This window comes from Gossypium raimondii, chromosome 10 (assembly GCF_025698545.1).
Source record: "Gossypium raimondii isolate GPD5lz chromosome 10, ASM2569854v1, whole genome shotgun sequence".
Lineage (NCBI taxonomy): Eukaryota > Viridiplantae > Streptophyta > Magnoliopsida > Malvales > Malvaceae > Gossypium > Gossypium raimondii.
Genome location: NC_068574.1, coordinates 11,575,224 through 11,647,312, shown reverse-complemented (window position 1 = coordinate 11,647,312; position 72,089 = coordinate 11,575,224). Strand labels below are relative to the sequence as shown.

Genomic DNA, 72,089 nt, shown 5'->3' with positions numbered 1-72,089 from the left:
TGTACCTAGAGTGTCTAAATATTAGTTATTTTGTGGTTTGATTGTAAATGAAATTATAAGATCTATTTTGGAGAGTTTATAATTTGGATTAAAATGATGCTTTGATGACTTGTTTTGATGATATAAAATGTTTGAGATTTCTGTCTATTTGATCTGTAATCTCCGTTAATGCTCCGTAACCTGGTTCCGGCAAGGGATATGGGTTGGGGGTGTTACACCTTTCACATTGGAGCCCAAACTGTCCATTAAGGGGGAAAGAAACCCAAATTCGACAATGACTTGGTAGAGCAGCCCAACCAACTTTGGAACAATTAATTAAGGGCCTATGTGGAAAAAGATCACAAATCAACCCCAGTCAAATCTCATAGTTGTCGTCCAACCCATGCCTTAAATCAAGCAGAAATCAAGCTAGAATCATGAAATAATCAACCCCTCTTTCCATGAAATATGATCGGCCATGCATGAGAGATTTCAAAGGGATGTTCATGTTATTTTTAGCAAACTCTCAAGTCTTCCCTCATGTATAAATACCAACATCATTCACCTCTCAACTCATCAATCATTTCATTCAACACATTCACTTCATTCTCCTTTCTCTCCCACGCCTAGCCTTCCATTTCCCTTCATTCTTCCCATCCTCTCTTTGAGAGTTCCCCTAGTAAGTAGTTCTTGAGAGAAAAGCTCTCTTGGTCGGCCACCTTGAGGAGTATTTTACATTGGAGCAACGATAAAAATTGGAGGAAGCCACTACGATAGTTCTCGAGAAATCACCGAATTCATCTTAGAGTTTTTTCTTCCTTTTTCTTTAAATTGTTCTTAGTTTATAAACATATTTTCCATTTATTTGATTGCTTTTTCAGTAATGATAATGACATAAATTGTTTCAGCTAGGATGATTCCAATTTCATGATTCAATTTGTTTAAATCATGTTTATGATATTCTTTGCCTCAATTATTTATGCTGCCAAATAAAAATCATTTATGTTGTTCATGCATTAAAATTTGTTTGACTACAATAGAATTAATTGCTTAATCTGAATCGGATGGTGATTAATGGACACAACATTTGGAAGATGCATGCTTAATTTATATCCGAACAAGAATAATTTAAAGGTTCGTAATAATTCTAAAAGAACACTATTATCTTGCATAACTTTAGATTTATGTGATTAAATTGTTTTAAACAAACCCGTCCCTAGTACTTTACATAAAAAGGAATCCTTAGTTAAATTATGGCATATAAATATGCAATTTTTTCTAAGTGATAAACATAAGACTTCAAAAGAAGATTATGAATTTCAGATTCTAAGTTAATAGATAATCGAGTTGCCATGGAATTTATCCGGAACATTTGCTAAACATGTAAGTGAATGAATAGAATCAAGAGTTGCAATCACTACACCAAAACAGGCTTTTAGCGGCATCTTTTGTGGTGTTTGGATGACAAACGCAGCTAAAAATCGAGCATTAACGGCGACAAGAATAAAACGCCGCTAAAGATCTAACATTAGCGGCGATCCTTGCAAAACGCCGCAAAAAGTCAGACATACAGTGGCGTTTTCTGAATAAACGCCGTAAAAGAATATCATTAGCGGCGTTTACCATCAAGCGCTGCAAAATCTCTTAACCAAAATGCAGCGTTTTGGTCTTTATGTATACTAGAATTAGTGGCGATTATGGGAAAACGCCGCTAAAGCAAGTATTAGCGATGCTTCGTGAAAAGCGCCGCAAAATTTTTTAAGGAAAACGCATCGTTTTAGTCTTGATGTATATTAGAATTAGTGGCGCATACGAAAAAATGCCGCTAAAGCAAGTATTAGCTGTGCTTTGTAAAAAGCGCCGCAAAATATATTAACCAAAACGCAGAGTTTGGTATTGAGGTATATTAGAATTAGTGGCGCTTATGGGAAAACGCCGCTAACGCATAGTATTAGCGGCGCTTTGTGAATAGCGTCGCAAAATCTCTTAACCAAAACGCAGCGTTTTGGTCTTGATGTATACTAGAATTAGTGGCGCTTACGGGAAAACGCCGCTAAAGCAAAGTGCTGCAAAATATCTTAACCAAAACGCAGAGTTTGGTCTTGAGGTATATTAGAATTAGTGGCACTTATGAGAAAATGCCGCTAAGGCACAAAGCGCCGCAAAATATCTTAACCAAAACGCAGAGTTTGGTCTTGAGGTATATTAGAATTAGTGGCGCTTATGAGAAAACGCTGCTAATGCATAGTATTAGCGGCACTTTGTGAGAAGCGCCACAAAATATCTTAACCAAAACGCTGCGTTTTGGTCTTAATGTATACTAGAATTTGTGGCACTTACTAGAAAATACCGCTAAAGCATAGTATTAGCGGCGCTTGAGAAGCGTTGCAAAATATCTTAACCAAAACGCATCGTTTTGGTCTTAACCATGCATTATATAATGTAGGTTATTATATATTTAGTTTATCATATTTGGTTTAGGTTTAGGGTATTAGGGTTCATTATATAATGTTTATTATTTTTGGATTACAGTTTAGGGTTTAAGGTTTACTATATAGGTTTAGTGTTTTTAGTTTAGGGTTTGAGAGTTTGGGGATTAAGGTTCAGTGATTATTATAAGTTTAAAAGTTTATCGTATATAGTTTAGGGTTTTAGGGCTAATCATTATATAATGTTTATTATTTTGTGAATATTAGAGTTTTGAGTTTAGGGTTTATGATGTAGGTTTTGGTGTTTTGGATTTAGGGTTTAAGAGTTTGAGGTTTAAGGTTTAGGGTTTGGGGTTTAGGCTGCTTTAGTCATGTTAAGAGGTTAATTAGTGTTTTAGGGCTTGATGCTTGTGGTTAATGATTTGCAGTTTATAATTTAAGGTTTACAATGCATGGTTTTGGGGTTTGGGCGATTTAGGGTTTAATGACTTTTTTGGTACCAAGTTCAAAAAATGACAAATACGTATTGTTTTTTAATTATTATTATGATACTAGGGTTCTAAGTGACACAAATGATTAGTTTACTAGTTAATGACGAATGGCATATTTATATGTTATATATGATGAAACAAATTATTTAATTGTGTTATTTACATATATATATTAATCATTTATATATTCACTTAAAAATAGAGCATATATAATTTTAAAATTATAATACACTATTTGAATACTATAAATAATTAACAATTTTAAATATTGATCATATTTAAATTATACACTCTCTAAGATTTATAAAATTTATAAAATTTTAACAATTGAAAATAATAAATCAGTATAAAATTTTTAAATAATATTATTAATAAAATTAATAATGTCATAATTTTAATGAATCAATTAAAAATAATGTCTAGAACAATGTATAAAATATATTAAAAAACCTAAATATTAGCGGCGTTTGTTCAGAAAACGCCGCAAAAAATATATAAAAATGAAGCAATACGGCACCGTTTCGTTGACGAGTTGAAGGTTAGTGGCGTTTTTTGTCAAAACGCCGCAGAAGTTGTGAAAGTAGTGGTGTTTTCGCGTAAGCGCCACAAATATTATAATATAAAACGAGGCCGTTTTAATAGTAATAAAAATTTGATAGTGGCGTTTTTAGGGGAAACGCCGCAATGATTGATTAACTTTTCCGAATGAGGCGCCGTTTCAGTGTTGGAAAAAATTTTATAGTGGCGTTTTTAAGGAAAACGCCGCAATGATTAATTAAATTTCCCTATGCGGCGCCGTTTTTGTACTGGAAAATAATTTAATGGTGGTGTTTTTTTTAAGAAAACGCCGCAATTATTTATATATAAACTTCCCCAATGCAGCGCCGTTTGTGAGCTTCATAAAATCTAATAGTGGCGTTTATTATAAAAACACCGAAAAACTCAATTAAAGTTTCGCAAAACGTCGCCGTTTCGCAAAACGTCACCGTTTCGCTTAATGAAAACAATTTTGGGGTATACCCCCGAAGCAATCTTCCCCCCAGCCCCAAATTCATCGGCCCCAAATCCCTAATTCGCCTTCTTTTTGTGAATTTCTTGCATCCAATTTCTTGAAGAATTTCTCATACATCTTCTTCCAGAATTTCTGGAAATCCCAAATCCCTAATTCGCCTCCTTTCTCCTTCCAGAGAAGACGAACGTCGCACAATAGGCCTCGAAAATCTTCAAAGTTCCAAAGGTTCGATTTTGTTCCGATTCTGCGTAAGTAATCTTTGGGTTTTCTTGTCTTTCTTAATTTTATTTTGTTTGTTATTCGTTGATGTTCCTTACTTTAAAAATTTTCTCTTCTCTCTGTATAGAGTTTTCGTTCGTTTCAGTTCATCGTCCTACAGGTACTGTAATTGTTTGTTTTTACTTTTATTTGGGAATGGTTTCATTATTGGGTATGCAACTGATGTTATGTTGTTTTAGTATAGGGTTTAGGGCTTATTTCATTTCGCCGTTGAAAGTGGTTTTCTTCATCGTCCTGCAGGTACACTGGTTTTCTTCATTGTTGAAATTGTTTTTCTCGAAATGGTTTCAGTGGGTGTCTTAATTTCATTTCATTTAACTGATTTTAGGCAATGTTTCACAGACAATTGTTTTAGTGGATATGTTTGTGCATTTTATTGGTTACTGCTCTGTTACTGTTTTTTCCTCCATGTGTAAACTCTAGAAATCTTAAAGTTTTGAAGTATGAAGTATCTAGCAATAGAGCCTCGATTTAATCTATTTTATTTTTATTAAATTATTACATGTACTTAGGTTAAATAATATTTTTAGTATAATGTGTGATCAGTTACAGAAATTGAAGCTAAAATTGGTAATTTAGAATTGCCGAAATGAACAGATCATGAAATTGAGTATGTCACAAGATTTGAATCGCTTGAAAATGGTGTCATGTTAAGATTTGTTTGAGTATTTACACATGCTAAATGTTGTGAATGGATTACTATGAAATGAGCCTATGTATTGAATGGTAATGATGTATGGTATTTGTACAATTATGAATAAAGTAGTATTGCTTACAATTGAATTTGTTAAGAACATATTTGGCCAGAAATGTGGTATAAAAATGTGAATGGGCTGATTATGTATTTGTAGGTTGGTATCGAATTAGGCATTTTAGAATGAAAGAGTTACGTTGCGATGTCAACTCGAGAATTTAAAATCACATCGATTTAGTCTTAATCTGATAACGAATGTAACATGCTGTAGGTCAAATCTTATGACATACATCAGATATAAAATGTTTCATTTTTATAAAATTCCTTGTTTTCTGGATATAAAATGTTCGAATTAGTCTTAATTTGGGTAACTTAACGTATTGATATCTATAATTTAACGTATTAATATATTAAAATTTAATTTAACGTAGTAATAGATATATTTTAATATATATTTTTAATATATAAGCTATTTAATATATTAGTCTTAATTTCGGTAGTTACTTAACGTATAAATATATATAATTTAACGTATTAATATATTAAAATTTAATTTAACGTATTAATATATATATTTTGGGGATATAATTTTAATATATAAGCTATTTAATCTATATTATTTTTCCAAAAAGACGATTTTAATAAATGATCGGTTTTAATAAATGATCAATTATTCTATATTACTTTTCCAAACATCCCTAGTATAATTTCATAATGTTTTCATTCTTCTTTATATTTCATAACTTAAATAACTTACATAATACATAAATTTCATAACTTACATTATACACAATGACATAACTTACATACATAACTTAAATTAAATTTATATACAAACTTACACAATGATAACTTACATACATAACTTAAATTAAATTTATATACAAACTTACACAACAGTTAACTTACATAATAACTTACATAACTTATATATAACTTTCATAACTTACTTATAATAACTTACATAATACATAGCCTACATGACTTACATAATACATAACTTATATATTAACTGTTTTGGTGTAGTGCAAAGTCTTTTGATAATTTTAACTTATTTTGATCTTTGAATTAATAAAAGCTAAAAATATATCATATCAAAACTTCTATTTTATTTTAATATATAACTTATATAACTTATATAACTTACATAATACATAATTTACATAATACATAACTTATATAATACATAACTTACATAGCTTATGTAACTTACATAATACATAACCTACATAACTTATATAACTTACATAATACATAACTTACATATCTTTTATAATATATACATAACTTACATAATTTACTTAATACATAACTGAAACAAAATGTTATGGCCAAAATTAAGTAAAAATTGAAAACTGCATTGAATATGCTACAAAGTCAGAGGGGCCAATTGCGCAAATGACCCCATAACCAAAAACACGCGGATCCTTCCCTCAGGGTTGGGTCACTACGCGGGTCAGGGCCGAAACGACGCCGTTTTGGCTCTTGACCCCTCTTGCAAAAACGACGCCGTTTTAATTACCTTTATAAATCAAAAGAAAATTTTTAAACTTCATTTTCAGCCCTTTCTCTTAAAAAAAACTGATTTTCCTCTCAAAATCTCCTCCCCTCTCCAAAAATCTTGCCAAGGGTCCGATGAGGCTCCGCCGTCGACGTCGTCGCTCCGGCCCCCGCATGCGGTGGCCGGAGAATTCAAAAAGGTAAAAATTCACTTTTTTTGTATTTTCCGTAAACAATAAACTATTATATATATATATATATGTATATATATGATTGAGAAAAAAAAAGAAAGAAAAAGAAACGAACCCGAAAACAGGAATAAAAAGAAGAACACCTTTTTTTTATTTTTTTGCGATTCTTGTATTGATTTCTCAATATATTTTTTTTTACATCCGTTCTCCCCCCTTTTCATTACAAAAAATGGCTTTTTATATAGCCTTTTTCATATTTCATTTCTACCTTTTTGCTCTATTCTTGCTGCTTGCGTGTGGTTCTTTGTTTTGCAGGTGGAGCAGGTGGTGGCAGGCGTGCGACGCGGTGGCAGGGAGTTGGTGGCTGAAAACCCTAGGTGCGGCACACCTAGGGTTGCTGCTACTTGCTCTTTTTTCTTTTCTGAACATGGGCTAGGGTTAGGTAGATTGGGTTTGGGCTTGTTGGGCTATTTTGATTTGGGTTAAACTGTTAATTGATTTGGGTTATGGTGTTTGGGTTTGTTTTGGGCTGTTTGGGTTTAATTTGTTTTAGGTTTGGGCCCGGGCAAAATTTGGGTCTTACATTCATACTTGCAAATCAGCCCTTGAGCTTCCCCTAAATGATATTCAAACCCCTCCATTTTTTGTGCCTTTCACTTTTTGCCTCAAGCTAAATATAACAAAGTTTGAAACATTCAAACTTGCTCAATGCATGGCCGGCCAAGGGAACTTGAATGATTGAAATTTATTTTCTATTTTTAGCAATCATTCTCACCTATAAATACCCCTCTTCCCTTCCCCATTTCACACACCATTTATTCCCACACATCTCTCTTTCATTCACTTTCTCTCTTCCTTCCCCTTCTTTGTTTTCCCCTTTTTCTTGTTTCATTCCCTAGCCGATTTCCCTCTTGAAAAAGAGCTTTTGTCCACCTTGGAGTAGTAGCATTTAAGTGTTCGCGAAGGCCTTGGATCAACAGAACATGCAGAGAATGAGAGGAGTGCACTAGTCTAGCTTTGGAGAATTACTGGATTTGCTTCCTAGTTCCCTTCTCTTTAATTTTCTTATTTATGTTGTGATCATGAACATGGATATTTGTTATGTTGTTGTTCTTGATTTAATTAAAATGACTTAAATTTAATTCATATTAGATTGATTGCATTCTGTCCACTTAAATTATTATAATTGTGTCCGTGTTGTTATTAGGCCTTGGTAATTTGTTCCATTAAATCAAATCATGCCTATGTTATACTTGCATTATAATTGTAAGGTAACAAATGAATTAATTATTAATCGTATTGAAATTGTAATTAATTGTCATAGTATTTAATTGGTTCATGTTTAATCTTCTAAGGTAGTTGAATGTTAAATTAACGATGATATTAAACAAGACATTAGCTTTGCATAACTTGCAAGATTATTGTGATTAAATTGTTTCAACATAGGACTATGTTGTTACTTCACTTAATCTTATACTTCATTATGTAATTGATTAATTGTTTAAATTGACATAGTAATATGTTCAATAGATTAATTGGTTTAGTAAGTTTGTATATGCATTAGTTAGCAAAATACCAAGTTGCCGTGAAATTATTCGTAATAACATGAACATGAGTTTAGTAATTTTAAGTTAAAGAATGTAAATGATCTAACACAATTATGTCATATTGATTAAAACCCATCTTTTAGAAATCGTGCATTGGATTATTTTACTTTTCATTTACTTAGTTAAATTAGTTTTAGTTTTTAGATCACTTCTTCAAACCAACTATTGTTTTCAAAACAAATTTGTTTAATTCTACATTTCATAATATTTTTCTTTCACAGGGTACGATAACACGACATTTACTTGTCACTTTATTACTTGTTGCGATTGTGTACACTTGCACATTTTTTTCGTTCCAAAAACAAAACAGACAGTACAATGTATATTAAATAATAAAATATACATTGTCATTACCATTACACACTTTCGAAAAAAGAACAGAACATTCGATACTTATAACCAATTTAGTACAATGTACACAAGGTATTACAATGGAAAACGAAATAGACAGTACACAATAGGATGACAACAATGATCGTCATTTGAACTGAAACATAAAAAGCAAAAAAAAAAATCTCATTGCTTCAAAAAACCTATTTTTTTTATCAAAGGCAGAGCTTTAAAAAAAAATAGAGAGTTGAAAGAAAAAAAGTTCAAAAATGGTGGTGTTACCTTTGGGTTGCCAGTCAAGAAGCAAAGTGGTGATTGGTGAAAGATGATGGACCGGTGGGTGTGTGGTGGACCGGTGGTGACTAGAGTGGTTAACGATGATGGTGGTGGTAGGTGGGTATTGGAATGGATAAGGGATTTAGAGGTGTTAATGTTAGGGACCTATTAAGCACATTTTGAAAATGAGTTTCATTTTTTATCCAAGCTTATTTTTCAGGCCTGTATTTTTATCCAAACCCTCCTATGTTTCAAATGAGCCTTTGGGCCTAACCAGGTGGCTCGACTTATTGACAAAAAAAAAAAGAGAAAAAATTGTTTAGCAATACGAGAGAGAAAAAAGTTGGTTTAGAAAAAAGGGGGAAAAAAGAACTCATAAAAATCAAAATTGAATATAAGCATATTTTCTTTTCATTTTACTCTTCAAAAATTAAGTTTGAGTTTATAAAGTTAGTTTGTAATTATTTTTATTATTTTATATGATAATTAGTAATATGAGATACAAGCTATACTATTTAATAAAAAATTGTTTTGAAATGGTATGAATTGTTTTAATATGAACTAATATTTTTTATTTTTAATTTACTTTACTGAGTTTAGTATCAAGATGAATAACCAATTCTTTTTATATGTTCATTTCAATTAGGGGTAATTTTACAAATAACAGTTGGTCGTCTATTCAAATCATGCTATCAAATAAGAATAAAATTTAATAAGAATGTAAAAGTTGATGAAATGAAACAAAAGATTAGTGCGAAAATTGCTCAACGTTATGGGAGGAGGATGCTCATACTATTTTACAAATTTCCAGTTTTGTCAAATCCGTGCAAATATAAGGATATGGAATTTGTAGAGGATGATGACGTGGAGACCATGATCAAATTGTATTGCTTGTTTAAGAATGTTGAACTAATTGAGTTGTTTGATGAGTTAGCTAATGTTGACCCCTTCAAAATATCACTCCATTAAATCAACAATATGGAGTTTGGGACCCATATACGGAGGTTTCGAGAGTGTTTGTCGATAGGCGATCGTTTGTACACAAGTTTGACTTTGATCTGAATGTTGGGTGAGTAGAACCATGTGATAATAGAGCAACATTGATATGGGTCGAGAATCCACACAATGCTCTGGCTATGTATAATAACCCTAATCTGGGTCCCTGTTTACAGATGCATTGGTTGGTGATTGTTATTGATGCAGATGGTGAAGGACCTGACAATGATGATAGTTTTTGTCACTAGGGTGAAGATTTTAATGACCTCGATCTCAATGAGGTCTCGAATGATATCAACGACGAAGGAGCAAGCGATAATGATAATGTATACACCCCTTCGCTCGGGAACCCGACTCATGACATTGTCATATGCAATGACCTTGCCGCCAATGTGACCAATCGGTCACGAGCTCCCCCTCCCCCACAGAAACAACTTTGTTTTCCTGATAGGCCATTTAAAACAAATTTAAAGTGGTGCCACTTGAGTCCTGACACGTTGATGACACCAATAAAAAATATCTTTTCGTATTTTTCTCTCTCCGTGTATACCTATGAAAATACAAGTATTTTTAGAAATACACAGGCGGCACCATTTTTTTTAAACATCATGGTTGCATCATGATTAGGAAAAAAGTTGGGTGGTGCCACCAATGTGTCAGGCAGCACCGAGAAATGTTGTAGCAAATGCCTCATTTTTGTAATTAAGCTTTTCCCCAACCCATTCCTGTATTTAATTAATTTTTTAGTATTATTTTTATAAAAAAGTCCAAAATTTGTGGGCCTATTATTTATAATTATTAAAGTAAACAAATATTATGATAAAATATATAATATTTGTCTAGTTAATTTACTTATTTGATTAAAATTTTAATTTTGTAAAAAAAAAGAATTGTAAGTATAAATTAATAAAAATATTAATATTTTTATTTAAAATGAAACATTATAATGTTAAAATATTTTATAAAATATTTTTATTGTTGTGTCTTGTTGCACTCGTATTCTAATTTTTTAAAAATTGCCACGTAGTTGTGTCCATATTGTGTCATACTTGTATTACGTGTTTGTGTTCGTGCTTCATAGGTAATGGGTTTAATAAAAATGTATAAAATATTATTTTTACCTTGATCAATTATTTTCTCCTCATTTACACACAAAAAAAAATATAAAATTTTTAATAAACACTTAATGGTAAAATGGACGAAACTTTTAACAAAAGGACCATTTTGCTCCAATTTGAAATATACAGGACTAGTCTGTTCATTTTATTAGCAGGGTACCAAAATACAATCCGGAGTATAGTACAAAGAAAAAACTTTTAACAAAATGGACGAAACTTTTGACTCTCTTTTTTTGGAACCAAGGTAACTTTCATATTTGTTTACAATCTAAAATAATAATAATCCTTTCAATATTGGTAGTTACCCCTCTCAACAATATAATCATATCATGTTTAGATTTATCAATGCAATCCTAATAGATTGAGATAAAAGCATAATTGGATATTGATTCGATCACTTGTTCGATTTTGATCACATTTGGATGCTAATTGTTTTTACTTGAATTACAAATCTATGTTGCTATGTAACAACTAATGTGAGAAGTTGCAATTAATGTCTTATGATTTAGTCTATATTTTGTATTTCATAAGTTAATGTCCTTGTATATAATTGCCTATATGGATCTTAATCTTCATTGTTCAAGCCCTTTAATCTTCATTGTTTTTAAGTAATAATGTCTCAAATATTTTTAGTTATGAGTATAATGATATGAATCGTCAAGCACCCAAAATATATGAAAAATAAAAAAAATCATGCTCATATTCAACCCTCATATTACGTAAAGATCACCTACCTGTTATTAAAAATACATTTCAATATCAAATGATTCTCATAAGATAGTATGAGAAATGATAGAGAAAAAAATAAAATCATTTTCAATGATTTTTTTATGATAACAATGCGGGAAAGGCACATGTTTAGGAAAATGCTCTTGGCACATTTTAGCGGGACTGTTGAGCATTGAAGATTTTTCTTGTTGATTTTTGCAATTTATTTATCTTTCGATTCTTCCTCTTTCTAAATCTTTGTTGATTGTTGTTCAATTGTTTGTTGATAAAGGAAGTTTTAATGGATTGAAGGAAGTTATTTGAAGCTAGCACAAACCAAGCCTTATATTTTTTCCCTACCTAAATTTGAAATCACTGTTAAGTCACCAAGCGAGATTTTTGAGGAAGGTATTAGGATTGGGCAACATTCTCAATAGCTCGAGTCCGGGTACCGGACCGGATGAGGGGTGTTATAGCACCAATTTCTTTGATTAATATTCTTATTGAAAACAAACTGAATGAAAGCAATTATAAGAAGTGGAAACGAAACCTCCACATTTTCATCAATATCTCATTCCTCTTAATTCTTAAATATTGTTATGTTAGTTAACCTTAAATTCTTGGCTGAGTGATAACAAATTGCTATAAAAGTACCTTGGATGCCACAAATGCTTTGGATGTTGTTTGTTTGGAAAATGAAATAAAAATTGCCCAAATATGGTTGTTTCACCTATTAAGGTTTAGAAAATAAAAATGAGATTGTTAAAAAAGAAGTTCCTAAAGGTACTACTGAAGATCCTTTTTGTAAATGATGCAGAGACCTGAAGAGAAAGGGTGTTATATAAGAAATAAAGAATGGTGATTCTTCCATGAAAGAAATTTTTACCTTAAGGAAAGGAAAATGTAACATAATTGGTTCTAGTAATATATTTACCTTGTTAAATGCAACTTGTGAATGGATGATTCTTCAGTTAATGGATCTGATGCAGCTCTTAAGCATGAAGTAGAGGTGGCATCTTGAAAATCACCAAGGAAGCCTAGAGCAACTTTAATAGGATCGTTAAATTTGATATAATAAATTAAGACTAAAAAGAAGAGACACAGAGAAAAAGCTAAAAGGAAAAATATGGTGGTTTTACCTACCAGTGAAGGTATGCTCGATAATCCTTCTTTATGCTGGTTTCATTTTAGGATATAAAAGGATTTAACATTCCTCTAAAGCATAAATTATAACTCATAGAATTAGGCATTTGCATATTGATATGTCTTGTCTAATTGAAATTGGAGTTAAGCAGGATTAAGCTCAAGCTATTCTTGGTAGATTTTCAGAACTAGAGGTGTTTATCTAGTTATAATGATGTTGATAATGGGAGGATTTTGGTGCTTTAGGAGGAGGGATTTGATATTGATTTTATTGTTTTATCTTATCGATGTATTACTTTTTGTACCAAATATCATACCAAAGAAATTTATATGATAGTTGTTTATAGAAGCAATAGTGGAGTGGACAAGAAAAGGCCTTGGCTTAATTTAGCAAATATTAAACATATTGTTGGACCAAATTCATAGTTGTTGGCTAGTAATTAAGATATCATTGTATCTCCTTAGGGAAGTTTTTATTAAAGTGCAATTTATCCAGTTACTAATGATATGATAGAATTTCAAGATTGTCTTACTACACTAGGGGTGGTTGATTATACATATAATAGACCTATCTTGGCAAAACCACCAATAAGAAAGGTATCTTGCAAGGACGTTAGATAGGATTTTGGTGACTCCTAAATGAATAAATGCATTGCCTCACACTTGGGTTGAATTCTCAATACCTGGAGTTTGAAATCATTCCACTACAATTCTATGGCTAGTCATACCTATTTCTCACCCTAAACAATTCAAGTTCTTCAATTTCTAGTCCAAACATTAGGAGTATTTAAGAATTTTTGAGAAATCTTGACAAGATGTGGCATTTGGAAACCTTGTGGAAAAGTTGTTTCAAAAGCTTTAAAGGCTTAAAAAGGAGAAATGTAACATCCCGATTTTGGGACTAGTCGGAACAGTGGTTTCGGGACCACAAATTTGATGAGAAAAAAATTATTTTTACTATATTTTTATGGTCTACAGTTTCACGGAATGATTTCGTGAAAATTTCTTTTAAAAATTTCAACGTTTGAGCACTCAATTTAGTCAAAAGGACTAAATTGTAAAAAGTGCAAAAGTTGAGTTCTACATGTTAGAGGTGTCCAATTGTTATGAAACTTTAAATTGGAGGTCCTTATATGGTAATTAGACCATTGGTTAAGTTGGTAGACAAAAATGGACATGAGATAAGTGAAATAGGAAATTTTTAAGTTAGGGGCAATTTGATAATTTAGTAATAAAAAGAATTAAAAGGGAAAAAGATGGCAAAATGTTCTCATCTTCTCCATGGTGAACGAAAATAGCAAGGGGGAAGTCATAGTTAGGGTTTTCCAGCTTCCAAGCTCCATAATCAAGAAGAACAGAATCCGAGGTTAGACAAAGGAAAGAATAAGGTTGAAGACTAAGTGAGTGGATTTGGCTATATTTTGTACCGAGGTAAGTTTACGGTAAATAAATGCAATATTTCAATAATTATTATTAATGTTTCTATTTTTCAGCAATTATGTATTTATTTAATGAAATTATTTAATATTGACTCAAGTATGAGATGACAGAGAATCAGTGCTAAAAAGTCCCGTTGAAACTTTTGGAATGTATCGGATACAAATGTCATGACATTTGGGTAAAGAGATCCCATGTAAGACCATGTCGGGGACATGGCATTGGCATCATTAAGGTTATGAGAGGTCCCATGTAAGACCATGTCTGAGACATGGTGTTGGCACCGAGATGAGAGGTCCCATGTAAGACCATGTCTGGGACATGGCGTTGGCACCGAGATGAGAGGTCCCCCGTAAGACCATGTCTGGGACATGGCATGGGCACCGATATGAGAACTCTCATGTAAGACCATATCTGGGATATGGCATTGGCAGTAAAGGAAACATCCCATGTAAGACTATGTCTGGGACATAGCTTGCGCATGTTATTATCAGACAGGAGACCCAAGTATCCTTAGTATTCCAAGTGGTTCAACGGGCTAGTAAATAGACTATGTTACATGAAAGTTCAGGTAAAAGCATAATAGACAAGTTAAGGTGAGTTATAAAGATTAAGAGTATCTCAGTTATCAGTTGAGAAAATAAATTTCAACGAGGAAGAAGTAAGTTATAATCATGAGTTGTTTAAGCAAGAAAGTAAGCAAGTAAGGGAGTAAGTAAAGAAGAAAGTAAAGATCATGAGACTTGATGATAATTTATGAATACAATTATTTGTGACAAATGTTGTTATTTATTTACTTGTAAACTTACTAAGCTTTATGCTTACTTCCTTTATTTTCCTTCTTTCTTTTATAGTATCGCCAAGTCAGTTCGGGGATCACAAGGACGTCGGAGTTCGTCTCACGCTATCTACAGATATCTTGGTATTATGTGATTTTGAAACGTGTAAAGTTATGGCATGTATAGGGACTTAGTCATTTTGAGTGTGTTCATATGATATGGCTAATGTTTAGCTATTAAAATGGATAAGTAAGAATATGTTTGGTATTATGTATACCTAGGTGATAGTTTATACCTAGAAATTGTGAAAAAGTAAAAATTTGCAATGAAACAGATTTCAGATAGCAGCAGTGACGTAAAAATTTGCAATGAAACAGATTTCAGACAGCAGCAGTCACTTGACTTTGAAAAATCACCAAGGATAGTATAAAATGAATTATAGGGTGAATGATATATAGAATTAAATCTTATTGAGTCTATTTTCATAAAAAAAAATAACGGTGTAGAAAAATGAATTTTATATTCTGATATATGTGGATTTTAATTAGATATGGTCAAAACTGTTTTTGGAGTCCCCTGTTCTGACTTTAGAAAATCATTAAAAATTGTACAAAAATATATGAGTTTTAATTTATATTTCTAGATTCCTTAATGAGTCTATTTTCTATAGAAACAAGTTATAACACCATATTAAAATCATACAATGAGAAAATTTAATTTTAGCGACGAGAGGTCAGGACAGTCAAATAGTGAAACAGGGAAGATTTTAACTAATAAACTGTACTAATTGGTTGAACCAAAAATTCTAAAAAATTTATGGTAAGAAGATATATGATTCTAGTTTCAGGGAAAATTTACGGATCTAAATTTCGAGTTTCGTAGCTCGAGTTATAATTAATTTAGTAACTGCTACGCGATTGGACAGCTTTGTTGTAAATAGTAAAATTAATTTTAAAAGCAAATTTTTATGCCTCAAACTAGTAAGTTAAGTCAAGTAACGTCTCGTGCTCGATTCCGCAACGGTCTCGGGTAAGGGGTGTTACAGTTGTAGTCTTTGAATTTTAATTAATTTGAAATTTTTCTATAAAAATTCAAGCGAAAAGAAAAGGAGTTGGAGGAGGTCCAATTAGCTACTCATTCTTCCAATTTTGATCTTGACAAGAAAAAAAGAGAATAAGTTAAAGACTAAGATGTTTTAGCTATTGACTATTGAAGAAATTTTTTTATAGATAGAAGACAAAATCTAGCTAGATTTGTGAAGGGGGTCAAAATACCAATTTTTTTACAATATGATTTCTGTCAAATGGAGCTAGTAGACTATCAAGACTTTGACTGATTGAGAGGGAAGCAAGCTAGAAACTTTTGAGAAAAATCTCAAGTAAGATTATAAGTTTCAATAAAGGTTGATTGGTATAGCTGATGAAAATGTTACCAAATGCTCAGTATAGCTTTTTAAAGAGTTTTTACAGTCTTCATTATCTGATGTTGCTCAAGAGAAATTAGTTAGAGAGAAGGGAAGACATAGAGGCATGCATGTTTGAGAAAAATAATGAGAAGGCTCCGAGGCCTAATTGATACACTTCTCATTTTTTTTTCAAAATTGTTTGGACCACTATAGGGCAATATCTAACTAATGGAAGTTGTATTTTTATGAGACCTCTAAGTTACTTCCTACTTTTAACTCTACATAGGTGGTGTTAGCTCCAAGGTGCCAAAATCCCATTCATTTTAAGAATTTTAGGTCAATTTCCTATTGACCGATGGTTTGCAAATGCATAACTAGGATTTTAGTGAAAAGAATTGCAAGGTTGCTTCCTAGTTTTCTTCTTGTTATCTGCCTTTATTCAAGGCAGGAATATCACTAACAACACAATGTTAGCTCATGAGATTGTTAGAGGCCACAACAACGTATCTCCAATATGTGCGTTAACAATTAACCTTCAAGAAACTTTTAATCAATGTAGCTGGGATTTTGTCTTTTTTGTCCTTGAGGTAACAAGTTTTCCTACACATATAGTGGGTTGGATTAGTTATTGTGTCACAGCCTTAAGGTTCTCTATTTCTGTTAATGGAGGCTTAGTGAGGGTTTTTAGAGGAGCTAGAGGAATAAGAATGGGAGACCCACTGTCTCCATACATCTTTTTCATATCAATGAATGTTTTATCTCGACTATTAGATGTTTCTATGGGGCATGAATATTTTTAAAGTTTTATCCAAAATGCTATAGTAGAGTTAACCCATTTAACTTCTTTTAAAGATAATTTATTAATCTTCACTAGGGTCATTGTGGATCCAACTATAGGGGATATGGAACACTTTAACTTCTTTTTACCAAATCTCAAGGCTTCAATTAAGTTCTTCTAAGAGTGAAGTTTCTATGGACATGGACGATATGCATATGATTATTGGTTTAAGAATAGTGAGCTCTTTGTGAGATATTTGAAAGTGCCTCACAATAAGACTATTAATGAGATTTTGTACTCCCTACTGGAGAGGATTTGCAAAAATAAAAATAAAAATAAAAAATATTAGTTGGTTAACAAAACAATTACGGTATGTGGGGAGAATGCAACTCATACTGGTTGTGCTTTTTAATACTCAAAATTATTAGTGTTGTCAATTCAATCCACTGAAAGGTTGTTTTTAAAAAGAATGAATCAATTTTTTGCCAATTGAGAAGGAAAGATATTATAGTCGAGGGCACTAGGGTCAATTGGAGTTAGATCTACTCACCCAAATCAAAAGGTGGGTTGGGCATGAAAACTTTGGTAGAGTGGAGAAAAACTAAGAATTGCTTAATTAACTGCTAAAGAGGGCTCATTATGAATTGCTTAACTACAAGCGTATGTTTTGAGGGGTATTTTATTTTGGCATACGTTAGCTAGTGGAGGTAAAAGCTAAAATTGGAGGAAATTATTGCAGCTAAGGGAGGATTCTACTACTGCTATGAGCCTATTAACTGATGGTAGCAGCAAATTACCTATTACAAAAATTCGAGAAGCAAAGGTACTTGGCATGAGCTAACATGGTTTTTCTATATTGATAGGTATAGAATCCATCAAAAATAATATTCTTACGCCTAAATAGTATATAAATAATAGTATAGGGAGTAATGTCCATCCCACAGTGACTAGGATATCTAAAATTGTCCATCGATTTAACCAAGTTGCACAATCAGGCACCTGTTGTGCCCAGAAGGTGTGACGATCTGTGCAAAAAACAAAAAGGGAAAATTAAAGCTGATTAAAGTGAAAATATTAAAATCAAAATAACAATAAAAATAAATATAATCAAAATTAAGTTGAATAAATTGATGTGATGATATTCTAGTTTCATGCTCAATTTTAGCTTCGGTTTCAAATCAATCCTTGATTACAAGTCTTTTCCTTCAATTGATAGCGGTCGAGAATACCTCAGACCACCAACCTTTCCGTGTGTAAATTAATTGTGAGAACACCCAACAACTAACCCTTACTAAATAAACAACCATGAAACATTGTTCACGATTTAGCTCTTCAGTAGCCTTGCAAACTAGAAGGGCCCAACTTGAACCAACGACCTCAACCGTGTAAGTCATTTAAATTCTATCGCTATTTCATTTAATGGATCCAACCAACCACTTAATTAGATACGCCAATGTGTTCTTCGGTAGACCGAATACAATAGACAATCGCATTGGTTTTCCGACTGTCAATATTAACATTGAATCAATGAGCTCTTTTTAACTTGGTGTCAATACAATTTTATGAGATGATGATGTCTCATTAACAATAGAAATAACAAACACTGAAAAAAAGATTTTTAGGTACGATTTCGAGTCTCACAATTCTAAAAACTAAATAAAAATCGACCTAAAGCTAAACCAAACTATTTCATAAAATTAAAGAACAATAAAAGCAAATATAAAAAAGGAAAAAAATTGTTTAAAAAAGAAAAGGAAAACAAAAATGATTTGGTTTTGCGTAAATGTGCATCCCCTTGGCTTTTTTACCCAACTAACCCAAAACAATAAATATTTACGAAAATGATCTAAGTTAAAAAAAACTATAACCAAAACTACTTGAAATATATAGTGTCAAGCGGTGCCGGCACCCCGATGGCCGGCACCAAAGTCCAACATCGTGTAATCATTACTTTATGTTTGAGTCGGGGATAAAATAATTGTTTTTTTTTTTGTGCTGGCCATGACATAAGTGTTTCTTCGAGTACTTTTTTAAAAATAATGGTATTTCCATGTTCAAAAAAATTTTTAATAGGTTCTAGCATGTAGGTGGCCGACACTAGGGAAAATTTTCAAAAAAAAATTTGTCAGTGTTTTTTGGTGTCGGCAGTTCATATTTAGAAAAAAAAAAGTTTGTCAATGTTGGTGTGGAGTTCTCGTTGCCGGCACCGGTGTGTTTTTTGGAAAAAAGTTTGCCAGCGTGCTTTGGTTGCAGGACCCGTTGACCCTTTTTAAAAAAAAAAAAGCCTAAAACACTTGAGAAAATGAAAAGATTTGGGAAGAAGAGAAAAAAAAAAGGAAGAGAAGAAGAAATAAATTGGGGAAATAAAAAGACTTATGGTAAAGTATGGAAAATTTAGGGGAAATTAAAGAGGTCCTCAATTGTATTAAGGGGAAATTAATGTGTTCTTTTTCATTTCAAATTCCAATCAAAGAAAAGATTGAATATTGACCCCAAATAAAAGAGTTTAAATACACGAAAAAAAAGATGATGATAAATGTGAAATCACATTTTATTTAATGATGATGATAAATATAGAGCTGTGTCCATTTCTCAATTTAAAACAACGTATTAATAAAACTCACCATTTAAAAGAAATCACATTTTACTTTTCATTTTCCCAATTTATTTCTTATTCTTTTCCTCTCTTTTTCCTTAGTCTTTTCATTTTCTCAACTGTCTTTGGCTTTTTAAAAAAATGGTCAACGATTCCAGTAACTGGAACACATTGGTAATTCTTTTTCAAAAATCACATCGGTGCCGACACCAACACTAACAAACTTTTTAAAAAAAATATGAACCGATGCCTGCACCAAAAAGTACCGACAATTTTTTTTTGAAATTCTTTTTCGGTGTCAACCACCTACACGCCGACACCTATTAAAAAAATTTTGAACAGGGAAATACCAGTATTTTTTAAAAAGTACTCGAAAAAAATACATACAGGTGTTGGCCATGGCAGTGTCGGCACCAAAAAAAAATTTTATCCTTGACTCAATTACAAAGTGATGATTACACGATGATGGACTTTGGTGTCGACCATCGGTTGACACCGCCTGACACTATAGTTTTCAAGTCATTTTTGTTATAATTTTTCAACTTGAATCATTTTCGTAAATATTTATTCTTTTTGGGTTAGTTGGGTAAAAAAGCCCATGCCCTCCTAATTCAAATATATATATGAATATAGTATTATAATATTTCGTTTATATTCCATTCATAAATAGTGTTAGTATTGTATTTATTTTGAAAAAAAATCTTTAATATTTTTTTGGTAAAGAAAACTAAATTCAGGAAATTAAATTACACTAACTAAATCAAAACAACCTTTAGACTTATCATTAGCTATGTCCTCGATCAAGTTGGGGGCAACTACCTCTATCACATTAATACCCTCTGAATCTCCATGTACCATCTTGGTAATCTGATCTGCAATTTGATTAGCTTCCCTAGGAACATGTGAGACCACCCAATGCTTGTTATCCTTGAGCAACTGATGAATGCGTCTAACTAGTACTGACATCGAAAGGTCTGAATTCTTTGTCTGCAAACTCTCAGCCACCTCTACACTATCAGTATGAATCAAAAGTCTGTCCAAACCTCTGTCTCGTATCAATGTTAACCCATCCAGAATGCCCTATAGTTTAGCATAACAAATCGAGCAAGTCCCCAATGAGTGATTAAAACCCACGACCCATTCCCCCAAATGGTTCCATACCACACCCCCTACTAAAGCAGAGCCTGTAAACAAATTAATAGTGCCATCAATGTGCAAATGAAGCCAATTACCTGGAAAGTGATTCTTCTGAGTGTTTGTACACCTTCAACTCCCGACTTCCTTTTGTGTAGCCCAAACTTGTTTTGCCCATGACATAGAAACCTTCACAACCTCCTCAGCTTTCCACGAAATTCATTGGAAGACATAAAGGTTCCTATTCTTCCAAATATGCCACCCAATAAGACCAAACAAGCTAGCCCAACGAACTTCAGTCGAAACCATAAACTTGTGAGACTGTAAATTCGAAACTAGCCAATCAAAAAGGTTAGAATTGAAAAAACCAGTAGCCGGGCTCCTTGGCACCACTTGCTCCCACACCTCATTCACCGCTAGGCAATCTCGTAAAACATGAAGGGTGTCCTCAACTACATGACCACATACCGGGCATGACGCATCTTGTCCAATGCCTCTCCTTACACGTTCCAAGTTGTGCCTCTCCTTACACGTTCCAAGTTGGTAAGAAGGCGTTGCTTGAGGGTAAGCCAAAGGAAGAAATGTACTCTCTGAGGTACCTTAAATTCCCAAAGTGTTTTCCACGTTGGATCTTTAGTATTCCAACTATTCTCTTACAAAGAGCAGTAAGCACTCTTAATCGAGAAATCACCTTTGGAACTTGGTAACCAAGAAATCCTATCTGATCCAGCATCAAGATGAGGAAGGGGAATACTCACTAAAAGCAAAATAATATCTTCAAGGACCCAAATGCGAAAGAGATCAAGATTCCAAGCGCCATCAGGAGTAACCATATCTTCAAGATAACAATCTGGTTCCAAAGACCAAGTTGAAGGTATCACTTTAAGTAAGGGTCCAATATGTGGGATCCACGAATCATGCCAAACCCAAATAGATTTCCCATCCCCTACCGACCAAATTAAATTATCTCTAAGCAACAGCCACACCGTAGATAATCCCTTCCAAAGAAAAGAGCTATTATGATGCAAGATGCTATCCGAAAGAATATCTTGCACACCATTTTATTAATTTGTTGTTTATTTGATTGGTCAGAGTCAAATTGAAAAATTCTATGTAACATGTTAAATGAGTGTTGAACCTACATTAGGGGATTTGGGGTTACTAATTCACACTTATAACTTTCCAAAGCATCAAGTTTATTTTAGATTCTTGTTAAGAAATCATTCTGGGGCTTTTGGAAAGATTTTGATATTTCATATGGTATAAATATTGGTTCTGTATAATTCGTTTTCAATAATTTCTTTTACTAATTCTTTTCTAATTGGTTGAATTTTATCAAAATTTTAATATAATCTAATTATTTTTCTATTATAGGGTTATATTTGTATATATATACATATCTATCTATATATAAACAAAATACATAAGCTACTGTAGAAATTTTGCTTCCAATGGTTGACACGTTAGCTCTTCATTTTTCCGTTTGGGTGTATGGGAAAAGGAAAAACAAAGGTTTAATTATCCATGTGTCCTTATACTTTTAAACTTTTAAAATTTAATCCTTTTGCTTACTTTTAATTTTAGAAATGTTGTCATTCTATTTGTTTGATTTAAAAATTAACGTTCAACCGACAACATTGTTAATTATTAAACTAAAAATTGATAACATTGTTAATTAACTTCTATAAATTTGAATAAGAATTGTCAATTGAACTTTAATTTTAAATAAACATTTGCATACTAAAATGTAGTATATTCAAAATCACACAAGTCCAATAAAAGTGTTACCAATTGAATTTTGATTTTTATCTAGAGGAGCTAAAGTCTTGAAATTAAAAGTATAAGACTAAATTTCAAAAGTTCAAAGAGCATAAAATGGGAACATAATTAATCCAAAACGAGAGAGAGAGAAAAATAAAGGAAAACAATAAAAGAAATTATATATTTGGTACACTGTTAATTGAGCTTTTAAACTTCATAAGTAGGATCAAGGGGTTGGCAACTATCCTATAAGGGTATAGTAAAAAATTTAAAAAAAGAGACACACATCAAATTTTTAAAACTGTTTGTGGAATAAAAAAAAGTACACTTCCAGTGTACCAAATGCTCATCCATATATTTATTGTTACAAATTTATATAAAGAGAAATTTGTATTTTATTGTTAAGTAATGTATTTAAAGTGATTAGTTCGAATGATTTAAAATTTAAGTATTTAAATGATTTTATTCGTGCATCCACTATCAAATCAATTGAAATCCATATTTCTTTTGTTTGAAAATTAAGCCTTTTAACTCCACAACCAAAATTACAAATCTGAGTAAGTTCTTATAAAAATTTTAAGTAATGTATTAAATTGAGTTAATCTATGTGTCTACTTGTAAGTTAATTTAGTATTTCTCCATTACTCACTCGGGAAAATAAACTTTATTTTAAAATAAATATTTTTATAAATTATAACAAATTTAATTTTAACAATTAGCAAAATATATTATTAATAATAATATTGCTAATCTATACATAATTTGTTTACAATTTAAATAATAATAATTCTTTCATTTAATATCCAAATTCAATCAATTAGAAAATAACTTTATTTTACATTTTTATTTTAAATTTTTATTTAAAATGATTGCCCGTATTTGACTCACAAATTTAATATATTAATAATATTATTACTAACTAAAGATTAAATAAGTAATTACTTTATATAAAAATAGACAATTACTTAAATTAATAAAATTATTAATTTTAAAATAATTATTTAATTAAATAAATTCTTTGAAAAAATTGTAAATCTCCTACGAAAAGTTAACTCAAGATAATAAGATAAATCCTAGAGGGGTGGGCTATTTTACCTAAAAAAGTCGTTTTTTTTCAAAATTTACCGAAATGGGTCGATTTTTTTATTATTTACCGAAATGGTCCATTTTCCGGGAAATCGCGTCCACGTCAGCGCGATGTCAGGGTATGTGTCAGGACATCGCGTCCACGTCGGAAGTCGCGCTGACGTGGACGCGATGTCTCGCTACGAGCGCGCTCTCGTGGACGCGATTTTGACGTTGATTTCACATTTCCATTTTCTGGCTTTTAAGATTTAGGGTGCAGGCTTTTTAGGGTTTAGGGGTCCCGGAATAAATTATTTCGAGTTGACGTTTCTGGTCAAATAGTATAAAATCGCGCCCTCAAGGATGCTAATTGAGAAGAAATTGTGAAATCGTGCCCTCGTGGATGCGATTTCGCTACAGTTGGTCATGTAAGAAATAATTTTTTTTGACGTTTCTGAGCAAATAGTATAAAATCGCGTCCTCGTGGATGCGATTTTGCTACAGTAGCAAGTTTGGGCTGAGGCTATAAATTAGGCAGAAAATGTTCTCAGAATGCATAAGTCATAGCAGAAACATTTTAGAGAGGCTAAGAAAGTAAGAGTTTCAAAATGAGTGAACGTATTAGTACTGTTATTTACTACGATGGTGAGGTTTGCCACACCGAGAATGGTGTTTTTTTTTGTCGGAGAATACGGTGCAACTGTCATTTAACCAGAACATAGATTTGACAGAACTTCGTAAAAGAATTAGGCGTAAAATCTTCGGAACGACGCCAATGAAAGTTCTGTCAATCACGTATCGATTTTGTTCTTGTGTTGATCCGGTGACATATGACTCGTTCGACATAAAAGGTGCTCGTAGCTTGGAGGCAATGGTGCAGACTCATCTTGCTAGCGGAGCAACTTATATTGAGTTATATGTACAATTTACGTCGCCAACTGATGTACTTCCGTCTGGTGTTCGAGATGTATACACGACCCCTGGCCGACACTCGGTTAGCGGGTTACAAAATACGAAACAGCCCATGTTCGGTAGCGGTGTCGAATGCACATCCCGCAAGGCACTCTGTCGGTGGATGGGACATGTACGTTGGTGGCTCGACGTTTGACGCTGGAAATACGTACTGGGAACTACATCAAGTTCTAGTGGATGGCAATCTACATCCAATTGGGGACGTTATCAAATGCCAAGAAGAAGGGATGACGTACTACCTACGACATCAACCGGTGAGGGGACGTCGTACGCTGCAGATGATTGTGGGTTAGAAGATGACTCCGATGTGGATCCACCTCGAGAGTCCGGGCCGGATGGTGCAGAGGTGAGATTATTTTCTGAACCGGAGCCTATTCCAATAGAAGGTGAAGATGGTGAAAAGAGTTCAGATGATAAAGAAAATCCACGATTCAGAGCATACTCACCTCCAGCCTACATGCATAATGTCGATCTGGCAGTAGATGATGCGTTAGAGTTTCCAGATCTACCACACCGGTTGCGCGATCGTACAAGTTCGGGGGTAGATTTCAGTGAACTTGAAGTTGGTAATCAGTTTACCAATAAGGATTGTTTTATTGGTGCTTTGAAACAGCATAGTATCAAAAACGGCGTTAATTACCACGTCGTTAAATCAAAATCTGATAAGTTTGAGGCGAAGTGTGCGGTGCAAGACGGCACATGTTCATGGAAAATCGTCGCCTCGTTAAGGAAAATGACAAGGTTGTGGGAGATAAAAAAGTACAAAGGTCCACATACATGTACTGTAGGTACAGTATTGAATGTATCTGAATAATAATTTTATTTTGCCATGTTACATTATTTAATGTACTCCCTCTGTAGGTGTTTCACAAGATCATCCCAAAATGGATTCAGCTATGTTGGCTAGCTTGATACTGCTCACGATAAAAGCAGATCCTAGGACCTCAGTACCGGTGATAATTGCCAATATCCGTAGCCAAATGGGGTACACGCCCTCTTACCGCAAGGCGTGGATAGCTAAGAAAAAGGCGTTAGAGAATATGCATAGTGGGTGGGACGCCTCATATAATGAAATATGGCAGTGGTGTCAGGTGCTAGAGAGATACGTCCCAGGTGCCATCACAGACCTTGAAACGGAACATGCGTACTACAACGGCCGATTGCTACATGGATGCCAAGTGTTCAAACGCCTATTTTGGACCTTTAAGCAATGTCGAGACGCATTTCCATACTGCAAGCCGTTTGTACAAATTGACAGTACCTTCATATTCGGTAGGTATACTCATCGGCTATTGGTTGTAGTGGCACAGGACGGCGGTGAGAGAATTCTTCCAATTGCATTTGCAATAACACCGGGGGAGTCATCTGATGACTGGGATTTCTTCCTCTCTAGGTTAAGGAGGCATGTGTGCCCCTAACCTGATATTTGCATTATTTTAGACCGGGGCACCGGTATACTAGCTGCATTTGATCGAGAGGGAAGCTTGTGGCAGCGCACACACCATAGATATGCCTAAGACACGTTGCTTCGAACTACTACAGGCAATATCCATCTAAGAGCGAAAGACGACAAGTGACCAACATAGGTATTTACTCTATAACTGTATTATTTCGTTTGTCAATTTACCTTAGTTTTATTGGTAGAAGTGGTATAAAATATTCACTATAAACTTATATTGCCATGGTATGAAATAAATAAAGATCGTTTTCACGAGATGTTGGCAATTTTACGATCCTAAAACGAAGAAGGGGCAGACTACCTTTGTAACATACGTTTCGAACAGTGGGCAGAAGCATACAACGGAGGCCTACGATATGGCCATATGACGTCGAACCTGGCAGAATGCATAAATTTTGTTCTTAAAGGAACTCGCCATCTACCTATAACACCGGTTGTGCGTGAGACATATTTCCGTTTGGCGGCGCTATTTCCAAAGCGAGCAGCAACTTATGCAGGCCAGATGCAGGGTGGCCATGTATGGTGCAGTAAGGTAGTTCAAGAAATTAACAAAGCGAAGGCGAGGGCAAACATCATGCACACAGTGTTACACGATCGAGACAATTTATGGTTTCACGTGACACAGTTTGACAGACCGCACCAAGGTGTTGTTGGCGGGCAATATCGTTTACACTTGCGAAACAGAACGTGTTACTGTGGGAAGTTTGAGGCACTTCGTTATCCATGCGCTCATATTATTGCAGCTTATCAGAAACTCCGTCTGGATCCGCTGAGTTATGTAGACAAAGTGTACAAATTAGAAAACATGTACAACGTATGGAGACACGTTTTCCCACCGGTTCCAGATGAACGTAAGTGGCCGCCCGTATCTCTTGCTCCTTTTAAGCTGTTATCGGATAGAGAATTGCGTCGCAAGCGGAAGGGTCGACCTTGCTCCACTAGAATACGGAACAATATGGATATCCGAGAGCGAACCAGTCAACAGAAGTTGTGCGGATGGTGTAGGAACCCAGGCCATACAAGTCGATCATGCCCTAATCGCAATAGTTGAATGTAATTGTAGAAAAAATTATATTTTTATTCAATTATTAATTGATAATTGTGATAATTGTTAGTAAAATTATCAAATTACTTTAATTTCTTAATTGTCAAGATTATTCAAAACATTTTACCAAATTAGGTAAAATTATGTTATGGTTTTAAATAAATTATGTTATGGTTTTTAAATAAATTAGGTTAGGGTTTTTAATTAAATTAGGTTAAGGTTAGGGTTTTTAATTAAATTAGGTTAAGGTTAGGGTTTTTAATTAAATTAGGTTAGGGTTAGGGTTTTTAATTAAATTAGGGTAGGGTTAGGGTTTTTAATTAAATTAGGGTAGTGTTAGGGTTTTTAATTAAATTAGGTTAAGGTTAGGGTTTTTAATTAAATTAGGTTAAGGTTAGGGTTTTTAATTAAATTAGGTTGGGGTTAGGGTTTTAATTAAATTAGGTAGGGTTAGGTTTTAATTAAATTAGGTTAGGTTAGGGTTTTTAGGGTTTGTAATTAAATTAGGTTAAGGTTAGGGTTTTTAATTAAATTATGGTAGGGTTAGGGTTTTTAATTAAATTAGGTTAAGGTTAGGGTTTTTAATTAAATTAGGTTAAGGTTAGGGTTTTTAATTAAATTAGGGTAGGGTTAGGGTTTTTAATTAAATTAGGTTAAGGTTAGGGTTTTTAATTAAATTAGGGTAGGGTTAGGGTTTTTAATTAAATTAGGGTAGGGTTAGGGTTTTTAATTAAATTAGGTTAGGGTTAGGGTTTTTAATTAAATTAGGGTAGGGTTAGTGTTTTTAATTAAATTAGGTTAGGGTTAGGGGTTTTAATTAAATTAGGGTAGGGTTAGGGTTTTAATTACTATTTTTATTACATCAAATAGAACTTCTATTTTATTATATCAAATAATATCAAAATAACTCGGGAAAATTTCTATGCGTATTACATCGTATACACTTCTATTTCATTACATCAAATAATAAATTTTAATACGGTAATCAATGTCTATGACCGGGGGATTCGGTTCCACATGGCGGCGATCGACGGTTACGCACTGGATTCCTCCTTCCTCTAGCTTCTGGCGGCGGTTGTTCTTCCTCCGGTGGTGATTGTTGTTCTTCCGGTTCGACATCTGGTTGTCGAACTTGGGACGATGATCCACCTTCAAAGAATAGTGTATGTGGAGGTGTTTGCATCATGAACGGCGACGGTGTTTGAAAGCCATGCGTTGCTGGCGATTGGTAAAAAGGAGAGCTCCCCGACTGCCCCCCTTGCGACCCCTCTTGCGTCGCTGCCCTAGTTATTGGTGGTCCGCTCGGCATAAAAGGAAACGGAGCTGATCCGGGCATTTGGCTCTAACCTGCCATAGGATTCGAAAAAGGATACATGTACGGGTTAGGGTACATATAAGGGCTAGGAAACGCACCTGGCATCATAGGGAAAGGCAATTGCATCGGTATCATCTGTTGAATTGCTGCGTCAGGTGACTGCGTCGGTGCTCTCGTTGGGGCTGGTGATTGCATGCCCGCTGATGATGCGTCGGGTGACTGTCTGGGCCTCGTTGAGAGGCTGCCTTCGAAGTCTTCTCCTCTTGGATTTAGAGGCCCGCGCCTTCCCCTTCTGAGACGTAATTGCCGTTGTCTCTCCTCTGGCGTAAGTAAATACGGCTTCCCATGGATCCTAAACCATGGCATGTATTCTGGAACGCACGCTAACTCCGGAACGATGATTTCTTCCCGAATAGGTAGATATTCATGCCGATTTTCCCACATTTCCGTGTACTCTGACCAGTATCTAGGCCAATCCGTACCTAATAGCCGAAGGTCGATTTTATGGTGATCGTCAAACACCTCAGAGTCCGCAGGAATCGGTTGTCTACATCCAAACTGTCGTAGGACTCTGTCTGTCTAGTGGGACTCCACAGTTGTATAGTTGATCAACACCACTTTCGCGTGCCAAGCGTTCGGATTTTGTAAAAACTCTTCCGGGATTACTGCTCGGATTGTCGGATCCTCGTATGGTATCCATTGAAACTACATGAACATGATAGAAATATCAGTTACATACATAATACTAAATACTATATACCGGTCCCACTAGCGAATGTATGGAAATATCTATTTGCAATAATACTTACTTCTGCTTCCGACCGTTGCTCCAATAGAAGCCGTATATCTTCAAGTTCAGACGGTAATCCACGATAACTTGTCGGATGGTTCCACCTAATTAAATAAATTTTTAGCATACTTTTATTCTTACAAAATCTACATAACAATTCCAAAATGTAATATAAAATTTACCTCGTTACGAGTGGAAATGTATGTGGGTGGTTCACTCGAGGACATAGAAATGGAAAGCGAAACCGTGCCCATGATTGCGAGTAATGCACAACCTCCAATGTTTGCTCTCCTCGGTCGCGTCGCCCAAGCACATCTCCCGATATAATGTTGCCAAGACGGCAGACCCCAACTAAATTCACCGCTCCTCTAAAATCAACGAGTTTTAGCGACCACCTTAGATGTACACGCAGCTCGTGACGTGTCGGGCATCAGATAACCTCCAATGATTTGAAGAATGTATGATCGAGCATATCAGATTCTTTCAATTTCGGTTGAATTTGCATTCGGATCGGGGAAGGTGGCACGTAACCAGCCCATCTCCACCTTACCTCCATCCATTTTATCCGGAACAGCGCCCAAAAGCTCGTAGCACACCGCCTCCCAATTGCTAAATTGTGCAGACCCGGTGACTGGGTGCCCATCCACCGGCAATCCCAATTGCAGATGGACATCCTCTAGAGTGATAGTGCACTCACCACATGGAAGATGAAATATGTGCGTCCCGGGTCTCCACCTCTCGATCAACGACCGATCGGTTTGGCTCCAACTTGCATCCCTACCACTCACAGTCACACGTGCAAAAACCCGCTTCCAGCAGTAGGTCTCTACTAACGGTGATGGAGGACCATGCATATTCGGATAGTGCATTCCAATACTCGATCTTCGACTTTTATAACAAATAATAAATTAATAATTTTCTAAAAATACATAAATAAAAATATCTTAAATAATATTTAAAATTTAAATTTAATACTTACCATTTTCATTTGCTCCACCGATATGTAATTCCTATCAAGACGAATCAATGATCCGGCCATTGATGAAAATATAAAAAAAATTAAAATTATTTTAAAAAAATATAAAAAAATTTGAAATTATTTAAAAAAATGAAATTGAGGGGAAATTGAAATTTAATATGGATTTGAGAGATTTTTGGAATGAAATTGAGAGGATTTTGAAAGGAAATTGAGAGGATTTTGGAAGGAAATTGAGATAGGATTTGTTTGTGAAAAATAAAAGGGGTGGGGGGTTTTATAGTTTTTTTATTTTTGACCGTTGGGGGGGGCAACGGTCAAAAATTTGACCGTTGGGGTACTGTTCACGCGCGGGGGACATCGCGTCCACGTCAGCAGGTCGCGCTGATGTGGACGCGATGTCCTGACACGTACCCATTTCGGTAAATTTTGAAAAAAAAACAACTTTTTTAGGTAAATTGCCCGGGTGTGCGCCACTGCGCCTCCCCCTCCACGCCTCTATTATTATTATTATTAAAACTTAAGTATAAACTAACTAACTAATTTTTTACTAATGGAGCTGCGGGCTTCTTTATTTTTAATTCTAAATAATAACTTAAATTAACCTAAAATAAAAAGAGACCTGCTTAGAAAATACAAAAAAAGAGTTAATAGAAATAAAAATAAATTAATCCTAAAACTTTTTTTTTTTTGCACATTTCAAGCTTTTATGCCAAATTTTTCGTACATTCTGCATATTTGTTTATTTTCCGACACATTGAACAATATTCTTATCTAAAATTAATTAAAATAAATGATAAAAATATGTAGATTCATATATATTCCAAAGAATTCCATAATCGTTTGGAAGGCTATTTCGGATAGGTTGCCAACAAAGGAGATCTCGATATCACTTGTTTTTTAAGTGTGATTATTCGAAGTACGGGGAGAAGTCCTGAATCAGTAAATCTGTATCATATTCGTAGAGAGGCTTTGAGTTGATAGTAGACACTTCAATGGGCCATTACAAGACTGAAAAGCAGAGCACTGATTAACGCTGGCATAGAATGCCTACATATATAAGGTATGGTGACAGCGCAATAGAAGACAATTCAAGGGCCTTTAGGCTAATGAGGAATAAATGAATGTAAAGGAAAGGTAATGTACTAAGGCTTAATTTATGATTTGACCCCTAAATCATACTTATTTTCTCACTTTGATACCTATTTTTGGTTCTACTTTGGTACCTAAAATAATTGCCCTTAAAAACATAACGCACGACAGGCTGCTAAGTTTTGGGTAAAATGGAACAAACATAACAGTTTACATACAAAGTGGGACAAAAGAAAGTTTAAATACTAAATTTTAAAAACAAGTATAATTTAAGGGGCAAATCATGAATACAACCATGTATTATAGCGCTGATACTGTGAAAATCCAATTATGTATAGATTGGGGTATTGTAGGATAATGTCTTTTGAAGATATTCTATACTGTAAGTTGTAAAGAACTAAAGAAGTTTGTTTGGTAGCAGAATTTTCTGCTATCCAAAAAAAAGAAAATGAAATTTTTATTATAAAAATGCTGCCCATTTCTCGTGTTCTACCCTCATTGACGACATTAGAGGCGTAAATTTATAAATATAAATGACAATAACCTCAGAAAAACATGTTACTAACGTACAGCTCGCTCCTTTGGGAAAATAGAAACTAGTCTTCATTATCAGATTCTGGATTTGCAGTCGTTCTTGTTTCATCATCAATTGCGGGCAGACCTCTTGGTTCAGCCAGTTCCGTGCCACTTACTTTTGGGTCTGATGGCTTAGTAACAATAAGTTTTAGCAATAATACAAATGAAAGTAGGGAAAGAAGGAACTAAGGTAGCAGTTTAAGTAGTATTACGCCCACCTGATCCTATAATCTTGATTATCATTGCCCGGACAAATCGAAACTCTTTTTGGTGTGCGGTGATGAATCTTGCCTGCATAAGGAGAAGTCCAAACAACCATAACCATATCTTGTTTAGAAATAGGAAGGTGGTATGAGAATATGCAACCCAAGGATGGATATTGATGCAAAGTCATGCCTACATATAACCTAAGTTAATCTAAAGGTTGGTTACATACCATTTCGGTACTTGCAATGCACATAAGTTGATCAACTCTAGCTTGATGTTTCAGCAAGCAAGGGCGCAGGTGGTTCTTGTAGATTTGCTTAGCCCCCTGTCAAAACCAATTTCATACCATGAAGCATGACTGCGAAAATATGATTTAGAGACAGGTCTCAAATAGAAGAAGAAATGTGATTTGAAACAAGTGGATCACCCCACCCCCCCCCCCCCAAAAAAAATAATAATAAAAGAAAAAAAAGGAGAGAAGGTTTTGCATTAGCTAATCCGTACAGCCTAATAAAGACACCTATTATTGGGAGTTCCTGGCAGTTGCAGTCCTATGTTGCTCATCTAGTGTCTAAAAGAAAACAGAGATGACATAAAACTTTGATGAATCCTAACCACGAAAAGAAGGAATGTCTCAGAACTACATAGTGGCTTGTAGGGAAATCCAAATATAGAAATATTATAAAAAAATCAAAATAAACAAGCTTCTCAGCACCTTCATTACCCTGGATTTTGGCATAAATGAATATACAAACACGATTTTAAACTTACTTCAGTAGAAGGAAGTTGAAGCCAGACAAGAAATGCAAACTTGAAGTGATAATAATATGGAAACCTGCAAAAATGGAACAAAAATTGAGTAATATAGAAAGTCATCTAAGATGATCATAAAAGAATATTAGACAGTTTACAATCATAACTAGTTAGGAATAGAAACACTAGAAGACAAATGTTACCAGGAAAGAAGTTTGTCAGAGAATGTTTCAACAAGGGTGAAAGATCCATAAGCTGCAATAATGACAAGGTCAGCTACAACCAGATTTTTGTTCAAAATTAATACCATTGACATAAATCAAAACCTTCACCATATCAACATGATGGAAAAGTAGAAAAGGAATACAAGCAAAAGAAAAACCGAATGCAGTAAGCAAACCTTGAATTATTGCACAGCAAAATCCTAATGATTACCTCTATCCATTCTACAGCTTGTGTCTTCACTTTTATTTCCCAATGTGTTCTAATTTATTACATGAATTTGTTAACTGGCTGCCCCTTCTTCCTTATGAATTATAAAATGGAAAGAGGTAAGGAAGTCATAACCACTAATGCTAAACTTGTTTAAAGAAAATTGGTGTGCAGTCCAAGAAAACATTGAGGAGGTCAATGGAAGCAGTTCACAACCAGTTTTTCGCTAGCTAACTAATTAAGTTATCTTAGCAATGAAACATTTGAGCTTCATGTTTACATGAAACAGTTTGACTTATACTGGCAAGAAACAACAGTGTCAAGAAAAACAAACTGCAATTTCTTTAAGAAAATGGAAGATGAATATTGCTAAAACAAAATAGTAAAGGAAAGATGGTCAAAGTTCAAGATTTAAACAAAATGTGAGGATTGCAAAGTGAAAAGCTAAATAACAATTTACCAACCTGCCCAATATATAAGCCACTTTTGCTGCTCGTTTTCATCTTTCCTTTCAATTGCCCTAAATGTAGAGTATACAGGTAAAACTACGCCTACAGAACAGCTGCAACACGCACAGAGACACACACACAAAGAAAAAGTGATTAGATCAACATACACGAGTGATTCAGTTAATGCAGGAGCAATCAACTTTTACATTAAATATTTCATCACATATTAATGGGAAAACATAAAAAAAAAAAACATATCAAACATGACACCAAGAGACAAACACTAGATTCAGTAACACACCATGCCGCTCGCGTAACAATGTTGGAACCAAGTGGCCAGAGGAGTAATCGCAACCCAACCTAAATCACATGTAACCACAAAGAAAAGTAACAAGCATCAAAACCGGTAAAGAATAAATTGGATTAGACAGGTCAATTAGACTGATTAAACCAAGAATTAATGACTTATCCGGTCCAATAAATGACATTAAATTGGGTTTTCAGCAAAACAATTGAACCAGTGAAAACCAGTTACCAGTTTTAGGTTTTTTGTATTATTAAATTTCGTTTTTGCAGTTGATGGGATTTGAATCCTTTACCTCTTAGTTCTATATCACCAGTAAACGAAATTATTTTTTTTTTGGGTACATAAACCAAATGAATTTTGGTTTAAATATTTACTATATTTAATACCTATTCAACAGTAAAACAATGCATTTATACTTAAATCTCTCTTTTTTTTTATTCAATCCAGTCTGGTTTTTATTCATCAAGCAAAACTCAAAACCATAGTTTAAACCAAAAATAAAAATAAAAACATATACATATTCTATAACGATTAAACCAAAAAAAAAAAATATACATATTCTATAACGAAACATTCAAATAAAATTTGTACAAAGACAATGAGAATGATCCAGGCAAACAAATGAAACTTATTTCATTCCCCTATAGTTAAAGCGAATATGCATAATCAACAACAACAATATATATTATTATTTTCAAAAATACCTCAAAATTTCTAGATTAAATCAGAGTAATAACTAATAAATTTGTCCAACTTATTTCTGCTGTAATCCAAGAATGAGTAATTTAACCGCTGATTTTCACATAAACAGAAAATTAATCAGTTCGATAGCTGACAGTAGATCTTTCTAATGCCTCAGATGCAAAAACTATTCAGATTTAAACTAAATTCCAGTTAGAATATATATTTTGCTCATCATAAACAGATCCTAAAGAGTGATTAAATAGAACGGTAAATAAACCGAGAAAATAAGATGAAAACAGAAGATGGCTTCAGACCTCGCTGGTAAGATCCGATCCCAGAAAAGCCATTGCAGAAAACTGAGAAGATAATCCCAATTAACCACTATTTTTTACATTTTAATTACGCTAAAAGTTTATTATGTACCTTTCGGAGTTTTGGACTTCTCAAATGAAAAAAAATTATTGGCGAAAGAAATGGAGGTGTTTTTTTTTTTTTTAAATCTAATTTTCAAATTGCAAACGATGGCGTTTGTGGCATATTTTTATTGGGTTTTTATTTTACTCAGATTGTACCATAGCCAACAAATACAATACATCCTAATATTTAAAAATATTTATTTTCAAAAGTATTTTAAAATATTATTTAATTATTATTTTGGAATGATTTGTTTTAGTCGGTTATAATAGATTTTGTTAAAAATCAAATCTTGCCTAAATTCTTAAATTTCAAATAAATAATTATTTTATTAATATACTATATTTTTATTATTAATATTTAAATAATACTAAAAATTCTATCACATGTGTGTAGAAACTACAAATTTAAGCCACGTAAGTGTGTTAAAGAATAACATACAATGAGTACAAATGTCTTTTCTTTGTGAAAATACTGGAATGGAAGATTCTTTGGTGGAAGGCTTAATCCCTAAAAAGATTCGTTTTAGGGATAAAGATGGAGATGGAGGTAATGATATGGTGATTGATCTGAAAGTTGAGCAGACAACCTCTTGGAAAAACAAGCTAGTAGGTCAATCTACCAAATTCGATGGAAATGGATTAGAGGAGGAGGAGGATTTTGGTTTACTGGAAGGAGAGATCCAAAAGTCTATTATGAATGCCATTCCCTCTATTGAGTTTTCAGATCGGATCCATCAAATCCTCATTAGGGATATGGAAAACATAGTGATCTTGAAATTTTTGGGTCGCAATATTGGGTATTCAATCCTACAAAATAAAGTCTATAGTCTATAGAAGCTTTCATCACCATTCCATTTGATGGATATCGAAAACATATATTTTTTGGCCAAATTCCAGAATAAGCTTGACTGTGAGAAAGTACTTTCTAGGGTCCCCTGGATTGTGTTCGGCCAATACTTGATAATACAGCCATGGACGGTGTCCTTTAATCTAACACAAGTTTTTCCGGGTCTGCTAGGATACCTATACAAACAAAAGATTTTGATGGAAATAAAGGGAATGATTGGAAAAGTCGCCAAATTGGATATGAACACTGACAACAGAGTTAGAGGTCGTTTTTCCTAGATGGCGGTCTACGTCAACTTGAATAGGTCTTTAGTTTCTCAAATTTTAGTTAATGGTAAAGTACAAAAAGTTGAATATGAGTTTTTAACCAATGGTCTATTTTCAGCGTGGAAGATATGGTCATGTTAAAGAAGCATGCTCCTATAGGGAATTTGATTCCAACGCTGGAAACCGAATGGAATATTACCAGAAAATCAGAACCTAGACGTTGACGGCACGGTGGAGAAAGGTGAATCATACGGGCTATGGATGTTAGTAGAAAGGAAATCTAGGCGAAAGGTTAGGGATCCCCCGTAGATGAATGTTGAAAATCTGGCAAAGAACAATGGAAGGTCTCGGTTTAAAGCCTTGATGAAATTGGATCTAAATGTTAGAGCATGTTTGGTTGGGTGTATTGGCTGCCAATACACCCATAATCAGTGGGCCCCACCTATGCATATGTTTGGTTGAATGTAATGCCCTATTACGGGTTTATTACATTACGTCTGTATTACTGATGAAAGACCCATTTCTATTCCCTTCAAAAAGTTCAGATTAGCTCCGCTTAACTCTCCCGATTGTGATTTGCCCTGTTTTACCCTTCCAATACAAGAGCCATCTCCAGCCTCTCCCTCCCAACATCAAGAAGCTCCCGATTTCTCTTCCTGTTTCATCCATCGGCCTCTTCCTATTCCACTTTCAGCCTCTTCCTGTTTCATTTCTTACACCTTTTTAGAACTCTCCCGATTTCTTGCACCTTTTTAGAGCACTATTTTGTCGACCAAAACAGACTTGTGTTCTTCAAAAGCAATGAGTAGAGATCAATCCCAAGTATCTCCAAATAAACCCTCAAGAAAAGCTTTCCAATTCAATCAAGGTAAAATTATGCGCCTAACATTCTTTCAACATGTTTTCCTTTTATGTTTTTTATGACGAAAGATTCAACATTTCTAGAAATTGAATCATGCATTTGCCTTTAACATGAGGTTTTAGAAAGTTTAATCATGTAACTCTTCTGGTGTCGGACTTCTTCCTCAAAGTTTAGACCCAGTTTAGGCTTTTCTTCTCGGTACCGTACCTGCTCTTTCTTCTCAACTTTTTTTGCGCCCTGATGCACGTTCCACGTGCAGTTCAATATTTATGTGAGAACTTTTTTATTTGTTTACAGATTCTGCCCGTCGAATAAGGCCAAAATCGCATCTATGTTGTTCTACCAATTTCCCAAGAACATATTTTTCTAACTTTTTGTTAAACTAATTGCATACCTGAACTTATCATGGTTTCTCTTTTCACCATAAATTTGGGTATTCTCTGCCTCTGGTAGTGATGCTTTCCTGTTTGCAATAGCTGAAGCCAACACCTTTATAAAGAAACAAAATTAGACCCATTGTTAAGTTCCAAATTGAACTTCATAAAAAGTTGTGTTTGTATTACAAGCAATGTTTTAGTTTTTTTACCTTAAAAATTCTAATGAGTGGACTACCTCCGGGGCGTTTGTATCTATAAAAATTCTAATGAGTGTGACCACAGATATATTAAAACCCCAATTCCAGCCCAAGTTTTCTTGAATCAGATCATGACAGTGGAGGCGATGAGGCCCCTTAAACATAGTGAAAGTGTCGACAGCTTATTATATGATAATAGTCGGTTGCAGCTACCATAGTTCTATTAATTATTAGTTTAAATATGGTTCTTTGGCTATGCATCCACTTACTGTGTGGACTTATCATATGATCTAGATGGTATATGCTTGAAATTTCTTACTTCTATTATACATCCTTAAATGATGATGCTCTTTAATTACCTTCTGGATTTGCATATTGGGAATCCAATGTTTCTCTGTTTTGGTGCTCCTCATTTTGTTCCGTAGGATGCAAATGATGGTGCTCATTTTGCTCATCATTTTGTTTACCTTCTGGATTTTGTTGCTTAATGATGGTGCTTATTTTGTTCCTCATTCAATGCTTGAAATTGTATTGTTGTTTATTAATTGGAATGATTTGAAGAGATGTAATTTTGTTTTACATATTTAGTTATTAGCTATCTATTATCCAGCTGAATCAACCTTATTTCGTCTTAAGCAAGCAGCAACCATTCGGAGAATATTTACATGGCGTATTGTACTATTTCTAGATAATTTGGCACCTTTTTAATTTATGTTAGTCTCTTTTGTGGTACCCTATTTCTAGAAAAGAACCCAACAGTAGAAACATATACGCAAACCTCAAAAAAAGAAGGGATCGAAAAATAAAGAAGTAGGCAAGAAAGACCAAACCTGAAAAGTGACAGATAAGGGCCGCTAATTAAGGAAGAAGGGAAAGAAAGGAATATGGTGTGCTGTTTTGAGTTTTGACATTACCCATGGCTGTATCCATGTACTTTTTTACTCCCAATTTATTTTGGTTAAACTACATCATTAGTTGTTCAAGTATGTGTATGTTTTTGATTTAATCATTGCCTGTTAGTCTCTTTTATGGTACCCTATTATATTGAATAGCCTTGTTTTTATACACATCTGTGTTGTTGAAGTTACTCTTTGTTGCAATGTCTGCATATAGAGTTTAGATTCCTTAAATCCAATGTACATATAACTTTCAACCTAGACAATGACATATAATTTTATAGGTAGTTAATTTGAACATGTTTAATTAAATTCTTTTTCTCTAATTTAAAAGTCGGAAAGGTTTTAAGATAGAAATAAGTATTGTATTAAAAAAGTTAAGTTGGTCGATTATCTGAATATAATAAATTTTCATAACCAAATTGATGAACTTAAATGACTTTTAATATATATTATTTTAATTTTTAAAATATATTTATAATATAATAAATATATAATACATATAAATTTAAATCAAAAGTCAAATATATTTCTATACATATTTTTATACTTGAAAACAACCAATTCCCCTTTTTTAACAAAAGAAAATGAGTTTATTTAAGAAATTACTTAATTTTGTGGTTTTTGAATGAAAATTTCCCAGAAAATTAAATAAAGGTAATAAAACCACAATTACCTATTTGTCACCTTTGTCACAAAGTAGTATTCCAACTTTATTCAACTTGACCATAATGCCTCTTCTATTTCCTGCCTTTTTGTTTCTTACAAGTCATAAGTTTCATATATATATATATATATATATATATATATATATATATATATATATATATATAATCACTTTGTATCTTTGATGGAGAGCCACAACTAGTAATTAACTGATCACACTCATTAGTTAGTCAACATTAGTTGTTCAAGTATGTGTAAGTTTTTGATTTAATCATTGCCTGTTAGTCTCTTTTATGGTATCCTATTCTATTGAATAGCCTTGTTTTTATACACATCTGTGTTGTTGAAGTTACGCTTTGTTGCAATGTACTCGTTAAGATTCTAAATTTGTATTGTTTATTTTTCTTTGATAGTGTGATATTGCTTCCTACTGAAGCGGCTTGTTTGATTGCTTCCTCCACCCACAATGTACCGTCTTCTTTTCACACAATCACTGTAAGTTCTTTGGCAATTAACTAATGGATACCACCAAAAGGAGGAGATCTTGAGGCAAAGCAACAATCAACTAGTAAGTAAAATGGTGGACAAAGGCCCACCTAACGAATTGGGCTTTAAAAATATTGCTAGCCTGGTAAGATCAAATGGTGTTGCTAGTGGGTCACAGGTTGGCAAATGACGCTCATTTCAGGAATGGCGAGTCCAGTAAGAATTTAAATGAGACCAACAAGCTGCTGGACTTTAATGACCTACTTGAAGTTGAAGCCCTTCCTAAGATGGACAGGGCTATGAAAGGATTGTGAAAGCAGCAGGCCTCTGAAGTTGCTATCAACAAACAACATCCGGTGATGCAAGATGAGATTGATACTTTGAGTTTTGAACTAATTAATGGCGTCGGTGGGGGGTTTTAAAATTTTGACTTTGCTCCGTATTTAACAGTAGATAGATCGTTGGGTATTACTTCGGAGGTGAAGGTCGGCAACCTTGATCCCAAAAAACATATGACTGATTTTTAAGGAGAACAAGGAACCAAAAGCTAGCTCTAAGGAGGAGGGGAACACTGGTTTAATTGTGGATAAGGTAGTGGTTCACAGTGGTTTACAAGAATGGAAAGAGGTGGGAAAATATCAAAAAAAACTTAATAAAATCAATCATGGTTGAAATAGAAGATTAAAAAATGTGGGTAATTCACGAGTTCTACTGCGGGAGACCATGAACTATTTGGCTGAGACTGTTTCGAATAATAATAGGGGAAATCAACCCAAGTGATTCTGTTAGATTATAAGAGCATCAGACTAGAATTTATCCTCATGGACAGTAAAATTTTATCTTTCTCTTTTCATTTTATTTATGGATTTAAAAGTGAAATTTTTTTCATGGAATTGTTAAGGGTGCACTAGTAGTAAATTTCTACGAGCTTTTCGTGAGTATAATGTGAAATTTAGCCTAGATATAATATGTTTGCTGGAACCGAGAATAAGTGGTAAAAGAGCAAATTGTGTTATTAATAAATTAGGGTTTAGTTTTTCTCATCGTGTTGAAGCTGTTGGCTTTTCAAAAGGCATCTGAGTGGTTTGGAAAGAGTCTATTAATATTCAGATTATCCAAAATCATCATCAGTTCATCCTCCTTCATGTCGACGATATTATTTCTACTAATTCCATTTTTATCTCATTTGTTTATGCTAATCCTGACAGGAAGAAATGTAGACTTTTTTGGGATGGTTTGAAATCTATCTTATCGCATATTTCCTCTCATTGGTTAATAATAGGTGACTTCAATGCTATACTCTCACTTGATGATAAAAAAAGTTACTGTATCACCGGAAAGTGATGTAATTTTTTTTGGTAATTTTGTTGATTCTTGTGATTTGCAGGATCCGAGATATATTGGTCCATCCTTTACTTGGCAAAGAGGGGGCACATTTAAAATATTAGACTGGGCTTTGGCTAATGATACTTGGGTGTTAGCTTTTCCTCAGTGTTTAGTTTCTCACCTTCCGCGTATGAAACATGATCACAGACCTATTCTTCTAGATATAAGACCGGATATCAATATGACTAGAGGAAGACTTTTTAGGTTTCTAGCAGGGTGGACAAAACACGTAAGCTTCTCGTCTTTTGTCAAAAATAAGTAGAACTATGCAAGTAATATGACTGACACTCTTACTAATTTTACTTCGTATATTAAAGATTGGAATAGGAATGTCTATGAATTCTTAGGTTCTTGTAAGATGTATCTCATAAGAAAGCTTTCTACGGTCCAAGTTGCTTTAAATCATTCTGATTTAAGTCATTTAGTCCAACAAGAAATAAAGATTCGTGATGAATTGGAAAATGTGCTTAACCATGATGAATTACAGTGGAGACAAAAGGTGAGGTGTGACTGGCTTCATTTGGGGGACAAAAATACAAAATTCTTTCATAGTTGCACGATACAAAGAAAGAAGTTTAACCACATCATAGCCTTGCATCTAGATAGTGGAGAGTGGTGTTCTAATTAGAGTAAACTTCAAATAGAGGAAATGGAATTTTTTGAGAGATTGTATAGAGAAGCCCCGAAACCTATGAGAGACCTTCCGATCGACGTTTTCCCTCAGCTTGATTCTTTGGATATTACTTTCTGAGGGGAACCAGTAACAAACGAATAAATTAAGAGGTTTTTATTTTATATAACTCCACTAAAAGATTCGAAAAGTGATGGATATTGTGCATTCTTTTTTCAAAGCAAGTGGGATATCATTGGTAGTGCTATTTGCAAGTGGGTACAAGGAATTTTTGTAGGCAAACCCATTAAATCAAAGTTGAACAATACTCTGATTATTTTAACTCCTAAAAAAGACTATCCCGAGACCTTCAACCAATTCCGACCCATTAGTCTTTGCTCCGTCCTGTATAAGTTGGTGATGAAAGTGATTGCTAACCAGTTTAAGTTGGATTTCCCTAACTTTATTTCTCAGGAACAAGCCGGATTCATTGTTGGGTCCAATATCTCTGATAATATTATTATAACTCAGAAAGTCATTCACACTATGTGAAGAAAACGAAATGGGAAGATTTGGATGGCAATTAAACTAGATTTGGAAAAAGCTTATGACAGAGTGAGTTGAGATTTTATTGGTGCTTCTTTACAAGCTGACGGGGTTTTCGATTTCCTTAAAAAAGTGATTATGTCGGCCATATCTTTTTCTACTATGCAAATTCTTTAAAACGGAGTTCATACCCAGAAAAATAAGCCTGTGAGGGGGATTCTATAGGGATGTCCACTTTCGCTATACCTGTTCGTTCTGTGCATGGAATGGCTAGGTCATATTATTCGATCAGAAATTGATGTTGGTAGGTGAAAGCTAATACACCTCTCAAGAACGGGTCCTACTCTGTCTCATTTGTTCTTTGTAGACGACTTTGTTATTTTTGGTAAAGCAGAACCTAATTAAGTTCGTTTATTGAAGACAGTTTTGAATCATTTTTGTGAGTTTTCTGGGCACAAAATCAGTGTAAGGAAAAGCTATATATACTTTTCCAAGGTAATTGATAATGATTTGAGCAATCGTATTAGTTCAATGCTTGGTTTTTAGGAAGTTCAGAACCTTGGTACTTACTTAGAGCCTCCTCTCCTTCATGATAGGGTTACTAATAGCACCCTAAGCTTTGTGGTTGATAAGGTGAGGCGTAAGCTGCAAAATTGGGACATACGTAAGTTATCCATAGTTGGTAGAATAACCCTAGCACACCTTGTCTTGCTTTCCATTCCAAGTTACTTTATGCAATCTATGTTGATACAGAAAGGAATATGTGAAAAGATTGAACGCTTAGCAAGGCAGTTTATTTGGGGGTGTTCTGGTAGTTAGTTGAAAATGTCCTTAGTAGGGTGGGATTCTATCTGTCAGCCTAAGTCTTGAGGTGGCCTTGGTCTCTGATACTTGTAGGATCAAAATATGTCGTTTCTTGTGAAGATTGGGTTTAACTTAGTCTCCAAAGATAACACATTATGGGTTCATGTCCTTCATTAGAAATATGGCTAGAAAGAGCAACTACCAGATTCTATATATAGGAGTCGATGCTTGCATTTCTGGTGATCCCTCTCTAAGGTATAAACTCTTTTCCGTGAGAATTTAGCTTGATCCATTGAGACAGTGCAAATATTCACTGTTAAAAAGACTTCTGGATTCCAGGTATTAGTCCTTTAAACACGCATATTCTCTCATCTGCTAATCTTGACATAGATTGTACTCTAAAGGATTTGGTCAAGTGGCACTTGGAATTTGGATTTGTTTCGTATATGGTTGTCCGATTATGTGAGTAATTGCATTGATAGTATCCTTCCTCCTCATCCTGATCCGGGATCGGATAGAGTAATTTAGGCTTGTTCAGCTTCAGGCTCTTTTTTCATGCGTAGTGCTTATTGGTCTTTAAAATAAGAAACCTAAAATCCCAGAGAGAAATTTTGAAAGCCTATATGAAAGTATTAGGGACCGTAAAGAGTGAGATTTTTCCTTTGGTTGGTGCCTAAGCAAATACTCTTTACGAATTCGGAACGTATACAACAAGGGATTGGATACATTAGTTATTGCCTTATATGTAGGCATGGAAATGAGGATATTATTCATGTGCTTTGGATTGTCCGGCAGTTAAAGAACTGTGGTTACATGTGATTCCAACAGAACAACATCAAAGGTTCTTTTTTGATAATTTTCAGTTTTGGTTTTCTTGTAACTTGTGTTGTCATTTGAGATTGCAGGATCATGGTATCACTTGGTCATGCCTTTTTGGATTAATCACCTGGCGCATCTGGAAGAATAGAAATCTTTTTATATTCCAGAATGTTACATGGTCAACAATAGAAGTCGTCAAAGTCTTCATTAGTTGGGCCCAACAATTCGAATTCCATCAAAGTGGTTACAATATCAACATTTCGAGTTCAAAACATAATTCTCATGCCAACAGTTTGTGGGCTAATTTATACATGGATGAAGTAGTTGCAAGAGATACGAGAAATGCTTCTGTTGGAGGTATGCTGTGGGATCAAATTGGAAATCAGATTCTGGGATTTAATCGGTACTTGGGTAAATGTTCACCCTTTGAGGTTGAATTATGGGGTATCCTGGATGAACTCTTCCTATTGCTTAATAAAGGATATAAACGGGCAACAATTCAGACCAATAACCTTGATGTGGTCCAAGCTTTAACTGATATTGGGTTAGAGGACTCAGGTATTACTCTACTAAGAAGACTTCGTCGAATCATGAGCTTTGAAGGGAAATAGCAAATTAGATATATGCCTAGAGAACACAACCTTGTTGCGGACGGTTGGCCAAACTTAGCCTAACGTGGAAGTCAATCTTATAAGTCTTTGATGTGGCCTCAATTGAGATCCTTGAGGTCTTACAACAAGATGAAACAAGCGGTGCTTTTAGGCAATTGAATTGATGTTATTTGTTTTTCTTTTTCACCAAAAAGAAAAAAGAAAAAATAATAACATACAATAAATAATGAAACGTATAATTGAAACTAATTAATCATTGACAAAAAAAAACAAACTAATCATAATAATACATTAAATATGTATGATATTAAAATTAAAAATTAAATTAAATTGTGGGTACAATAAAATTTAAACACATAAATATATTAAATTAACAATATTAAATGCACTACAATTGTTTATCATGGTGGTATCATTAATTGTGAGTTAATGTTGAGTTGACTTATGACACCAACTCAATCGGTGACATTATCTATACTAAAAATCTTAGCACATGTGTATGCATGTGAAAAATCATGTATTTAGAACACAAAAGAGTGTTTAAAAATAACATACAATATATAATAAAAAGTATTGTTTGATATTAATTAGTGGTAACACATGAAATATATATGATATTAAAATGAAAAATTATATATAATTATAAGTAAAACGAAATTTAAACACAAAATACATTAGATTAAATTGTGAGTAAAATGTATATAACAAATATACTCATTAAAAATTCATGTAAAACAAAAAAAAAATTGTCTTAGTTCAAATAGTAAATAAAAAAATTTATATGCATGTTGTTCTTGGTTCAAATCTCATTATGGATTGATTTATAAAATATAAAAGGACAAAAACATCCAAATAATCATATAATTTACTTAGCAAACAAATAGTTTTTGGTAATTCCCTAATTGAGTTGAGATTTAGTTTATAGGTGACATAAACTCAGTAAAATGCTTAATAAATAGTATAAATACACAAATTTGGTAATAAAAATATTTTATATTAAAAGTTAATTGTTTTAAAGTTTACATAAGAATTATTATTGGTGTACTGGTAAATAATTTATTTATAAAATCTATTAAATATGGTTTTGATTTCACAACATATTAATTTTGGTTCTTTTATTTAAAACTATATAAAAGCATGAAAAGACAAAAGACCACCAAAATAATAGTAGTAGTCATTTAATAAAAGGGTATATTAATCATTTCTAACCAAGTTGGTACTCGATTAACTCGTGACACCAACTCAATTAGGGTTTTATTAATAGTATAGATACACAAATTTGGTGAGAGAAAACATTTTATATTTAAACTTAATTTTTTAAGTTTATTCAAGAATTATTGGTGTAAAGGTAAATAATTTGTTTATAATTCCATTAAACAAGAGTTCACTCCTATTGATTTTAAATTTTTTATTTAAAAATTATATAAAAGTAAGAAAAGACAAAAAGACCACCAAAAGAATAGTAGTAGTCATTTAATAAAAGGGTATATTATCATTTCCTAACTGAGTTAGTACCCGATTAGCCTGTGTCACCAACTCAGTCGTGGGTTTTATTAATAGTATAGATATACAACCGATGGAGGTAATAAAGTGTCCTTAATAAAATGAAAATGTATATACATTAAAATAAAGCTTTAGTTGAATGGTAAATTGAAGATTTTACTAATGCAATTGGTGTGGGTTCAAATGCCACCATGTGGATATTATGTGACACCAACTTATTCAGGAGTTTAAATAATAGTAAGTATAAGGGTCTGTTTGATTGACGGAATTGATTTTCCGGAAAATCATTTCCAACTTTTCTAGCGTTTGATTGGCGGAAAATATTTTCCATTTGGAAAATGAACTCCAAAACAAGGAAAAATGGGTTACATTTTAGGGAAAATGTCTTACCCTTTCAATTTCCGTAAGACATTTTCCGTGCTCTCCTCTCTATCGCCTCCTTCATTCCTTCCTTCATTTCCGTAGAAAATCGCTTTTATCGATTTTCCAAGAACTTGTTTTTTAATTATTCAATACTTGTTTTTTAACACAATTACAAATAATTTATTTGATATTAGTTTTTTTAATTTATAACGATTAATATTGTAGCTTAATAATTGAGTATTATTATAAATAAATCATTGCAATATATGTAAAAATAATTTAAAATATAAAATTTATTAATATATATTAATATATGTAAAAACAACTTTTCCAAAAAATATTTTCAAAAATCATCAAGCAAGCAGAAAATATTTTACATGATTCAATCAAACACCAAAAATATTTTCCAAGAAATTATTTTATAGAAAAGTAAAACATTTTCCGAAATCAATTTACGGAAAATATTTTACTGACAATCAAACAAAGCCTAAATGTACAAATGATAGAGGTTAAAGTGTGCATAATAAAATTAAAATTAAAAAAATATCAAATTAGTTAAATGGTAAATTAAAAGGTTTATTAATATAATTCATGTAAGTTCAAATCTCATTATATGTATATTTTATTAATTTTTTAAGTGAAAAGATTGACTTGTAACTCTAACTCCATTAGGAATTTAAATAGTAGTATAGATTTTACAAATTAAGCAACAAAGAAAAAGAAAAAGAAAAAAAGAGTTGTATGGCTTGCAAAACTTATCGACTAGAACTTGCCCAAAACATCTTTAATTACATTGATGCTTTTTTGTATAGCGGATTGTTAGAACAAAACAACCAATCAGGATTTCAGGATGCAAAGCTCGTACATCTCTACGTAGAGCATCCATCTCGTTCTGCCATGGTTTTGCATGTACCCTAAGGCTTTCTTCATGCATGATGGTATTATCATGGAGACCAGAATTATCCGAGTCTACCTTTCTCCTCAAGTCTTCATTCTGCCGTAATAACTCTTGCTGAAATGTTTCCTACTGCTCAAACCTAACATTTTGCAAAGTCATCTGCTCCCTTATCAATCTCATTTGCTCCTAAAGAGCAAAAAATTGTTGTGGGGATGCCTTCTGATCGGAGGAGAGTGATAATCCTTGGCTAGAAGGAATATTCAAGTCAAAAGAATTTGAGGCTCCTGCATGAGCCGAATTACCCAAATTTTTTGGCCGATCGGCAAACCAACCAGCAAATAAATTTGTCTCACTGGGCTGATTACCAACACCAGAAACTCCAGGTTGTCCTGTCAAAAATTAATGGGAAAATTCTCATTAGGGTGAACCATTTTGGTTTTTTGCAAACTGAAGATTTGAAGATCGAAAATTCTCCACGCTCACCGCACCAAATTGTTGAGTGTTTTTCTCTGTCTCTCTTAAATGGTGAGGCTTCTCTATTTATATGATATGAGTATTGTTTATTGATACGACATGCAGGTAGGTTCCATGCATGTCAGCACGCATCTTACTCTAGACTTAACACGTGTTTATGCGCTCCCATGCGCGATCTCACGTGTGACTTCGTAAGAGAATGTAGGTACCCATCCTACGAGCTTGATGCGCGAGCACGATAAAATCCGACCCAAACCCATTCGAGTTTTGGGCCGATGATGGCAAGTATCATAACAAATATAGAACTCTGAGGTTGATTAACCTCAAAAGAGGCCTTGTGCTGATCATTTTAGGTCTGCAATGGAATCTAATATTAGTGGCAAATGTAAAGGGAAGGATAAAGAAAAGTATAGGGTCCTAGTACCAATTCCATTTACAAAGATTGTATTCCTTTCATTATACAATAATTTTTACAATTAAAATAATGTGCAAATAGTACCATTGTTACTTTGTCAATTAATTAAAGCATCAAGAACAAATGGTATATGTTTTAAACCATGAACTATTCTTACTATATCTATGCATAGATAAAACCATTAAAACAAGATTCCTAAAAGGCTAAAACATTTTTACTATGTATAAACACATACCACATCCATGCATATGTAAAACCATTAAAACCATGCATATTCGACACATAATGTAACCATTAACACAAACCTAAAATAGAAATTGGTATAAAGATATAGTATAAAGGTTAGGGTTAACAAACAATTGGTTTGTATGCATGTGCTAATAGACGCATAGTATAACCATAAATAGTCCTACAAAAATACTATAACCATTAACACAACCTAAAATCGCATTCTTAACCATTCATATTAAGCATAATATAATCATGAACAAACCATTAAGATAAGGTTATCAATCGATGATAAGGTTGTTGGAGAAATTGTTATGAAAAATGGTTTTATGGTATAGTGGAACTTTAAAAACTTTTCATAAAACTACTTCTTTTGGTTGTGATATCTATAGTAATAAATCTCATCAAATCTAATAACTATACTTCTGACCTAGGGAGTCTTGCAAAATCTTGGATCTAGCATCTACATCCTTCTTACTTTTGACCGAATAATCTTCTCCACTATTCTGGAACTATCGGATGCTAAAAGAGCGAGCTCTTAGAATGAAAACCAAAACTTTCTAGTAGGGAAGTTAAACTTTCTTTATAGGGAAAAAAATTAATCTCTCAAATCTAAATTATAATTACTAAGAAGGTTGCATTTATAATCTCACAAATTTGAATCTCCATTAAGTAAACTAACATGATTTTTGTGTGAATATTATGTGAAAATAGCATGCTAACATTACATTACACATGTGATAATATATTTGTCGCATAAATTTTAAAAATTATAGAATTTAACTTAACGAATTTAATGACTATCATTTAGGTCGCGATTAAAATTTCAAAATTTGAAAGACATTGAGACTAAAAATTACCAAATTCACAATTAACAATTAATGCATGGACTAATAAAAAAAATTGACCTTGAGAATATTCCGAGTGCTCCAAAACTATTCATTGCTTGAGGTAATTAACCATTACCGCTTGAGGTAAATAACACATATCCAAATAAATTATAATCGAATCAATCAATGATGATCTAGCAAAGTGATATCTGACCATAATGTGAAAACTCATATAAGGTTAGGAGAGAATTTCCTTTTCTTTTCCTTTAAAATTGTAAGAATATTTATATGGTAGTTTTGTAGGACAATCTTCTTGTTATCATTTTATCAAAGATGATTCTATAATGATCTTGTGAAATAAGAATTCCTATGTTTCACAGTTTTCAAAATAAAAATAATTATAACTAAGGTGTTACAAAATGAGATTGAATAAATTTATTTTAAATTTTTATTAGATTAAATTATTATATAGTCCATCCAATTATTTTATGTTATATTAGTTAAGGGTGAGCAAAATCCGATTCGATTTGAAAATTTTGATAAAAAATTTAAATTTTGAATTAAATAGTTCGAGTTATTTGAGTTAATCGTATTATTCAGATCAACTCGAATAAAAAATCAAGTTTTCGGTTCAACTCAAATTGTGTATTACACAATTCGAGTTATCTGAAAATCCGAATAAGAAAAGGCAAAATTATGTCGTTTTGATAAATGTTTACTTTTTCTAAAGTTAAAAGTCAAAAGGCAAAACTATGTCATTTTGATAGATGTTTACCCATTAAATTAAAAGTCAAAACCATTATATTGTTATGTAGTTAAATAATCTTGCACTTTGTCTACTAGTTAAATAATTGGTTCATGTAAATGCAACATTTAATATAAATAATATGATTCGTTAACTCGACTCGTAATTTTTTGACTCGATTCGATTCGAAAAAAATTTGAATTGAATTCGGTTGCTAAAATAAGATTCATTAATTTGACTAACTCGAAATTTTTTAACTCTATTCAACTCGATTGGATCGAATATTCACTCTAATATTAGCCCTTAATTTTTTCTATGTTTCTTTTTATTATTCTTGTTATTTAGCCCTTTCAAGCATTTTATAAAACAAGTAATTAATTATAATATTTTCTTAAAATGAAAATTTTAAAATTTTATATGTTCATTTATCAAATAATTAACTATTAAATAAACAATAACTTATTAATGGCTAAAAATGTTATGATATGTATTATTTTATTAAAATTATAGTTTGACATATTTATAAAAATAAAATAATTTAAAATTTTATATTACGTTTAATATCTTTAATTTATATTCTTATCCTTTTGAATTCACAAATATATTCAATTACTAATTTAATCTCAGCATTACAATATTGATAGTTAATTTCATCATTACTATTATTTTTAGGGTGGATTTGGATGAGCGATTGAGTGCGGTGCAGTGCTTTTAGTTTACTTTTTGTCTTACGCTACAGTATCTAATCTCACCACCACCACTGTTTTTACACTAACCACAAATAAACACACCGCCTATCTAAAGTCACCCTTAATCTCACCCCAATATCTAAAGGAAGACTACAGAGCTTTTCCAGCCTTTTCATAGTAACAACAAATATGAAAACAGAAAAAAGTTTTAAAGGGAAAAATGTAATTTTATTCTTATATCAAAATTATATTATAATTTCTGAAAAAAAATTAAAGTAATTTTGCCACGATACCTCGAAAATAGTAAAACATAAAAAGATCCCAAACACCGTAAAAAGTTAATATACACACTTATCCGTTAACAGTTAACACCTCCAAACTGACGTGGCAATCAGGGCAGTTTTGTGCCAGCAAAGCACCAACTCGGCTTGTCTTTTCGCCACGTGGAATCCACGAACCTGCACCTTCTGTAACAAACTCTCAGCTTGAAAATCCGCCAGCTGACTCAAACGCACCGCCCTCATTCCCGCCTCACAAAACACCTCCCTCCAGGCCGGCGCCGCCGTCCTAGCCGCAGCTTCCACCGCCGAAAATATTCTCGGCCTCAATAACAACGTCTCTATCTTCCTCACCCATTCCCCTCCCGCAGCGTCCAACGACTCAAACATCATGGCGTAAAACTCCAAACAGTTCACGAAATTCTTCCGGAACGACGTCGTCGTCCCTGACTCCATCCACACCTCACTGTCTACAAAAACGACGACGCTTGGACTAATCCTCCTAAGATCACTCACAAAGGCCGCTACTTGTAAACCCAGAGATCGGAAAATTGACGGAGATAAAAGGATTGCCGTGTTTTCTCCGTTAATGAACTTAAAAGCTTTAAAAGACATGGTCTCGAATGTTGGGAGCAGAACAAACTCAATCTGAAACCTTAATCTAAGTGCTTGAGCGAACTGGTTAAGGTTGTCTTCAATAAGCCTTGTCTCAAAGCTATATTCTTCGGGAACCACGGCTGTTATTCGAATGAACTTGCGAGAATGATCATTTCTTTCAGCCATTTCTCTCATTAAAGAAGCGTATTGGCCTCCAAATCCAATATCAAAATCGATGATGTGAATCAACGGTGCTGATCCATCCAGTGCTTCCAGGAGAGCTTGATTGGTGGTGAAGTGGTTGAACATGGGGATAGGGTTAATCCCAGAGAAGGACTTGTAGGCTTCGATAGTTTGAATGATTTCACTCCATGAAGATAAACGAACCGGATTCGGCCATGTTGACCCGGTGAATAGAGACTGGAGAGCTTCTTTGAAGTAAAAAGCGGCCCTTTGTAATGGTTCCCCCGAGGGAGATCGTAGCCGTTGATGGAGCCGATCCAATATCACTTGCGCGAGTTGCAGGTCGTGGGTGTCGAAACAATTCGCAGCTCTTATCAGATCTTCTAGAAAATCAAAGCCCAAGTTGAAGTTGCCGACGTTATGAAAATTACAAGTATTAGAAACATCAAAGTAATTATTATGAGATGGGTTTTGATTAAGACCCGAGTAAGATTCGTAAAGATTGAAATCAGAATGGAGGGGGTGATGAGTCAACTCGCAGGACGTTAACTCGGGGACGTTTTGGATGTGATTGTCGAGTCTAGGGTTGATGACCTGAGGAGGAATAGTTTTGGTAGCAGGCACAGATTCATCATCTAATCCGAAGTCTTTCAGGATGGCATCCCAATCCATGTTTCGCAGCACATGCTCGTCCCACTCAAGACCCGCCTGCTGCTGATGAGGACCCGATACTGAGAAACAATTAGAATTATCGGCAGGATTCGAAACCGGCTTTTCTGTTACCGCCGAACTTGGGCTTCGACGGAGATCAAGATCCAACGTTGGCTCGCATGAGCTCGCTGGAACACTACTGTTAAGGAAACTGATGTTCCCGGCTGTGATAGTAATATTGTTATTGTTGATGTCAGGCTTTGGGATCGGATAATGGTTGCCTTGTGGGGAACAAACAGGGACTCTCATCCCTTTCACAGAAATAAAAAGAAGAAGAAGAAGAAGAAGCAAAAGAGTTGTGCCTTTGATTTCTTAGCTTTTCTGCTTTGGGGGTTAAAATTTTAGGGTTTGAAGGGAGTGGGGCGAACTGGGGTTTTTTTAAAGGTTAACTTTGCATTGAAGATGAAGGGGGTCAATGGGGAGGTTTTATGGGGGTAAAGGGCATGACATCGATGAAGATGACGATTGACATTATATGTACATGTTCGACACAACACAAGTCAGAGCTGTCTTTTATCAACTTTGAAACTTCAACCTCAAGCTTTTGCTTTGTTTAGTTTGTTTTTATTATTGTAGGATTCTCACTTTTTTTTTTCCTCTTTTAATTCGTTAAAGTTCCAACATTGATCCAACATACACAGACGGATAGAAGGTGACATCAATTATTGACTACCTATTATTTATATAAAGATTTGTATTTCACATAAGAATATTGTTTTTACTTTTGAAAATTAAGTTTAAACTCGAAATTTGGTGACAAATTAATTAGTATTTATAGGCCATATATGAACATGATTCCAAATATAAATAATTATTAATGTGTTTACCCTTAAATTTAATCAAAACAATGCATTAAATATTGAACTTTTCCGTCTTTTATATAAAAAACTTTTCTTAAAATGTGTTACAACATGTTTGTACTAATAAGATATTATAGTTTTGCACACAAGTTAGTAATTGTGATATTCTTGACATACTCATGTGTTTATTTGTGTCTAAATTAATTCTGCGTCATGTCATATTTTATATTATTTTGGTTTCCTATAGCATGTGTTTGTATAGTTATCAATAATTATCCTTAATTGTGTGCCTACTAACTGTTAACCAAACCAAACCTTAGGCTAAATTAAATATATTCTGGTTGGTCCTAAGCAAAGTATTGCATATTTGTACTGTAGTGGATGAAAAATCTGTGGAAAAGGAAGTTGAGAGGAACCCATATTTTAAAATAGACATTCGACCAAACCATGGCCACAAAGAGAAAAATTAAAAGATGGTCACAACTCTAATATGCCCGATGACAAATTGGATTTCATCTCAAATTTATAATTAATCGATGTCGTTTTATGCAATTAAGATTGATTGAAGTGAATTTTAAAGCCATCATACTCTGAAATCCAACAAAGGTAAACAACTGCAATAATTTTATAATGTACATATATATGGAAAATATAAATTTCTTAGATTTATATTTACAAGAGGTTTAACTCTCTTTCACTTGATTGACCAACATCATAAAAGGGGACCATTTTACAACTTCACAAGTTTAGAAGTCTAAATATTCATCTGGGAAGAAGATTTTGAAGACTAAAAGTTCTCTCCAAAATCCCAATAAATCCCCAAAGAACTCGAAGAAATTTTAAAAATCTCCGAAAAATATTTGAAAAAAATCCTAAAGAATATCAAATTGTTTTTTGATCTTGTTCAACCGAGAAAAGGTGGTCAAAACTTGTTTCTAAAGAAAGTCACCATTTGATCTTGTTCAACTGAAGGAATGAGGTCAAAATTTATTTCAAGAGAAAGTATTATCTATATATGTTAACAACCCAATAGTTGAATTTATGAATATAATTGTGCTTTTCAAACATGTAAAATTCTGAACTAATTCAATATCTTTATCATACCAATCTAAAATATTATCTATATTAATATATAATTTAATAATTAATTTTTACATAAAACAAATAGTTTAAAAATTACTTTAAATTTGATATACGTAATCTAGGATCATTAAGTTCAACCATTAAATTATTAAAACATATTAAAATATTAATAATATAAAAAATTATGAAAGAATATAAAATTATTTTAAATTTTCATTATGTAAATGGATTCCTATACATATGAAAAAGAAAAAAAAAACCTAATCTTGGTGACAAGCCAAGTGACAAGTGAGGAGACGACCTATCTCTGAAAGTGGGACATGGAAGTGTGAGATGATTGGTTACGGGAGCAAGGCGGGCCTCAACACTGGGTCCTTTTGTCGGAGGTGCATGGATGGATCCCATCTAAATTTCAGTATAGAGCTCGTAGAAACTACGCTCGCCTATCACAGCTTTACCTTTTTTAGGTGCAAAAGAATGGAATATGTTCCCCATCCATGACAGTATTCTTTTAAATTTTCTAAAATATCAATATATCTAAAACGCATGAGTTAGAATAAATTTATAAAATAAACTCTAGTAACTTGGAATCCTTTTACTTGCTACCAGTGAAATGTTTATTGTTTTATTTTACTTAGTGCCCTTTATGATTGCTTTAAATACGAGCATTCATTGCTTAATCATGGATTACTTCACTAGAATAGAGGATTTATATGTGTGGGTGTGTTTTTTAAAATTTATCTTATATTTGGTAGAAAGCAAGAGAATTTGAAGCATGATTGCATGGGAATTACTTAGATACATAGATTAATATCAATATATTTCAAAGTATAAAATTATATATATTCATTTTTTAAGTAAATAGGTAAACTTCGTGAATTCAATCGACATATGCATCATTGCTATAAGGAATATTCTTAAAATTATATTAAATATAATGAAAAAACCCAATATAAATTCAATGTTTTGTTGATTTTGTAAGAGGGAGTTTAATTGAATCATCTCGAGTTTTCTTTAAAGAAATGATCAAACTTTTAATAAGCATTGAATTCAATGGACATATGCATAATTAATATAAAGAATATTCATATAATTGTATTCAAATATAATGAAAAAAACAAAACCCAATATGATTCAATTAATATCTGAATTCTAAAAGAGCCAATAATTATTTAACATATTCTTAAGCTCAAACTCTCCTCTTAAAAATAAAACGAAAATATTACCACAAGTACAGGATCTTCATTGCAACTTGCAAAGAATAATGTTAGTAGTATTTAGGGTCAAAATTCTTAGGTATTAAGGTTCAAAATCACATGGATCAAACGCGGCAGGGGAAGAGGGAGGCTTGAAGCTCACAAAAGATGGAATTAAGATTCTGATTTATATCTTTCATAAAAAGATGGTCTCCCATTACCATCTAAAAGAATTGGCAACAATATTCGGAATTTAGATCGAATTAATTTTAGAATATGATATTAATAAAGTTTGATGTTCAAATCCTAACATCTATAATGTTTATCATATCTTGAGGAACGTCCTCTTTATTAAAGAAAGAAAGAGAAAAAAAAAAAAAGGCAAGGGGCTTTCGGCAATAAAGGAAATATATTTTAGGATGAATCTTTCCTATCTAACCAACAAGCTTTCACATGCTTTTCTAATATATAGGATTTTTTTAATTGTCTTGGTGCTTGCAAGCTATTCGGTTGAAATGTTTGAATTCAATTCGGTAATTATTGAGTTGAGTTTGAGCTCAATCGATTAGAGATGTTGGTCAAGCCAAATTCGAGTACCATGATACTCAATAATTTGAACCGCTCACGACCCTAATCAAATTTATCATTTTAATTTATTATATTATGAAATTACACTTTTACCCTTATTATATGGAAAAAGCGTAAGTACAAATGAACTTAAGCTTGAGTATAAAAATTAATAAATAAGTTTAATCGAATTGAACTAAATATTAAACCCTATTATTCAAATTTAGCTCAACTCAATTGCAGTTCGAGGATATGTTTGTTTTGCTTTTCCTCTTAATCATAATTTTCCCACCTTTTCATAATAAGATTAATTTATAATTTTTTGTTGCGATTCTTCCGCGCTTTAATACGTGGGATTTTGGTAATATGAGAAAAAATTAAAATATGATTTTATATTAAAAATAAAATTAATTTAAATACAAATATAAAACTTATAAAAAATTATATTAATATATAATATTTTAAATACGATTTTTTGGTAACAAATATACATACCGCAAGGTGTAATTGGTAGAACATGGCTTACGAAGGACTTAAAAGTGTTTGGTGGGTGTCTGTGAATATATATAATGCCCAACTAGAATGATGAAAGGAACAACTCAGATGGTCCACTTGATTCACAACTTAGAAAATTCATAATGATATTGACTACATCATGGAATCTGATTATCAATCGACTTTAAGGAGTCCTCCCCCCTTTTTTTTTTAACTTTCGAAGTTCTTTGCAACTGTCGAGGATTCTGTTAAATGTTTCGTATATATACAGTGAAGCCATTAATTTTAGAAGGATTAAAAACTTTCATGGTGATGAATAAGGGTGTTAATAATATATTGATTTTTGTAAGTTATTTAAGTTTGGTTAAAAAACATCTGACCACAATTCGGTAATTATTGAGCTGAGTTTGAGTTATCAATGGAGTCAAATTTAAGTTTAGTTATACTTAACTTGAATGATTTGTGAGTTTTATCAAGCTTTTCATATTTTTATATTGTTGTATTATGTTATTACCCTAAATATATATCATCAACTCTAAGCCTAATTATCAAGTTGAGCTCAAGCTCGAGTTTAAATTCGAGTTTGAATACAAAAATTGATAAACAAGCTTAATCGAGTTCGATCTTAAGTAGCTCAAACTTAAAAATAGATATCCGATTAAGCTCAAGTAGAATATTGAGATCCAAATTTCGAGTCGAGACAATTACACCCCTAGTGATGGATAGTTTCGATATCCATGCAATAATAAAACAAAAATAGAGACTCTAATCCCATTCCATTATCATTCTTAAGCTATAAAATGCCCCATTTAGTCTGCACATCTGGATGACAATGCCCGTTCAAGCTAAGATAACCAAGATATAATGAGTTAGAGTCAAACCCGACTACAAATTTTAAAACTAGACAAGTTGGTTAAGCAGGCTTATAAATAAAAGCTTCATATTATAGCATGTATGAAGTGTGAGAGAGAGAGAAAGAGAGTTTAAAAAAAAAAAAAATAAATAAAGAGTGAAAGTAAGTTTAAAAGAACAAGGTAAATGTAAACTAGCCGAAGCCAAGTACTTTGTTAGAGACTTGAAAAATTGAAAAAATCTCTGCATTTTATCGTGCTGCTTTTATGAGTAATAGAAATTATTATTTTTAATCACTATGCTTGCAACAAGAAAAACTGAAAAAGTTAATGAACATAATTTAAATGGTTTTAGCTAGCAAATTCAACTGGAATATGAGCTCTGAATCAAATGATGGAATGCCCATCTACCAACTGAGATAACAGTTTTTCCATGGGAAGGACCCAACACGTTAAGAATTGCAGTGGTGGAGTTGAGATTCCTTAGCCATGTTCCCTAGCACCAACATCGAATTTGGCTAATTGTGGCATAAATGTTTACAAATAATATATTTTCGTCTCTTAATGTTATAGGTGATGGAAAACAAAAAAACGTAATGAGGTTTGTTATTTTAACCGAATCACTGATTGTCAATTATGAAAATAGTAATAAAAGTTACACTGTTGTGTCTATAAAACCAACGTTATAGGGATCCTCCTCATTTCACAAAATCATACTACATCTCAGGGAAAAGTACTATTGTTGACTGAAGAAGCAAAGAGCCCAATTAGTCCCTAGCTAGCATCTATTAGGATCTGGGGCCCAATTCCAAATATACAAACAAGCTTTTGTCTGTCCTCGAAGGAATGTCAACTGTTGGTTTGTGTATGCCAATGCTTGAGCACATTCCGTGTCCTGGCTTCATTAGGTAACATCGACCCTTCGCAAGATGTCAATTCTCTAACTTTCCAGGCAGCCATGCAAGCTCATCATCTTATCAAAGATATCAAGCAATTGAAAGGAACCCTAAGGTCAATAAATAACATCAATGAAATTAACATTTATATAGTGAATTTAACGACGATACCATCTCAAAAGCAAGAATGGAGAGGGATCCAGGACCAGGAAGACCCTTCAAAGGCATTTAAGCCTTGGGGGGGGGGGGGGGACCTCTTCCTGCTTCTTCCACATGTCTTCCCTAGTCCTTAATACTCTCGAAACTAATCTGGTCGAAACAACACGCCGACAAATTAAAAGCATGGAAAATGTTTGTGCTATTGACGAATCCTTTGCAGATTAAAAGGAAGCTTGGTAAACAAGTGACAAACAAATTCCAAATTAAATACAAACTACAATCAACAGTTCAACACCTTGCTTGCGGAAGATACTGAGGGGACCATCAACGATTGTGAGCAAACCACTAGAGTGAAACTCATTGCACCGGTTGGTTGAGCAAGAATAACCTATAATATGTTACTTGGATAGTGAGCACAACTTGATTTAATTCAAAAAAATTAAAAAAATTCAAATTTTGAGTTAATTAAATCGAGTTATTAGGTTTTTCGAGTCAACTCAAATATAAATTCGGTTTTTCAAGTTCGAGTCGAGTTGAATTTTACAATTCGAATAACTCGAATAACATATTGGTGTAAATACTTCTTTGATCCTAGTCAATTTTGAAAATGAGCAAATTGGTCCCTTTCAACAAAAGTTGCAAAAAAAATTTCAAAATATTTATAAAAAATCCAAAATTTCATAATTTGAGGACATAAACAAGTAAGTTACCAATTCAAATTTATCATACTCAAATATCTTATTTTATCTCTTATTTTTCTTGAAAGAGTTTTCAAATATATAATGTTTCAAATTTATGTACTCTAACATGACATTAGCTATACTATAAACAGATTTTAAGTAAACATGTTTAATTTTTTAATTTAACTCGAACAATTTCACTCGATTTGGTTCAAATTTTATTTCACTCTACTCGATTCAAAAAAATTTCAAATTGAGTTAGGATGATAAAATAGGACTCGTCAACTCGACTAGTTCAAAATTTTTTCACTTAATTCGACCAAATGCTCACCCCTAGATACAAGCACAAGTGTTAGATAAAATTACATGTATAACTGGATTTCTTTTTTTGGGTTTTTCATGTATTTGAAAGGTGTTTACCTATATGTCAATAATGGACAATGTTTTTGGAACTAGATTGAAGGTTTGAATCGATTATTCCATCAGTTCTCGGTCCAAGATGTTCAAAGTAAATGAATTATTAAGAAAAATATAAGAAAATCGGTTAAATCGATTTTTCAACTGATTCGTACACGTTCATGAGTCAACTGGTTTTATGCCTCTCATCGAGCCAAACTTTGGTCGGTTCCCGGTCCAATCAGTTCAATTGACCGGCCTGGTTCAAACAACTAATCATGGGTATTTCAAGAAAATGAAGCATTGGACAAACATAAAACTTATATATAAAATTGATTAATTTCAATAAGATATCATTTATGATTTAGGTTTCAAGATTTGGATTTATATTTCAAAGTAGTGTAAATATGCAAATTTAGTATGCCGAGAATTCACATGGATTCCAAAAAATTGCAAGACAATGCATGAATTCCATTGACATAATATTGAAGAATTCACATCAGCAAAAGAGGAAGGAAGAAAGGAATGACATCATGTACATAGATAGACTTGACCTAAAAATCAATCTCAACCACACCATTGATGTTGCAAAAGTGATTGTGCACATTCACCTTAAATTTTCAATTGTGAAAGCTCAACAATGCAATAGAGAAATATGTTATGTAAATTAAGTGATGGTAGCCTCCCTATAATTGGTATGCCCATAGGGCCTTATTATTTTAGTTATATTAATTACTCGAATACGTTATTCTAAGAAATGATCCATTTGTAAATCCTTGCAATGTATCATCAGTAAACTTTAGCCATTTCTTTCATGCACACTGAGTATGAAAGTGATACATCGTATTTCAATATGATAAATTAAGCTCTTTTCACACCTAAGGAACTTGTTATCAAACGATGTTTTGTGTCTTTTTATTGATTTTTCCATATTTAAGTTAGAATTTGTTGGAAATTATAGATTGCAAATTAATTATTCATGAGCACTATTCAAATTAAAAGTGCTGATTTATCATCCAATGGATACATTTCCATGGGACATGTTTCTCCCACGAAGTTTGTCCAATATGAAGCATTGTGGCTATTCAAAATAGTATTCATTGAATGCATATAAATAGAGGTATTATGGTGCTCACAAAATATATTTTTACAATTAATCCTATTTTCAGAAACTAGAGTAAGAGTTAGGTAATTCCTCGATTTTGCTAATCAAAGGAAATTCAAAACTTCGTTGTATCCCAGGAGGACCTTTGTCTTAACTGTAACACCCCTAACCCGTAACCGTCGTCGGAATAGGTTAAGAGGCATTACCGGAATTTCAACTCAGTTCAGATCAGTAATTCATCAAACATTTAACAAATATCATCTTATATACATTTGACCATTTTAACAACTAAGCCAAATCTCATGGCTTAAGAACATCAAAACACATAACTATACAATAAGCTAAAGTAACCAAAAACATATTCCCATAAACTAGCCTATACATGACATAATTACACAACTTCCATGAGTTCAAAAGTACCGAGAAGTCGACTGGATAGTATGATGCTTATCTCCAACGTCGTCCGAATCGAGCTAGCTAACAAACCTCTATAAAACACGAAGAAATAAATTAAGTAAGCATTAAAGCTTAGTAAGTTGATATGTAAAGAATAAGCAATCTGTTAACAAGCTTTTACCAATCCTCACAATATGTTCTCAAGATAATACAATCAAAATTTCATATAGTTCCACTATTTACTCATGTTCACATCAAGCTGTCTACTCGAGTCATAGTCACTAAATTATTTATATCTTGGGCTACGGAACTCCAAATTAAGATCTTCTTGATTTTTTCGAAACTAAACTCACATACCTTCTTACCATAAAATTTTCAAAAATTTTGGTTTAGCAAATAAGTACATTTAATTCTTCAAAGTCGTCCCTGTTCTGCTATTTGACAGTTCCAAACCTTCTTCTTTGAAAATTAATTATCTCTTAATACGAGATTCGAATGATATTTCCGTTTGTTTCTTTTAAAAATAGACTCATTAAGAATTTTAATCATGTAAATTATAACTCATAATTCTTTTTATACAATTTTATTGATTTTCCAAATTCGAATGGGATTCTAAAATCAATCGACATTATCTCACAAAATTCAAATATCTCATAATACGAGATTCTTTTGCTTACTCTGTTTCTTCTATGTGAAACTAGACTCAATAAGATTTAATTTAATATCTTATTAAACCTATAATTCGATTTTCACAATTTTTAGTGATTTTTCAAAGTTATACAACTGCTGCTGTCTAAAATTATTTTATTGCAAATTTTACTCTTTCATGATTTCTTTCATACATTTCATATAATTTCAACAAACCTTTCTCATGTCTTAAAACATGATCAAATACCATTTCATCATTTTTCTCTATTAAATACTCGAATAGGTTCCGTACATACCTATATCGTCTCGTACTAACCTCTTTCTCATTCATCTCATTCTTTTACCCGTTGAACCATTCGGAATAGAAATCGAATACTCAAATATCTCATATGATAAGTACCTATACCATGCCCATAGCCAAATCGAGGTAACTTATCCAAAGAACTATTATCGTGGCCTGAAGCCAAATCGGTATAAATCGCACCCAAAGTGCTAATAGCATGGCCCGAAGCCAATTTATCCGATATGCATGGCCCGTTTATCATTTACCTCTCTTAATTAAATTAAGGGACGATTACAGAATTGAGTACTTCGTTTTCACAATGCCGTAGTAAAACTATGGTCTTGCACCTTGTCACATATCACACACCGAAGCTATTTCCTAGCCATGGTCTTATACGGATCACATATCACACTGATGTCATATCTCAGATATGGTCTTACACAGTAGCACATATCACACTGATGCCATATCTCAGATATGATCTTATACGGAAACTCATAATCACATCACACCGATGCCATAGCCCAGATATGGTCTTATACAGAAATCACATATTACATGTTGCCATGGTCCAACCATGGTCTTTTTCGTCAATTCGTCTTGGCCTCTGAACGAAAGTACTCACATCCATCGTTCCAACTAATTTGTAATTTTACTTAAGCATTATTTTACAATAATTAAAATTTTATAACATTCATATACATTAATGAAAATCTCATAATCATAGTTTAGGCATAATCAAAGCATTTAACATACATTCTAATGAAGTCATCACATTACGAACTTACCTCGTCACTTGCTCGTATACGGAGATCTACTAATCCGATACTTTTTCTTTTCCTCGATCTAACTCTTTATTTGATCTTTTTGAATCTATATAAATGAATTTAATATCAATTTAACACATCTCATATTCAATTCAATCCAACTTACATCTTAGGCAAAAGTACCATTTTGCCCCTATACTTTAAATTAATTCCAATTTCGTCTCTAGGCTTGGAAAATGAAATTCATGCAATTTAATACTTATTCCAAGCCTAGATGAATTTTTCATTTAACATTTACAGCTCATATAATTCATAAAATTCAAAAATTTTCCATGAATTTTACACATTTACAATTTAATCCCTAAATCACATTTTTATCAAAACTCCTTTAACAAAAGTTGTTTATTTATCAACAACCTTTCATTTTCTACCATAAAACTTCATAATTTATCTATATTCATCCATGGAAAAACTTTAATACCTCAATAACTTTGCAAATAAATCCTCAAGATAGCTAGATTAGGTAATTACGATCTTGGAAATATAAAAATGACTAAAAACGGGACATGAATACTTACCCAACTAAGCCAAGTAAGCTTGCTTGAATGCTTTTCTCTTAGCTAGGGTTTTCATAAAAAAAATTTGGGAAAGATGATGAAAAATATGATATTTTCATCATTTAATCAATTATCATCTTTTAATATATTTTATTTCCAATTTCATCCTTTTCTTTAATTAAATTTCCATGGATGAATCATCATCCTTACCTACTAACTTCTCTTAAGGGTCTATTTGCCATATAAGGACCTCAAACTTTGAATTCCATAGCTATCTGATACATAAAGCTACTAGAACTAAACTTTTACATTTTATGCAATTTGGTCCTTTTATCAATTAAACATGTAATCGGTAAAATTTTCTTAACAAAATTTTCATACGATATTTCTAACATAATGCAGACCATAAAATAATATTAAAATAATTTTCTTTCTGGACTTGTATTTGTGGTCCCGAAACCACTGTTTCGATTTCACTGAAAATGGGCTGTTACATTAACCCTCTAGCAACTTTGTGTGGGGACAAATAGTTCTCTTTAGAAAACGTCACCCGCGCCTCGAAGTCTACTGCTTATTTCCATATAGTCTTTGGTTTCATCGTCTCCATTCAAAATATCCAACAATAAAAAAAAATCTATTTTGGAGATGGCGACAGAGGCTACCACTGCATTCAAAGTGATGAACCAAGAGTTTGTGAAACGACCGATTCAATGGTTCAAACTTTAATCGTTAGAAGGATAAGATGTTGTTCATTCTTATTGTCTTAAATGTGGCGTACGTTCTGGATCCAAACCTACAACCCGTGGAGGATCCCGCACCCAATGCAAACTCTGAAGAAATTATGAAAATGGCTGAACTTAAGAAGAAGCATAAAGAAGACAAATTCACATGTTGAGGACACATGCTCAACACCTTGTCTGATCGATTGTATGATATCTACATGTCGATGCAATCCCCGATGGAAATATGGAAAGCTCTTGAAGAGAAATACAACACCGAGCAACAAGGTACTAGTAAATTTTTACTGATGAAGTATTTCGAATTCAAAATGCTCGATAGTATCCCGATCATGGTTCAAGTTCATGAATTACAAGTCGTTGTAAGCAGGCTTTATGACTTGAAAGTTGTTATTCTAAAATTGTTACAAGTCAGGGATATCATCTCAAATTTGCCCTCGTATTAGAACAATTATCCGAAGAAACTTCTACATATGGCAGAGGACTTCACTATAGAGAAAATATTTAGGCATTTGCATATTGAAAAGGAAACTCGGAAGCGTGATGTGGTGTATCTTCCCCTAAGTTCTAAAATGAACCATGTGAGCGAAAGGCTACATCCGAGACCAATGACGTGCAAGAAAAGAAGAAAAAAATCTCGCAATTGTTATAATTGCACTAAGAACAGACACTATATTAAGGATTGCAAACTTCTCAAAAAGAAGCAAAGTGCCACAGCTTCCAAAGCCAATATGGTGGAAGACATAGACTTAGTGGCCATAGTTAAGGAAGGGATCGAAAGTTTGGAGAATGGTATGATTACCAAACTTAATATAGCCATGACCAATAAGTCCTATAATTGCTGGCTCGACTCTAGAGATGCTATTCATGTGTGTAATGACCGACAACAATTCAAGAGTTATGAACTAATAGCAAACCGTAAAGTGTTTATGGGCAACTATCAATAGGTTAAGGTGTTCGGTCGAGGGACGGTGGAACTCAACTTCACATTTGGAAAGAAATTAACTTTGACCAATGTGTTGCATGTTCCTGATGTGAGAAAGAATTTAGTGTCCGCAAGTATTCTGTGTAACAAGGGGTTCAAGATTATCTTGGAATCTGATAACTTTTTCTTGCTTAAAGGTGATATATATGTAGGAAAAGGATATTGTAATGAGAGTATGTTCAAGTTGAGCATTGATATGAATAAAGTTAATTCTTCTACTTATATTATTGAGTCTTATACTATGTGGCATGTGCGTTTAGCACATTTTAATTTTAAAACTTTACAATATATGAAAAAGAATGGTTATATCAATCTAAGTAATGATGAGTTTGTGAATAAATGTGAAATTTGTATTCAATAAAAATTACCAAGAAGCCATTTCCTAATAAGTGTGAAAGGAATTTGCAAGTGTTAGATTTAATTTATTCAGATGTTTGTGAATTAAACGAAACAGTAACGAGAGGTGGAAAATGATATTTTATCACTTTTATAGATGACTTCTCTAGATTTACTTATGTGTATCTCATGAGAAGTAAATACGAGGCTTTTGATATGTTTAAACATTTTAAAAATGAGATTGAGAATTTGTTTAGTAAGAAAATCAAAGTGCTTCATAGTGATAGAGGTTGTAAATATTTTTCAAATGAATTTAAAATATTTTTTGAGGAACAATGTCTGGTACATGAGTGTTCTGTGCTTTATACTCCGCCACAAAATGGTTTGGCAGAAAGAAAAATCGTACCTTAGTGGATATGTTTAACTTGATGTTGTTAAATGTTAAACTTCCATATAATCTATGGGGTGAAGTATTATTGACTGCATGTTATATCCTTAATAGAATACCATCGAGAAAATTCAAAGTATCTCTATATGAGTTATGGAAAGGTCAGATGCCAAACTTAGATTATTTCAAAGTGTGGGGGGTGTTTGGCTTACTATAAAGTTCCTGACCAACAGAGAACAAAGTTAGGACAAAGAGCAGTTAAGGGTGCATTCATTGGATATGCCCAACACTCTAAGGCTTATCGTGTTCTTAATTTAGTGTCAAATAAAATAATTGAAACAAGACATGTTGTATTCATTAAAAATAAGATTTTTGATGATTCAACAAATTAAAAAAAAGAATATCAACCAATGATCTCAAGTGATCAAACCAAAAGAAGTCTTTGTGATAATAATGGTACAAAGCCGAGAAAAAGTTAATGAGTGAGAAAAGTAAAGGACTTTGGTCCCAATTTCATTTCCTTGCAATCTCTAGCATTCCTCGTTGAGGGAAATAGAGAATCCGTAATTAGAAAAATCCCTATAATGTTTAATGTGGATGGTGATCTGCAATCCTATGGTGAAGTCGTGACTTTTAGGGATGCAACATTTTGGAAAGAAGCAATTAATGATGAAATGGATTCAATATTGTCTAACAATACTTGGATTCTAGTTGATATTCCTTAAGGATCGAAGCCTATCGCGTGTAAATGGGTGTTTAAAAGGAAGAATACTTCAACAGATAGTTCTCCAAACTTTAAGGCTAGGTTGGTGGCTAAAGGATTTAGACAAAAGGAAGGCCTAGATTATTTTGACACCTATGCACCAGTGGTTAGGATGACCTCTACTCGAATTCTCATAGCACTTGCATCTATCCATAATTTACATGTACATCAAATAGATGTTAAGACGGCTTTTTTGAATGGTGATCTCGAAGAGAAAGTGACCATGGAACAACCAGAAGGCTTTGTGCTTCCTGGAATGAACATAAGGTGTGTAAGTTGATCAAATCATTATATGGTTTAAAACAAGTGCCTAAATAGTGGCATGAGAAATTTGACTAAGTTATCTTGTCATATGGTTTTTTACATAATGGTGCGGATAAATGTATTTATACTGAATTCACCGATAGGTACGGTATAATTATTTGTCTATATGTAGATGATTTGTTAATTTTTGGGACAAATATGGAAGGTGTTCGCGAGACTAAAGAGTATCTAGCCTCGAATTTTAAGATGAAAGATCTCAACGAGGTAGATATAATTCTAGGTATAAAGGTGAAAAGACATAAAAGAGGCTTTGCGCTAAGCCAATCTCACTACATCGAGAAAGTATTGGAAAAGTTCAAACACTTGAATATCAAGGATTCGAACACTCCATACAATTCGAACTTTAAGTTAAGTGAGAATAATGGCAGAGCTATAGCGCAACTTTAGTACGCCAGCGCAATAGGAAGTCTAATGTATGTAATGCATTGCACTAGACCTGATATCATATTTGTTGTGTGCAAATTGGTGAGATTTACAAATTGTCCTAGTACCGATCATTGGAAAAAATTTATTGGATTTTTGGCTATATTAAGAAAACAAAAAATTTGGGGTTATTCTATAGTGATTATCCCACGGTACTAAAAGGTTACTTAGATGCAAGTTGGATTACAAGTCTAAGTGACAAAAAGTCCATATCAGGATGGATTTTTACAATCAGAGGTGGATCCATTAGTTGGGCCTCAAAGAAACAAACTTGTATCTCACATTCTACTATGGAGGCTAAATTTATAGCTTGACGGCTACTGGCAATGAATCGAAATGACTAAGAGATCTCTTGCTAGATATAAAGTTCTGGCCACAAGGTAGGTTCGCCATTTCCGTTTATTGTGATAGTGAATCCACCATGTCTTGAGCGTACAATAAGGTGTACAATGGAAAGTTTAGACATATAAGTTTAAGACATGAGTATGTGAGACAATTTATTAGGGACGGTGTGATAATTGTTACCTATGTTAAGTCAATTGACAATTTAGCAGATCCATTGACAAAAGGTTTGTTAAGAGATTTGGTTAAGAGTACCACCACTAAAATGGGATTAAATACATTCAATCACGTCATTGATAATGGAAACCCTACCTTGTTCTAGCCAAAAGTTAGTTTCAAGGTTCAAAGGGTAATAACAAGTTATCGAATGCAAACGTGCACTGAGAATCAGGATTTAGTGTTTATGTTTTAAGAGGATGAGTTTTACTCTTAATGGATGGACATTAATTGTCATGAAATCCACCTATATGGACTTGAAGTGGTGTCGCTTCAACAAGATTTTCTTTATGGTTTTCTCTCGTACATGTTCATGAAACAGGATGAGCACATGGCCATAACGGTGCTAAAGCAAATAAACTCTTACTCTAATACTTTACGATTATGTTTGAAATTTTTCCGGTAATGACTTTAAGACTTATGGTTCAAGCGACCAAAATTATTTACTTTACTTTCAATGGGAAAGCAAATCTCTCTTCAATAGAAACTAGTGGAATTGTTATTCCAAAAAATAGAATTTATACTTAGAAAATAAATTCTCACTATTTTCAGGCAGAATAACAATATCTCAAAGTTGTGTGTTTAGTTCTATCGATGTCATCTATTTTTAGAGAGAAGTGAAACTCTTATTGAATTAGTAGAAGTCTATTTTAATAGAAAAACAAAATATTAGTCTAACTAGGAGAGAGAAGGGCTAATAGGGTGTGTTTCCCCTTATATATATTATGATGGGGGATTCGAGTCACTCTTGTATTGGGTCCAATTATATGTGCTTCCTAGATTTTTAACCCTGGACTTTATAATTTAATTCAATTCAGTACATGTTTTTATATTTCCCAAAATAGATAAATAAATTAATTTTTTAATTAAATAATTTTCTCAACCCGATTCTAATTTCATTAAAATCATTGCAACTTTACCGTAAAAGAATCTATGAGAAAATATATTTAATATTTCTACATTTAACGGATTTACAATGACCAATTAATTTAATTCCATTTTTCGAACTTCAATTAATTAATTAATTAAATTTTAATGCCCCAAATTTTTGAATTTTTAAGTGTGCATGTTTAACAAATAATGTGTTATGGTGTGTTGGTTAAGTGCCTTGGGAGCATGTTTTAAGTCCTAAGTTCGATTCAATTGTTTTGAGTTTTTCTGTTAATTTTGGCCTTATTTTAAGCTTGAGCCTTAAGGCTTAAATTATTTTCTTTTTTGGGTTGTGATAGCAATGAGCTTAGTGGTTCAGTAGTAAGGTTTTTGTCTACTTATTGGTCCTTTGTTCGAATCATGGGTTGCGCATGAGTGTATTATTTTTGCTATTTGCCATTTGTTGGAGGTTGAATTCAATTTGCATTGTAGTAGATTTGATGGGTTAGAATTCGGTTGAAATAAGGTGTTTGGATATCCTTTATTTTTTTAAAAATCCCTATTTTCCCTCACCCTTTTACCTTCCCATTCTTTCCATCTTTTGCACGTTCTATTATTTTTCTTTTGCTTTCTTGTTTTGTTTCTTTCTTCTCTTGCATTGTCACATTCCTTCTTCTTTCTTTCCCTTTCATATTTGATTTCTAATTTTACTCTTTTGCTTTGCAATCTGGGTGGTTGTTGTTAAGTAATTGCAGGTGATTTCGAGGATTCTGTGTATGGTGTCTGTTAATCCGAGCAAGTGTAAGTATCGTTGTATTATTTTTTGGTATTTGGAGTTTTAATCGTTCTCTAATTTAAGGTAGGGTTTTTGTTAGTGTTTATTTTCGTTGTTGTTTGTGAGAATCGTATTCGTGTTTTGGTTAGGAGAAAGAACTGGAAATCAACTCCCTCCAGTGGGGTAGGCCTCGATTCAACGCTATTTTTTGAGTGGCAAGAACTTAAATTTTGATTTGGGGCTATAATTTTGATATATTAAAGTATTTTTGTGATTGGATTTTTAACGTTTTGTTGGTGTGATTTGTTGGTTAATTGTAGGTTCGTGAGTTCCTGATAGTGCAGTTAATCGATTACGCAATCAGGTGTGTGAAAACGACCCAAAAACTCAATCGAAATTCAATTAAATCGTGAAATAGGGGATGCTTTCAAAACTGCCAAGCGCCACCCGGCAGTGTGTTAGGCCATGTGAAGCACACAACTGTGTGTGTTTTTGCAGCCCGTATGGATTGGTCGTATGGAACACACAACCGTGCGAAACTATGCAGATCGTGTTGGCCCTTTTGGCAAATTTTTGGGCCCAATTAGGGGCCATTTTAGGGACTTGAATTTGGGTCTATAGGCATCGTATGAGATCTAACAAGCGTAAGTTTTAACACGTAACAGTAAATGGATAAGCTTAGGAGGTATGTTAAGTAGGATATGTTACAATTAAATCATTTGCTATGTTATGATCTATATGAAAATACGTATGTTTGCATGCCCTATGATATGTAATATAAGTATGTATGATATGATTATGTTATGCATGTGTTTTGGGGGTAGGTTATGACATGATGAAGGAAGTGTTATAATGCAGTTTATACTACAATTATGGCGGCTACACCACAAAAATTTATTTATGGCAGCTCAACTGCAAGTATATGTACGGCACATTGCCACATATTTGTGTGATTGGTTGGATGGACTCTTGTACTCCTATATTGTGTGATTGGCTAGATGGGGACGGTATGTAACAGATGGGGGTAGGACATGATACAATATGATATAATATGATATGATATGATATGATATGATATGATATGATATGATATGATATGATATGATATGATATGATATGATATGATATGATGTGATATGATAAGTTATACTTTGATTTGAGTTCTGATATGCTATGAGATGATCTGATGATTATATTTACTTGTATTGAAATTATGGGTCAAATCACATATTGGGCTTAAAGCTCATCCCTTTGTTGCTTTGTTTCAGGTGATCCTCCGACTTAGTATTGGACGGCGACTCTGGAACTCAGATTTATATTTTTGGTTTAAGTACTATGGACTTTCTTTTTGTTTAATATGGACATTTTGGACTTTTCTTGGGTTTTACGAGCTATTGACATTTTATGTTTTGTTTAGAATGTTAGGGTTATTTTGGTAGTTATTCCGCAAAGGTATTCAACTTTTAATGACGATTTACGTAAGATAACTTAAAATGAACCACGGCTTTAGAATCGATATGTTATAGTTTTCTGCTGCATGATTAATGGATTTTCTGAAGTGAGTTATCTCGCAAGCCCATAAGTAAATTAAATTTGATTTTAGAAAAACTATTTAAGCAATGGTTTTGGAAATTGCTATTATTTTCATAGAGTTATTCAAATTGACTTTTCTCTTCGCAAAAACTTGGTTTTCAACAAAATTTAACATTTGTTCTTTTTGTTACTACGATAAATGTAATACCACCTACTCGTATTTATCGCCGAAATAGGGTATAAGGCATTACCAGATTTTACTGAATAAATTCTTCATTATTAAGAGTTAAATACTATTCATTTATCGAAACATGTCATGACGTCCCTTGGATGGGCCTCCGAAGCCCAAAACATACATCGGGACCAAATCGGGATTAAATCAAAACCATAAGAATTTTTTTCGTATAATCCCAAAGTTTTTTTCGAACTCAATATAACCCCTTTATAAATATCTAATCTTCCCTACAATTTTAAATCGAGACCAACCCAACACAACCAATTTATTTCAACATATTTTCAAGATAGATTTAACATATTCATAAGATAACCTCATCACATACCAAAGCCAAAATTTGTTAGTCATACCAATGGCTAACCATACATTCATTTCACATTAACATTTACTTTACTAGCTTATACATGTCATTGATTTCCAAAATAAAGTTTCTTTATATACCGAGATTTTGAGGTTGATAGTGTGATGCGTCTCCGACCAAATCCAACCTCCGAGCTCTTATCACTACAACACAAGGGAAAAGGAAACAGGGTAAGCACTTTGTGCTTAGTAAGCTCATGTAACAAGAATTGTACTTACCTAATATTTTCAATACAATGCAATAAACATTCATACATCCATTCAATGCATTATTCCCTTAACATGCACAAACTCAACATTCAAGTTAGTTCAATAATTTCCATGTATCAATAATATATATACCATGATTGATGAGCTCATCAATACCATGATTTCCATTTCCTTGTTATTTTTCCATATTTATCCCGTTGAATTTCTCGAAAATTTGATGGATTTTCAGGGGTACACTTTAGTGT

At 33.1% G+C, this 72,089-nt stretch overlaps 2 protein-coding genes across 4 annotated transcripts; both read right to left on the bottom strand.

The window, feature by feature from the left end:
• Positions 1–31,763: 31,763 nt before the first annotated feature.
• On the bottom strand, positions 31,764–35,233 carry LOC105777570 (HVA22-like protein k). 3 transcript variants are annotated; one of them, XM_052621731.1, is made up of 9 exons: positions 35,189–35,233; positions 35,080–35,121; positions 34,076–34,134; positions 33,790–33,887; positions 33,097–33,148; positions 32,912–32,975; positions 32,370–32,465; positions 32,152–32,224; positions 31,764–32,057 (listed from the first exon to the last, which is right to left on the bottom strand). In XM_052621731.1, the coding sequence occupies exons 2-9, from the start codon at positions 35,110–35,112 to the stop codon at positions 31,954–31,956; spliced, it is 579 nt and encodes a 192-aa protein (XP_052477691.1). In that variant the 5' UTR covers positions 35,113–35,121; positions 35,189–35,233; the 3' UTR covers positions 31,764–31,953. The 3 variants fall into 3 exon arrangements, with proteins under 3 accessions (XP_052477691.1, XP_012456370.1, XP_012456371.1); XM_012600916.2 differs by having other exon boundaries at positions 35,080–35,224; XM_012600917.2 differs by lacking the exon at positions 35,189–35,233 and having other exon boundaries at positions 31,764–32,064; positions 35,080–35,182.
• Positions 35,234–50,905: 15,672 nt separating this feature from the next.
• LOC105777569 (scarecrow-like protein 15) lies at positions 50,906–52,934 on the bottom strand. The gene is made up of 2 exons (XM_052621637.1): positions 52,240–52,934; positions 50,906–52,140 (listed from the first exon to the last, which is right to left on the bottom strand). The coding sequence occupies exons 1-2, from the start codon at positions 52,715–52,717 to the stop codon at positions 51,065–51,067; spliced, it is 1,554 nt and encodes a 517-aa protein (XP_052477597.1). The 5' UTR covers positions 52,718–52,934; the 3' UTR covers positions 50,906–51,064.
• Between the last annotated feature and the right edge of the window lie 19,155 nt (positions 52,935–72,089).

Coding starts and splice junctions, on each gene's coding strand:
- LOC105777570 (XM_052621731.1), bottom strand. CDS start 35,112: ATGGCTTTTCTGGGATCGGATCTTACCAGCGAG. Junction 34,135..35,079: donor GATCGGATCTTACCAGCGAG/GTCTGAAGCCAT, acceptor CATGTGATTTAG/GTTGGGTTGCGATTACTCCT. Junction 32,976..33,096: donor TCTGACAAACTTCTTTCCTG/GTAACATTTGTC, acceptor CCATTTTTGCAG/GTTTCCATATTATTATCACT.
- LOC105777569 (XM_052621637.1), bottom strand. CDS start 52,717: ATGAGAGTCCCTGTTTGTTCCCCACAAGGCAACCATTATCCGATCCCA. Junction 52,141..52,239: donor TCTTTACGAATCTTACTCGG/GTCTTAATCAAA, acceptor TTGATTTTCTAG/AAGATCTGATAAGAGCTGCG.